Source organism: Arachis hypogaea, chromosome 2, assembly GCF_003086295.3.
Source record: "Arachis hypogaea cultivar Tifrunner chromosome 2, arahy.Tifrunner.gnm2.J5K5, whole genome shotgun sequence".
NCBI classification, from domain to species: Eukaryota; Viridiplantae; Streptophyta; class Magnoliopsida; order Fabales; family Fabaceae; genus Arachis; species Arachis hypogaea.
In genome coordinates this window covers 54,425,715-54,497,803 of record NC_092037.1, presented here as the reverse complement: position 1 = coordinate 54,497,803, position 72,089 = coordinate 54,425,715, and the positions used below count along the sequence as shown (strand labels likewise).

Below are 72,089 nucleotides of genomic sequence, written 5' to 3'. Positions count from 1 at the left end.
TTAAAATAACTTGCCACGTGGAAGTTCTTATTGGACCCTCAGTCCTTGGGAACTCTGTCTTCTTGAAATGCATGTGGGGACTCTCTCTCACTCTGCTCTAACGGACTACAACCGTCAACCACTCACTCTCACTCTCACTCTCACTCTCAATTCTCCAACGGACGCACTCTCTCACTCTTCGGGAACCTCAGCACGAAACGGTAAAACTCTAATTCTCACTCAGCACTCTCTCACTACTCTCTCTCTCTCTCTCACTCGCCGCCGTCCAGTCTCTCCGCTTCTCGCTGCATCTTTCCTTCTCTTAGGTTTTTGATTTTTTTTAATTCTGTTTCTAAATCCTTTTTATTTGTCATAATTTGTTGTTATGATTCTGTTTTAAAAATTTTCAAGTCTTAGCGTTTTATTTTTTTTAATTCAGTTTATTTCTCACAATTTGTTGTCATAATTCTATTTTTAATTTATCATTTGTTACTTGCTGATTTTTGTTAGTATTATTTGCTGATGGCTCTGATCTTTTAATTTCATTGTTTTTGTTTTTGTTGAACATATCACTGGGAAATTCTTTTGTTGCTGGATAAGATCACTGTTCTTTTGTTTTTAATTTGCTGAATTGTTGCCCTGTTCTTTTGTCCTATGAAGATATCAGGATGCAACCGGCAAATAAATTCCTAGGTTTCATCTATGCGAACATTGAAGATATCATGAATGATTCCGGCAATGTCCATCAAAACCTATTAATAGATAAGAACACACATTCTGTTTAAATCTGTTCAAATCTAGAGGAAGGTTTTTATACACTTGAAATATTATTATACACTTATATTATCTACTTTTGTTGTATAAAATGTAATTGCATGTTTAGATGAATGGTATGATGTTAAAAATTTTTAATTTCTAAACATAAATAATTCATGACTCTGTAGAGACCCAATATAAAAAATGGGGTCTAATAAAATATAAATAAAATAAGAATAAACGGTTTAGTAATAATATCAACATCTACATGTTAACTAAATTCCATAAAAAAAAGTACAAACACTTGTTGTTCATCGGGTCAAATACTTTGTGAAGGCCACCAACACATAATAATAAGAATTTGGATCTTCTAAATTTTGAAATTTATTTTAGAGAGTAAAGTATGATCTATCACCATTTATTTCATAGGTGGAACCAAGAGAAAACATGAGAGAGAAAATATTCAATGGTGAGAGATTTAACTTTATCTTCTAAAGTGAAAATCTAAAATTTAGAGGATCTAAATCCTAAAAATAATAATTACGATTTTATTATTTAATATAATTATTTAATTAATTATGATTTTATATAATTATTTATTTTAAAATAACTTGCCACGTGGAAGTTCTTATTGGACCCTCAGTCCTTGGGAACTCTGTCTTCTTGAAATGCATGTGGGGACTCTCTCTCACTCTGCTCTAACGGACAACAACCATCAAGCACTCACTCTCACTCTCACTCTCACTCTCAATTCTCCAACGGACGCACTCTCTCACTCTTCGGGAACCTCAGCACGAAACGGTAAAACTCTAATTCTCACTCAGCACTCTCTCACTACTCTCTCTCTCTCTCTCTCACTCGCCGCCGTCCAGTCTCTCCGCTTCTCGCTGCATCTTTCCTTCTCTTAGGTTTTTGATTTTTTCTTAATTCTGTTTCTAAATCCTTTTTATTTGTCATAATTTGTTGTTATGATTCTGTTTTAAAAATTTCAAGTCTTAGCGTTTTATTTTTTTAATTCAGTTTATTTCTCAAAATTTGTTGTCATAATTCTATTTTTAATTTATCATTTGTTACTTGCTGATTTTTGTTAGTATTATTTGCTGATGGCTCTGATCTTTTAATTTCATTGTTTTTGTTTTTGTTGAACATATCACTGGGCAAATTCTTTTGTTGCTGGATAAGATCACTGTTCTTTTGTTTTTAATTTGCTGAATTGTTGCCCTGTTCTTTTGTCTTATGAAGATATCAGGATGCAGCTGGCAAATAAATTCCTAGGTTTCATCTATGCGAACATTGAAGATATCATGAATGATTCTGGCAATGTCCATCAAAACCTATTAATAGATAAGAACACACATTCTGTTTAAATCTGTTCAAATCTAGAGGAAGGTTTTTATACACTTGAAATATTATTATACACTTATATTATCTACTTTTGTTGTATAAAATGTAATTGCATGTTTAGATGAATGGTATGATGTTAAAAATTTTTAATTTCTAAACATAAATAATTCATGACTCTGTAGAGACCCAATATAAAAAATGGGGTCTAATAAAATATAAATAAAATAAGAATAAACGGTTTAGTAATAATATCAACATCTACATGTTAACTAAATTCCATAAAAAAAAGTACAAACACTTGTTGTTCATCGGGTCAAATACTTTGTGAAGGCCACCAACACATAATAATAAGAATTTGGATCTTCTAAATTTTGAAATTTATTTTAGAGAGTAAAGTATGATCTATCACCATTTATTTCATAGGTGGAACCAAGAGAAAACATGAGAGGGAAAACATTCAATGGTGAGAGATTTAACTTTATCTTCTAAAGTGAAAATCTAAAATTTAGAGGATCTAAATCCTAATAATAATTATTATGATTTTATTATTTAATATAATTATTTAATTAATTATGATTTTATATAATTATTTATCTTAAAATAACTTGCCACGTGGAAGTTCTTATTGGACCCTCAGTCCTTGGAAACTCTGTCTTCTTGAAATGCATGTGGGGACTGTCTCTCACTCTGCTCTAACGGACTACAACCGTCAACCACTCACCCTCACTCTCACTCTCACTCTCACTCTCAATTCTCCAACGGACGCACTCTCTCACTCTTCGGGAACCTCAGCACGAAACGGTAAAACTCTAATTCTCACTCAGCACTCTCTCACTACTCTCTCTCTCTCTCTCTCACTCGCCGCCGTCCAGTCTCTCCGCTTCTCGCTGCATCTTTCCTTCTCTTAGGTTTTTGATTTTTTCTTAATTCTGTTTCTAAATCCTTTTTATTTGTCATAATTTGTTGTTATGATTCTGTTTTAAAAATTTTCAAGTCTTAGCGTTTTATTTTTTTTAATTCAGTTTATTTCTCACAATTTGTTGTCATAATTCTATTTTTAATTTATCATTTGTTACTTGCTGATTTTTGTTAGTATTATTTGCTGATGGCTCAGATCTTTTAATTTCATTGTTTTTGTTTTTGTTGAACATATCACTGGGAAAATTCTTTTGTTGCTGGATAAGATCACTGTTCTTTTGTTTTTAATTTGCTGAATTGTTGCCCTGTTCTTTTGTCCTATGAAGATATCAGGATGCAACCGGCAAATAAATTCCTAGGTTTCATCTATGCGAACATTGAAGATATCATGAATGATTCCGGCAATGTCCATCAAAACCTATTAATAGATAAGAACACACATTCTGTTTAAATCTGTTCAAATCTAGAGGAAGGTTTTTATACACTTGAAATATTATTATACACTTATATTATCTACTTTTGTTGTATAAAATGTAATTGCATGTTTAGATGAATGGTATGATGTTAAAAATTTTTAATTTCTAAACATAAATAATTCATGACTCTGTAGAGACCCAATATAAAAAATGGGGTCTAATAAAATATAAATAAAATAAGAATAAACGGTTTAGTAATAATATCAACATCTACATGTTAACTAAATTCCATAAAAAAAAGTACAAACACTTGTTGTTCATCGGGTCAAATACTTTGTGAAGGCCACCAACACATAATAATAAGAATTTGGATCTTCTAAATTTTGAAATTTATTTTAGAGAGTAAAGTATGATCTATCACTATTTATTTCATAGGTGGAACCAAGAGAAAACATGAGAGGGAAATCATTCATTGGTAAGAGATTTAACTTTATCTTCTAAAGTGAAAATCTAAAATTTAGAGGATCTAAATCCTAATAATAATAATTATGATTTTATTATTTAATATAATTATTTAATTAATTATGATTTTATATAATTATTTATCTTAAAATAACTTGCCACGTGGAAGTTCTTATTGGACCCTCAGTCCTTGGGAACTCTGTCTTCTTGAAATGCATGTGGGGACTCTCTCTCACTCTGCTCTAACGGACTACAACCGTCAACCACTCACTCTCACTCTCACTCTCACTCTCACTCTTAATTCTCCAACGGACGCACTCTCTCACCCTTCGGGAACCTCAGCACGAAACGGTAAAACTCTAATTCTCACTCAGCACTCTCTCACTACTCTCTCTCTCTCTCTCACTCGCCGCCGTCCAGTCTCTCCGCTTCTCGCTGCATCTTTCCTTCTCTTAGGTTTTTGATTTTTTATTAATTCTGTTTCTAAATCCTTTTTATTTGTCATAATTTGTTGTTATGATTCTGTTTTAAAAATTTTCAAGTCTTAGCGTTTTATTTTTTTTAATTCAGTTTATTTCTCACAATTTGTTGTCATAATTCTATTTTTAATTTATCATTTGTTACTTGCTGATTTTTGTTAGTATTATTTGCTGATGGCTCTGATCTTTTAATTTCATTGTTTTTGTTTTTGTTGAACATATCACTGGGAAAATTCTTTTGTTGCTGGATAAGATCACTATTCTTTTGTTTTTAATTTGCTGAATTGTTGCCCTGTTCTTTTGTCCTATGAAGATATCAGGATGCAACCGGCAAATAAATTCCTAGGTTTCATCTATGCGAACATTGAAGATATCATGAATGATTCCGGCAATGTCCATCAAAACCTATTAATAGATAAGAACACACATTCTGTTTAAATCTGTTCAAATCTAGAGGAAGGTTTTTATACACTGGAAATTTTATTATACACTTATATTATCTACTTCTGTTGTATAAAATGTAATTGCATGTTTAGATGAATGGTATGATGTTAAAAATTTTTAATTTCTAAACATAAATAATTCATGACTCTGTAGAGACCCAATATAAAAAATGGGGTCTAATAAAATATAAATAAAATAAGAATAAACGGTTTAGTAATAATATCAACATCTACATGTTAACTAAATTCCATAAAAAAAAGTACAAACACTTGTTGTTCATCGGGTCAAATACTTTGTGAAGGCCACCAACACATAATAATAAGAATTTGGATCTTCTAAATTTTGAAATTTATTTTAGAGAGTAAAGTATGATCTATCACCATTTATTTCATAGGTGGAACCAAGAGAAAACATGAGAGAGAAAATATTCAATGGTGAGAGATTTAACTTTATCTTCTAAAGTGAAAATCTAAAATTTAGAGGATCTAAATCCTAAAAATAATAATTACGATTTTATTATTTAATATAATTATTTAATTAATTATGATTTTATATAATTATTTATTTTAAAATAACTTGCCACGTGGAAGTTCTTATTGGACCCTCAGTCCTTGGGAACTCTGTCTTCTTGAAATGCATGTGGGGACTCTCTCTCACTCTGCTCTAACGGACAACAACCGTCAAGCACTCACTCTCACTCTCACTCTCACTCTCAATTCTCCAACGGACGCACTCTCTCACTCTTCGGGAACCTCAGCACGAAACGGTAAAACTCTAATTCTCACTCAGCACTCTCTCACTACTCTCTCTCTCTCTCTCTCTCACTCGCCGCCGTCCAGTCTCTCCGCTTCTCGCTGCATCTTTCCTTCTCTTAGGTTTTTGATTTTTTCTTAATTCTGTTTCTAAATCCTTTTTATTTGTCATAATTTGTTGTTATGATTCTGTTTTAAAAATTTTCAAGTCTTAGCGTTTTATTTTTTTTAATTCAGTTTATTTCTCACAATTTGTTGTCATAATTCTATTTTTAATTTATCATTTGTTACTTGCTGATTTTTGTTAGTATTATTTGCTGATGGCTCAGATCTTTTAATTTCATTGTTTTTGTTTTTGTTGAACATATCACTGGGAAAATATTTTTGTTGCTGGATAAGATCACTGTTCTTTTGTTTTTAATTTGCTGAATTGTTGCCCTGTTCTTTTGTCCTATGAAGATATCAGGATGCAACCGGCAAATAAATTCCTAGGTTTCATCTATGCGAACATTGAAGATATCATGAATGATTCCGGCAATGTTCATCAAAACCTATTAATAGATAAGAACACACATTCTGTTTAAATCTGTTCAAATCTAGAGGAAGGTTTTTATACACTTGAAATATTATTATACACTTATATTATCTACTTTTGTTGTATAAAATGTAATTGCATGTTTAGATGAATGGTATGATGTTAAAAATTTTTAATTTCTAAACATAAATAATTCATGACTCTATAGAGACCCAATATAAACAATGGGGTCTAATAAAATATAAATAAAATAAGAATAAACGGTTTAGTAATAATATCAACATCTACATGTTAACTAAATTCCATAAAAAAAAGTACAAACACTTGTTGTTCATCGGGTCAAATACTTTGTGAAGGCCACCAACACATAATAATAAGAATTTGGATCTTCTAAATTTTGAAATTTATTTTAGAGAGTAAAGTATGATCTATCACCATTTATTTCATAGGTGGAACCAAGAGAAAACATGAGACAGAAAACATTCAATGGTGAGAGATTTAACTTTATCTTCTAAAGTGAAAATCTAAAATTTAGAGGATCTAAATCCTAATAATAATAATTATGATTTTATTATTTAATATAATTATTTAATTAATTATGATTTTATATAATTATTTATTTTAAAATAACTTGCCACGTGGAAGTTCTTATTGGACCCTCAGTCCTTGGGAACTCTGTCTTCTTGAAATGCATGTGGGGACTCTCTCTCACTCTGCTCTAACGGACTACAACCGTCAACCACTCACTCTCACTCTCACTCTCACTCTCAATTCTCCAACGGACGCACTCTTTCACTCTTCGGGAACCTCAGCACGAAACGGTAAAACTCTAATTCTCACTCAGCACTCTCTCACTACTCTCTCTCTCTCTCACTCGCCGCCGTCCAGTCTCTCCGCTTCTCGCTGCATCTTTCTTTCTCTTAGGTTTTTGATTTTTTCTTAATTCTGTTTCTAAATCCTTTTTATTTGTCATAATTTGTTGTTATGATTCTCTTTTAAAAAATTTCAAGTCTTAGCGTTTTATTTTTTTTAATTCAGTTTATTTCTCACAATTTGTTGTCATAATTCTATTTTTAATTTATCATTTGTTACTTGCTGATTTTTGTTAGTATTATTTGCTGATGGCTCTGATCTTTTAATTTCATTGTTTTTGTTTTTGTTGAACATATCACTGGGCAAATTCTTTTGTTGCTGGATAAGATCACTGTTCTTTTATTTTTAATTTGCTGAATTGTTGCCCTGTTCTTTTGTCCTATGAAGATATCAGGATGCAACCGGCAAATAAATTCCTAGGTTTCATCTATGCGAACATTGAAGATATCATGAATGATTCCGGCAATGTCCATCAAAACCTATTAATAGATAAGAACACACATTCTGTTTAAATCTGTTCAAATCTAATGGAAGGTTTTTATACACTTGAAATATTATTATACACTTATATTATGTAACACCCTACCATACAGAGTCTTATGCTTAAGTCATAATTCAGAGATGGCAAGGTATTACGACCTCTAAAAATAAAAATTTAGTACATATAGTAGTATGAATGATTGATTATAACTAGGAGCCTTTGTAGAAAAAGGGGTAAACAAAAACCGCAACTCGAAAGCGCAACACTCCGATCGATAACGTAACGAACAAGGATAACCAACGCGTGATTATATATAAACAGAGGAGTGTCAAAAACAGGAATATCAAGACTCAAGATCCGGCTGCGAAGATAACCGGTCCGAGCATAACAATATTTACATATGATAAAATAAGGAAAACCCCAAAGGAAACCCAAAGGGACACAAATACATAAAACCTATTCTCCAAAATCTCCCATAAGAGGAGTCATCACAGTTTGTATTATTTAATGGAGATAAGAGTATCTAAGCAAAACATATAAACCAAAACATAGCCCCGAGAACAAGGATCTTCGCAAATCTAGAAGTCTCCAGCATGCCTCAGCGGGAAACCTCACGTCCTGCATCTGAAAACCACAAAATCCGCATGGGTGAGAACCAGAGGTCCCCAGCATGGTAACAGCTTCCACATATATAATACATAATAATGGAGGAAAGCCAAAGGCAATCCTAGAACTTCCTCCAGATAATATCAAAGCTTATAAACAAGCTAAACCATAAAGGGCATCTGAATAAAGATTCTTCAGTCTAACTAATACTTCCCTTTCCAATTCCTTCAGACCTCCCAACCACCAGCAGGAGTATAATATAGCAAACACAGTTATATCAAGCAAGGAATATACAAATAGAAGCAGTTAAGGCATTTAGACAATTAGCAAGTAATATGCAGTCAAATAGGCAATCTCAAACAATTCACATAGTATGCATATGATGAATGCCTGTCCCTAGTGGCCGATGATATCATCTGTCGGTTATAGAGCCAACCCGACAAGTCCTGGTAGCTAACCATTGGACTGTCCCTCTGTCATGCATCCCCAACTCGAGTTATACTCGTCATAAACTTGATCATAATCATGATCTATATCCATCACCCTCACTGGTGAATATATACGGGGGCGAGCTCATCCGGGTCTTTCACAGTGCCCGGCCACACTTATGACATAGGGTCAAAAGAGTATCAAGTCTCAACCTGGAGCACGTGGTGGCTAGCCACTGCTACTACCCAGGGAAACTCGTAACTCCGATAGTGGAAGTGCAAATCACAATTATCAATAATTCAGCATAAACATGCATGAATTCTCATCCATGGATCAACATCCATATCAGCCATTCCGGCTCACGGTTAAATCCATAACCAGCCAATATCCATAGCATACACAGCCATTCCGGCTCACGGTTAAATCCAGAACCAGCCAATATCCATAGCATACACGGCTATTCCGGCTCACGGTTCAATCCAGAACCAGCCAATATCCATAGCATACACAGCTATTCCGGCTCACGGTTCAATCCAGAACCAGCCAATTCATAAACAATTACGGCCCTTCGGCCAATGGCATAACAAGCACTTCCACCACCATCCTCCACATCTCACATAATCATCAATGATCCTCAATGATCATTCATTTTTCCCTTGCTTCACTCGCAAGTTACCTCATTCACTAGCCTTTCTTCTCATAGCTAGACATATCATAATGATTTAAGATATAAGTGGTGAGATCGGAGGCTTAGAAGTATGAGATTTGACTTTTAAAACTCAAAATCAACTTTGGGATGAAAACAGGTCCACGCGTACGCGCACTCCACGCGCACGCGCGGATGGCCTCAAAAACTTCTTCGACGCGCAAGCGCCAAGCATGCTGACGCGTGGATTAAAAACTTGCCAATCGACGCGTACGCGTCAACCACGCGTACGCGTGGGTGTTCTCGTGCCCCAGGCACAACACTGGCACAGTTCTGGCATAAGTCTCTGGAAAATGGCTGGGCATTGGGTGCAGCACCATCGGCGCGCCCGCGCACATCACGCTCACGCGTGGATGGCATTTTCGGGAAGAACGGCGCGCACGCGCCAAGTGCGCCCACGCGCAAGGGGTCATTCTGCTAAAAAATTCTAAGTTAAAAACTGCAGAATTCACCAATTTGAACCCCAATCTTCCAACGGACATAACTTCCTCATTTTAAATCGTTTTTCGCCCGTTCTTCGAACGGCATGGACTTCCCGAATCCGATTTCATTTCTAAACAGATTTGACACAAAACGGAGATCCGTAGTCCAAGTTATGTCCCGTCAAAGTATGCCCAAAAACCATGTTTTTCATAAAAACCACAAAGTGCCATTTTCAAACATGCCATTTTCAACTCTTTTCAAAACCAAACAAAACATGCCATTTTCATCCCTTTCCTTTGAAATCAATCAAAATACATCAATTTCAACATCAAGCCTCCTCAACTCACACATTGACACTTTACCACAATATACAAAACCACTATCTCATCATTTTAACCCACTTCACCCAAGTGGCTCAAACTCAAACATATTGACATATCATATACTCTTCCTCATGCCAATTCTCAACAACACCAATTCCAATAAATCATTATTGTACACAATCAACATCATACTCACCATCAACATGATTCAACCCACAATTCAACCATAACCAATCATCAAGCATATATCACAACATGCATATTTCTCTTACATCATACCACCAAGGCATCATTAATCATCATTACATATATGACCACATCATATATATCAATAATTCAACAACATCAACCATTCAATGCCTATCTTAGGGCCTCTAGCCTAAGTATTTCCTACCACATTACATATTAGATACGGGAAACCGAAACCATACCTTAGCCGATTTTCCCAAGATCCACCGGAGCACTTCCAAACCACTTATCCACAAGCTCTCAAGGCCTCAACACCTCCAAGAACAGATTTTTCACCACCAAACCCTTTCCAAGCTTTTCAAAATCACCAAATCAAGCTCCAATATTCACATATACACACCCTAAGCCACAATCATCATACCCATACACAACATCTCAAAACCCAAACATCATAAAACAACAAAATACACTAGGGTTGAGAATCTTACCACACCCAAGGTCCAAGGAGACAAGATTAACCTTCTCCTTCAAGAGAGTTGGGTCCTATAACATCAAAGAACCCAAAATCTCAACATTTCACCCATGAAACTCGAAAATAAGGGCTGAGATTTCGAACAGCAACACGTGGCTTACCTCAAAGTTAGTTGTATGGGTTTTGTAGAGCTCTTCGCGGTGAACGCGTGGCCGCAAACGGGGCGGCAATCGGAGCTCTAGATCAAAAGTTATGGTGGTTTGAAGATCAACCAAGGGAGAGAACTTGAGAGAGTGTTCTTCCTCCCTTTCTCTCTAATTTCAGCTTGTGTGTGTAACAAATGAGGAGAGAGAGTGCTGAAAACTAGGGTTTTGGTTAAGTTATGTTGGGCCAAGGGCCCACTTTGGGTCCGGTTGGCCCGGTTTGGCCCGTTCGGTCCAATCTTGGTCCGAATTCTATAAAATTGGTACCGAAATTCTCGTCTCAGTCTCCCCTATCACATTTAGCCATAAAAATCACATTTTAGGCTTTCTAGAATAAATTCTCATTTATGGGTTAATTAGCCGTTAATTAACCGGGTTTTACATTCTACCCACCTAATTGGGAATTTTGCCCACAAAATTCAAATGCAATTACCTGAGAATAAATGCGGATAATCCGTTCGCATCTTCGACTCAAGTTCCCAAGTGTGTTCCTCAACACCGCCTCGACTCCATGCCACTTTGACCAATGAAACCTCTTTTCCACGCAACCGTTTGATACTAGTATCATCAATTCTGACTGGAGCCACTGGAAGCGTCAAATCTTCCCTTAACTAAACCGACTCAGGTTCTAACACATGGCTAGCATCAGGAGTGTACTTCCGAAGCTGCGACACGTGAAACACGTCGTGCAGGTTCGAAAGATGAGGTGGTAGAGCCATTCGATACGCCACTGGTCCAATCCTTTCCAGGATTTGAAATGGACCAATGTATCGAGGATTCAACTTCTTTGTCTTAATTGCCCTACCTACTCCCGTAGTCGGAGTAACCTTAAGGAAAACATGGTCTCCTTCCTCAAATTTTAAGGGCTTTCGCCTCTGATCGGCGTAACTCTTTTGACGACTCTGCGCCGTAAGCATCCTATCACGGATTTTCTTGACTTGTTCAGTAGTCTCAGCTATCATTTCCGGCCCTAACAAGCCTTTCTCTCCAGATTCATACCAACATAGCGGAGATTGACATTTCCTCCCATACAAGGCCTCATACGGAGCCATTCCAATGCTCGCATGATAACTATTATTGTATGCAAACTCCACTAAAGGCATATACCGATCCCAACTCGCCGGTTGGTCCAAAACACAAGCTCTCAACATATCCTCCAGTGTTTGGATCGTCCTCTCAGATTGACCATCTGTTTGAGGATGGTAAGCCGTGCTCAAGCTTAATCGGGTTCCAAAAGCTTTCTGAAATGCACCCCAAAACCTTGAAGTGAAACGAGGATCTCTATCAGAGATTATAGTAGCAGGTACACCATGAAGTCTCACAATCTCCTTTATGTATAGCCGTGCTAACTCCTCAAGGGTGTAAGTCATACGAATGGGTAAAAAGTGAGCTGACTTCGTCAGTCGGTCCACAATCACCCAAATAGCATCAAAACTAGCCCTAGTCCTTGGCAATCCCGACACAAAGTCCATTGCAATACTTTCCCACTTCCATTGTGGAATCTCTAAAGGTTGCAACATCCCGGAAGGTCTTTGATGTTCAATCTTTACCTTTTGACAAGTTAAGCACTTTGATACATATTCCGCCACATCATTCTTCATTCCTGGCCACCAGAACATTGCCTTCAAATCACGGTACATCTTAGTACGTCCCGGGTGAATGGAGAATCCGCTTTTGTGTGCCTCCTTTAAAATATCTTGCCTCAAAGTGCCAACATCCGGCACAATGATCCTACCCTTGAATCTCCATAACCCATCTTTTTCTTCCGACACTCCCCACCGTTTTCCTTGCTCAATAGCCGGTAGCACCTTCCATAACGCTTCATCATTTTGATGAGCCTTTAGGAGTTCGGACTTAAAGTCACTTGAGATTTCTAATCGGCTCAAACACAAAGTTCCGGATACTTCTCGGGCACCAATTTGTAGACTCTCAAATCCCTTGAGCAATTTCTCCTCTTGAAGCATCATCCAAGCCGCATATAGTGACTTCCGACTCAACGCATCCGCCACTACGTTCGCCTTTCCCGGATGGTAATTCAACTCAAAGTCGTAGTCCTTCAACAATTCCATCCACCTTCTCTGCCTCATATTAAGCTCCTTCTGATCAAAGAGATACTTCAAGCTCTTATGATCGGAGAAAACTTGGAACTTGACCCCATAGAGATAATGCCTCCACACCTTTAAGGCAAACACAACCGCAGCGAGTTCCAAATCGTGCGTAGGGTAACTAACTTCATGAGGTCTCAACTGTCGTGAGGCATACGCCACCACATTACGATGCTGCATTAGCACGCATCCTAGACCCTTCAATGAGGCATCACAATACACCTCAAATGGCTCATTCGGCTCGGGTAACACTAACACAGGTGCAGTGGTTAACTTTTTCTTCAGTGTCTGAAAGCTCTCCTCGCACTCAGGAGTCCAAACAAATGGAGTGTCTTTGCGGGTTAACTTTGTCATTGGCAAAGCTATCTGTGAAAAGCCTTTGATAAACCTTCGGTAATAGCCAGCTAAACCCAGAAAACTCCTTATCTCCGTCACGGTGGTTGGTTGCTTCCAATCCATTACAGCCTCCACCTTAGTTGGATCTACGGCTATTCCCTTCTTACTCACCACATGGCCCAAAAACTTCACCTCACTCTTCCAAAACTCACATTTAGACAGTTTTGCATAGAGTTTCTTCTCCCTTAGAATCTGCAACACGGTCCTCAAGTGTTCCGCATGCTCTTCTTCAGTTTTGGAATAAATTAGTATATCATCAATGAAGACAACAACGAATTTATCCAGAAATGGACGGAAGACTCTGTTCATGTAATCCATAAACACCGCAGGAGCGTTTGTCAACCCAAAAGACATCACAGTGTACTCGTAATGACCATAACGCGTTCTGAAAGCGGTCTTAGGGATATCCTCACCCCTCACCCTTATCTGGTGATAACCAGATCGCAAATCAATCTTGGAGAAAACTCCAGCTCCTTGTAACTGATCCATGAGATCATCAATCCTCGGCAATGGGTACTTATTCTTTATTGTAACCTTGTTCAGCTGCCTGTAATCCACACAGAGCCGCATACTCCCATCTTTCTTCTTCACCAGTAACACTGGAGCACCCCACGGAGAGACGCTTGGTCGTATGAAATTCTTTCCCAACAAGTCTTCTAACTGAGACTTTAGCTCGTTCATCTCTAACGGTGACATCCTATAAGGAGCACTTGAGATTGGCCCCGCCCCAGGCACCAATTCAATAGAGAACTCAACCTCTCGGTTAGGTGGAAACTCATCAATATCATCAGGAAACACTTCCGGAAACTCACACACAACCGGAATCTGTTCCAACCTTTGATCATCACCTGAAACACCCGCTGTTAACAACATGATACCCTGACATTCGGTTCCGGAACAATTCACCATCATCGAATTCAAGTAATAATTATTCACCACGACCGGTCCTTCAGTATCTTCCGGCATAAAGTACACCGACTGCAATGAATGAATGCGATGCTCCAGAATCAAATAGGCATTTAAAGTTTGACCAGCTATTTCACAGTTACCTCGAATGAGTGTCTCAGATCCCTCAGCTCCTACAGCTGAAGTGGTGAACACCCGACCAGTCTGTTGTGCCTTCCCAGCACCTTGTTTCTGTCTCTCCAGACAATTGGCGGCTTTATGCCCCGCTTTTCCACAATTGTAGCACAAACCCCATCCGGCCTTGCATGGTGCTCCCGGATGGTGACTCCCACACCTAGTGCAAGCTTGATCATTCTGAGGCTGCTTCCCAAACCTCTTTCCTTGGGAGTTGTTGTTGTTGGGCCTCCTGAAAGAGCTTCCTCTCTTGAAAGACGAACCTCTAGGTGCAAAGCTCTTCCCTCGGTTCTGTGGGAATGATCCCCTTTGACTCCCTTTCTCAGCGGTTGCCCTCTTCACACACTCTTCAGCAACCCTACACTTGTTTACCAACTCGGAGAAGGTCCTAATCTCCATTGGTCCCACTAAACTAAAGATATCACTCCAGAGTCCTCCTTCATACTTAACACACTTCCATTCCGACTTATAGAACAATCAAGCAGAACATGTCTAGATACCAATCCAAAAGATAAAAAAAAAAAAAAAAAAAATGAACAAAAAAAAAAAAAAAAAAAAAAAAAAAAAAAAAAAAAAAAAAAAAAAAAAAAAAAAAAAAAAAAGAAGCTAAAAAAAAAAAAAAAAAAAAAAAAAAAAAAAAAAAAAAAAACTCTAAAGACGAACCCTATGCCCCCCCCCCCCCCCCCCCCCCCCCCCCCCCCCCCCCCCCCCCCCCCCCCCCCCCCCCCCCCCCCCCCCCCCCCCCCCCCCCCCTCCCCCCCCCCCCCCCCCCCCCCCCCCCCCCCCCCCCCCCCCCCCCCCCCCCCCCCCCCCCCCCCCCCCCCCCTTATCAGCCTCAGTCGACTAGTAGTTCCTTGAACTTAGGTGGATTAACCTTCAAAAGTTTGCCAAGGTCATCGGCCTGAACTCCACCTCCATCATTACCATGGTTGTTCATCTGTTGACCAAGAGCCTCAGCAGTGGCTTGCATAGCAGCAGCCATGTTCTCCAACGCAGTCATAAAGTTCACCGGGTCATTAGGGTTATTCTCCGGCGCACGAGCATTCGTACGACCTCTCGCACTACCTCTACCGCGTCCACGAGGCGCCATCTGGTTCCTATACATACCAACAATCGATATTAAGTTGATCAGTCTCAATATCGAAGTCTAGTACTTCAAAGTCCAAATGCATGCTCATGAACGTTTATGAATTATATCAAGCAGATATACTAAAGCACATAACACACACACAGAGAATGCACAGAAGCATAATCAGTCCATCCTCAGGCTCTAAAGGAACGAACTGCTCTGATACCATAATGTACACCCTACCATACAGAGTCTTATGCTTAAGTCATAATTCAGAGATGGCAAGGTATTACGACCTCTAAAATAAAATTTAGTACGTATAGTAGTATGAATAATTGATTATAACTAGGAGCCTTTGTAGAAAAAGGGGTAAACAAAAAAAAACCGCAACCTTAAAGCGCAACACTCCGATCGATAACGTAACGAACAAGGATAACCAACGCGAGATTATATATATATACAAAGGAGTGTCAAAAACAGGAATATCAAGACTCAAGATCCGGCTGCGAAGATAACCGGTCCGAGCATAACAGTATATACATATGATAAAATAAGGAAAACCCCAAAGGAAACCCAAAGGGACACAAATACATAAAACCTATTCTCCAAAATCTCCCATAAGAGGAGTCATCACAGTTTGTATTATTTAATGGAGATAAAAGTATCTAGCAAAACATATAAACCAAAATCATAGCCCCCAAGAACAAGGAATCTTCGCAATCTAGAAGTCTCCAGCATGCATCAACGGGAAACCTCACGTCCTGCATCTGAAAACCACAAAATCCGCATGGGTGAGAACCAGAGGTTCCCAGCAGGTAACAGCTTCCACATATATAATACATAATAATGGAGGAAAGCCAAAGGCAATCCTAGGACTTCCTCCAATTAATATCAAAGCTTACAAACAAGCTAAACCATATAAGGGTATCTGACTAAAGATTCTTCAGTCTAACTAATACTTCCCTTTCCAATTCCTTCAGACCTCCCAACCACCAGCAGGATGTAATATAGCAAACACAGTTATATCAAACAAGGAATATACAAATAGGAGCAAGTAAGACATTTAGACAATTAGCAAGTTATATGCAGTCAAATAGGCAATCTCAAACAATTCATATAGTATGCATATGATGAATGCCTGTCCCTAGTGGCTGATGATATCATCTTGTCGGTTATATAGCCAACCCGACAAGTCCTGGTCGCTAACCATTGGACTGTCCCTCTGTCGTGCATCCCCAAACTCGAGTTATACTCGTTATAAACTTGATCATAAACATGATCCATATACATCACCCTCACTGGTGAATATTTACGGGGGTTCGAGCTCATCCGGGCCTTTCACAGTGCCCGGCCACACTTACAACATAGGGTTAACAGAGTTTCGAGTCTCAACCTGGAGCACGTGGTGGCTAGCCACTGCTACTACCCAAGGAAACTCGTACTCAGATAGTGGAAGTGCAAATTTCACAATTATCAATAATTCAGCATCAACATGCATGAATTCTCATCCATGGATCAACATCCATACTAGCCATTCCGGCTCACGGTTCAATCCAGAACCAGCCAATATTCATAGCATACACAGCTATTCCGGCTCATGGTTAAATCCATAACCAGCCATTTCATTAACAATTATAGCCTTTCGGCCCATGGTATAACAAGCACTTCCTCCACCATCCTCCACATCTCACATAATCATCTTGATCCTCATTGATCATTCATATTTCCCTTGCTTCACTCGCAAGTTATCACATTCACTAGCCCCTTTTTAATAGCTAGGCATGCCATAATGATTTAAGACATAAATGGTGAGATCGGAGGCTTAGAAGTATGAGATTTGGCTTTTAAAACTCAAAAATCAACTTTGGGATGAAAACAGGGCCGCGCGTACGCGCACTCTACGCGCACGCGTGGATGGCCTCAAAAACTCATCGACGCGTAAGCGTCATGCACGCTAACGCGTGGATTCCAAACTTGCCCATCGACGCGCACGCGTCAACCTCGCGTACGCGCGGGTGTTCTCGTGCCCCAGGCACAACACCGGCACAGTTCTGGCATAACTCTCTGGAAAATGGCTGGGCATTGGGTGCAGCACAATCGGCGCGCCCGCGCACATCACGCGTACGCGTGGATGGCACTTTTCGGAAGATCGGCGCGCACGCGCCAGGTGCGCCTACGCGCAAGGGGTGATTCTGCTAAAATTTTTCTAAGTTAAAAGCTGCAGAATTCACAGATTTTCACCCCAATCTTCCAACGGACATAACTTCCTCATTTTAAATCGTTTTTCACCCGTTCTTCGAATGGCATGGACATCCCGGATCCAATTTCATTTCTAAACAGATTTGGTACAAAACGGGGATCCGTAGTCCAAGTTATGTCCCGTCAAAGTATGCCCAAAAACCATATTTTCATACAAAACCACAATATGCCATTTTCAAAACAAACCATTTTCAACTCTTTCCAAAATCAATCAAAACATGTCAATTTCATCCCTTTTCTTTGAAATCAATCAAAATGTATCAAATTCAACATCAAGCCTCCTCAACTCACACATTGACACATTACCACGATATACAAAATCACTACCTCATCATTTTACCCCACTTCTCCCAAGTGGCTCAAATTCAAACATATTGACATATCATATACTATTCCTCATGCCAATTATCAACAACACCAATTCCAATAAATTATTATGGTACACAATCAACATCATACTCACCATCAACATGGTTCAACCCACAATTCAACCATAACCAATTATCAAGCATATATCACAACATGCATACTTCTCATACACCATACCATTAAGGCATCAATAATCATCGTCACATATATGACCACATCATATATCTCAATCATTCAACAACATCAACCATTCAATGCCTATCTTAGGGCCTCTAGCCTAAGTATTTCCTACCACATTACATATTAGATACGGGAAACCGAAACCATACCTTAGCCGATTTTCCCAAGCTCACCCGGAGCACTTCCAAACCACTTATCCACAAGTTCTCAAGGCCTCAACACCTCCAAGAACAGATTTTGCACCACCAAACCCTTTCCAAGCTTTTCAAAGTCACCAATCAAGCTCCAATATTCACATATACACAACCTAAGCCACAACCATCATACCCATACACAACATCTCAAAACCCAAACATCATAAAATCACAAAATTACACTAGGGTCAAGAACCTTACCTCACCCAAGGTCCAAGGAGACAAGATTAACCTTCTCCTTCAAGAGTGTTGGGTCCTATAACATCAAAGAACCCAAAATCTCAACATTTTACCCATGAAACTCGAAAATAGGGGCTGAGATTTCGAACAGAAACTTGTGGCTTACCTCAAGATTGATGGTATGGGTTTTGTAGAGCTCTCCGCGGTGAACGCGTGGCCGCAAACGGGGCGGCAATCGGAGCTCTAGATCAAAAGTTATGGTGATTTGAAGATCAAGTGAGAGAAGGAAGTTGAGAGAGTGTTCTTCCTCCCCTTCTCTCTAAATTCAGCGTGTTTTGGTGTGTAATGAGGAGAGAGAGTGCTGAAAACTAGGGTTTTGGTTAAGTTATGTTGGGCCAAGGGCCCACTTTGGGTCCGGTTGGCCCGGTTTGGCCCGTTCGGTCCAATCTTGGTCCGAATTCTATAAAATTGGTACCGAAATTCTCGTCTCAGTCTCCCCTATCACATTTAGCCATAAAAATCACATTTTAGGCTTTCTAGAATAAATTCTCATTTATGGGTTAATTAGCCGTTAATTAACCGGGGGTTTACAGAAAACATGAGAGAGAAAACATTCAATGGTGAGAGATTTAACTTTATCTTCTAAAGTGAAAATCTAAAATTTAGAGGATCTAAATCCTAATAATAATAATTATGATTTTATTATTTAATATAATTATTTAATTAATTATGATTTTATATAATTATTTATTTTAAAATAACTTGCCACGTGGAAGTTCTTATTGGTCCCTCAGTCCTTGGGAACTCTGTCTTCTTGAAATGCATGTGGGGACTCTCTCTCACTCTGCTCTAACGGACTACAACCGTCAACCACTCACTCTCACTCTCAATTCTCCAACGGACGCACTCTCTCACTCTTTGGGAACCTCAGCACGAAACGGTAAAACTCTAATTCTCACTCAGCACTCTCTCACTACTCTCTCTCCCTCTCTCACTCGCCGCCGTCCAGTCTCTCCGCTTCTCGCTGCATCTTTCCTTCTCTTAGGTTTTTGATTTTTTCTTAATTCTGTTTCTAAATCCTTTTTATTTGTCATAATTTGTTGTTATGATTCTGTTTTAAAAATTTTCAAGTCTTAGCGTTTTATTTTTTTAATTCAGTTTATTTCTCACAATTTGTTGTCATAATTCTATTTTTAATTTATCATTTGTTACTTGCTGATTTTTGTTAGTATTATTTGCTGATGGCTCTGATCTTTTAATTTCATTATTTTTGTTTTTGTTGAACATATCACTGGGCAAATTCTTTTGTTGCTGGATAAGATCACTGTTCTTTTGTTTTTAATTTGCTGAATTGTTGCCCTGTTCTTTTGTCCTATGAAGGTATCAGGATGCAACCGGCAAATAAATTCCTAGGTTTCATCTATGCGAACAATGAAGATATCATGAATGATTCCGGAAATGTCCATCAAAACCTATTAATAGATAAGTACACACATTCTGTTTAAATCTGATCAAATTTAGAGGAAGGTTTTTATACACTTGAAATATTATTATACACTTATATTATCTACTTTTGTTGTATAAAATGTAATTGCATGTTTAGATGAATGGTATGATGTTAAAAATTATTAATTTCTAAACATAAATAATTCATGACTCTGTAGAGACCCAATATAAAAAATGGGGTCTAATAAAATATAAATAAAATAAGAATAAACGGTTTAGTAATAATATCAACATCTACATGTTAACTAAATTCCATAAAAAAAGTACAAACACTTGTTATTCATCGGGTCAAATACTTTTGAAGGCCACCAACACATAATAATAAGAATTTGGATCTTCTAAATTTTGAAATTTATTTTAGAGAGTAAAGTATGATCTATCACCATTTATTTCATAGGTGGAACCAAGAGAAAACATGAGAGAGAAAACATTCAAAGGTGAGAGATTTAACTTTATCTTCTAAAGTGAAAATCTAAAATTTAGAGGATTTAAATCCTAATAATAATAATTATGATTTTATTATTTAATATAATTATTTAATTAATTATGATTTTATATAATTATTTATTTTAAAATAACTTGCCACCTGGAAGTTCTTATTGGACCCTCAGTCCTTGGGAACTCTGTCTTCTTGAAATGCATGTGGGGACTCTCTCTCACTCTGCTCTAACGGACTACAACCGTCAACCACTCACTCTCACTCTCACTCTCACTCTCAATTCTCCAACGGACGCACTCTCTCACTCTTCGGGAACCTCAGCACAAAACGGTAAAACTCTAATTCTCACTCAGCACTCTCTCACTACTCTCTCTCTCTCTCACTCGCCGCCGTCCAGTCTCTCCGCTTCTCGCTGCATCTTTCCTTCTCTTAGGTTTTTGATTTTTTCTTAATTCTGTTTCTAAATCCTTTTTATTTGTCATAATTTGTTGTTATGATTCTGTTTTAAAAATTTTCAAGTCTTAGCGTTTTATTTTTTTTTTATTCAGTTTATTTTTCACAATTTGTTGTCATAATTCTATTTTTAAATTATCATTTGTTACTTGCTGATTTTTGTTAGTATTATTTGCTGATGGCTCTGATCTTTTAATTTCATTGTTTTTGTTTTTGTTGAACATATCACTGGGCAAATTCTTTTGTTGCTGGATAAGATCACTGTTCTTTTGTTTTTAATTTGCTGAATTGTTGCCCTGTTCTTTTGTCCTATGAAGATATCAGGATGCAACCGGCAAACAAATTCCTAGGTTTCATCTATGCGAACATTGAAGATATCATGAATGATTCCGGCAATGTCCATCAAAACCTATTAATAGATAAGAACACACATTCTGTTTAAATCTGTTCAAATCTAGAGGAAGGTTTTTATACACTTGAAATATTATTATACACTTATATTATCTACCTTTGTTGTATAAAATGTAATTGCATGTTTAGATGAATGGTATGATGTTAAAAATTTTTAATTTCTAAACATAAATAATTCATGACTCTGTAGAGACCCAATATAAAAAATGGGGTCTAATAAAATATAAATAAAATAAGAATAAACGGTTTAGTAATAATATCAACATCTACATGTTAACTAAATTCCATAAAAAAAGTACAAACACTTGTTATTCATCGGGTCAAATACTTTTGAAGGCCACCAACACATAATAATAAGAATTTGGATCTTCTAAATTTTGAAATTTATTTTAGAGAGTAAAGTATGATCTATCACCATTTATTTCATAGGTGGAACCAAGAGAAAACATGAGAGAGAAAACATTCAAAGGTGAGAGATTTAACTTTATCTTCTAAAGTGAAAATCTAAAATTTAGAGGATTTAAATCCTAATAATAATAATTATGATTTTATTATTTAATATAATTATTTAATTAATTATGATTTTATATAATTATTTATTTTAAAATAACTTGCCACCTGGAAGTTCTTATTGGACCCTCAGTCCTTGGGAACTCTGTCTTCTTGAAATGCATGTGGGGACTCTCTCTCACTCTGCTCTAACGGACTACAACCGTCAACCACTCACTCTCACTCTCACTCTCACTCTCAATTCTCCAACGGACGCACTCTCTCACTCTTCGGGAACCTCAGCACAAAACGGTAAAACTCTAATTCTCACTCAGCACTCTCTCACTACTCTCTCTCTCTCTCACTCGCCGCCGTCCAGTCTCTCCGCTTCTCGCTGCATCTTTCCTTCTCTTAGGTTTTTGATTTTTTCTTAATTCTGTTTCTAAATCCTTTTTATTTGTCATAATTTGTTGTTATGATTCTGTTTTAAAAATTTTCAAGTCTTAGCGTTTTATTTTTTTTTTATTCAGTTTATTTTTCACAATTTGTTGTCATAATTCTATTTTTAAATTATCATTTGTTACTTGCTGATTTTTGTTAGTATTATTTGCTGATGGCTCTGATCTTTTAATTTCATTGTTTTTGTTTTTGTTGAACATATCACTGGGCAAATTCTTTTGTTGCTGGATAAGATCACTGTTCTTTTGTTTTTAATTTGCTGAATTGTTGCCCTGTTCTTTTGTCCTATGAAGATATCAGGATGCAACCGGCAAACAAATTCCTAGGTTTCATCTATGCGAACATTGAAGATATCATGAATGATTCCGGCAATGTCCATCAAAACCTATTAATAGATAAGAACACACATTCTGTTTAAATCTGTTCAAATCTAGAGGAAGGTTTTTATACACTTGAAATATTATTATACACTTATATTATCTACTTTTGTTGTATAAAATGTAATTGCATGTTTAGATGAATGGTATGATGTTAAAAATTTTTAATTTCTAAACATAAATAATTCATGACTCTGTAGAGACCCAATATAAAAAATGGGGTCTAATAAAATATAAATAAAATAAGAATAAACGGTTTAGTAATAATATCAACATCTACATGTTAACTAAATTCCATAAAAAAAAAGTACAAACACTTGTTGTTCATCGGGTCAAATACTTTGTGAAGGCCACCAACACATAATAATAAGAATTTGGATCTTCTAAATTTTGAAATTTATTTTAGAGAGTAAAGTATGATCTATCAACATTTATTTCATAGGTGGAACCAAGAGAAAACATGAGAGGAAAAACATTCAATGGTGAGAGATTTAACTTTATCTTCTAAAGTGAAAATCTAAATTTTAGAGGGTCTAAATCCTAATAATAATAATTATGATTTTATTATTTAATATAATTATTTAATTAATTATGATTTTATATAATTATTTATCTTAAAATAACTTGCCACGTGGAAGTTCTTATTGGACCCTCAGTCCTTGGGAACTCTGTCTTCTTGAAATGCATGTGGGGACTCTCTCTCACTCTGCTCTAACGGACTACAACTGTCAGCCACTCACTCTCACTCTCACTCTCACTCTCACTCTCAATTCTCCAACGGACGCACTCTCTCACTCTTCGGGAACCTCAGCACGAAACGGTAAAACTCTAATTCTCACTCAGCACTCTCTCACTACTCTCTCTCCCTCTCTCACTCGCCGCCGTCCAGTCTCTCCGCTTCTCGCTGCATCTTTCCTTCTCTTAGGTTTTTGATTTTTTCTTAATTCTGTTTCTAAATCCTTTTTATTTGTCATAATTTGTTGTTATGATTCTGTTTTAAAAATTTTCAAGTCTTAGCGTTTTATTTTTTTTTAATTCAGTTTATTTCTCACAATTTGTTGTCATAATTCTATTTTTAATTTATCATTTGTTACTTGCTGATTTTTGTTAGTATTATTTGCTGATGGCTCTGATCTTTTAATTTCATTGTTTTTGTTTTTGTTGAACATATCACTGGGCAAATTCTTTTGTTGCTGGATAAGATCACTGTTCTTTTATTTTTAATTTGCTGAATTGTTGCCCTGTTCTTTTGTCCTATGAAGATATCAGGATGCAACCGGCAAACAAATTCCTAGGTTTCATCTATGCGAACATTGAAGATATCATGAATGATTCCGGCAATGTCCATCAAAACCTATTAATAGATAAGAACACACATTCTGTTTAAATCTGTTCAAATCTAGAGGAAGGTTTTTATACACTTGAAATATTATTATACACTTATATTATCTACTTTTGTTGTATAAAATGTAATTGCATGTTTAGATGAATGGTATGATGTTAAAAATTTTTAATTTCTAAACATAAATAATTCATGACTCTGTAGAGACCCAATATAAAAAATGGGGTCTAATAAAATATAAATAAAATAAGAATAAACGGTTTAGTAATAATATCAACATCTACATGTTAACTAAATTCCATAAAAAAAAGTACAAACACTTGTTGTTCATCGGGTCAAATACTTTGTGAAGGCCACCAACACATAATAATAAGAATTTGGATCTTCTAAATTTTGAAATTTATTTTAGAGAGTAAAGTATGATCTATCACCATTTATTTCATAGGTGGAACCAAGAGAAAACATGAGAGAGAAAACATTCAATGGTGAGAGATTTAACTTTATCTTCTAAAGTGAAAATCTAAAATTTAGAGGATCTAAATCCTAATAATAATAATTATGATTTTATTATTTAATATAATTATTTAATTAATTATGATTTTATATAATTATTTATTTTAAAATAACTTGCCACGTGGAAGTTCTTATTGGACCCTCAGTCCTTGAGAACTCTGTCTTCTTGAAATGCATGTGGGGACTCTCTCTCACTCTGCTCTAACGGACTACAACCGTCAACCACTCACTCTCACTCTCACTCTCACTCTCAATTCTCCAACGGACGCACTCTCTCACTCTTCGGGAAACTCAGCACGAAACGGTAAAACTCTAATTCTCACTCAGCACTCTCTCACTACTCTCTCTCTCTCTCTCTCTCTCTCACTCGCCGCCGTCCAGTCTCTCCGCTTCTCGCTGCATCTTTCCTTCTCTTAGGTTTTTGATTTTTTCTTAATTCTGTTTCTAAATTCTTTTTATTTGTCATAATTTGTTGTTATGATTCTGTTTTAAAAAATTTCAAGTCTTAGCGTTTTATTTTTTTTAATTCAGTTTATTTCTCACAATTTGTTGTCATAATACTATTTTTAATTTATCATTTGTTACTTGCTGATTTTTGTTAGTATTATTTGTTGATGGCTCTGATCTTTTAATTTCATTGTTTTTGTTTTTGTTGAACATATCACTGGGCAAATTCTTTTGTTGCTGGATAAGATCACTGTTCTTTTGTTTTTAATTTATTCAATTGTTGCCCTGCTCTTTTGTCCTATGAAGATATCAGGATGCAACCGGCAAATAAATTCCTGGGTTTCATCTTTGCGAACATTGAAGATATCGTGAATGATTCCGGCAATATCCATCAAAACCTATTAATAGATAAGAACACACATTCTGTTTAAATCTGTTCAAATCTAAAGGAAGGTTTTTATACATTTGAAATATTATTATACACTTATATTATCTACTTTTGTTGTATAAAATGTAATTGCATGTTTAGATGAATGGTATGATGTTAAAAATTTTTAATTTCTAAACATAAATAATTCATGACTCTGTAGAGACCCAATATAAAAAATGGGGGATTTAGATCCTCTAAATTTTAGACTTTCACTTTAGAAGATAAAGTTAAATCTCTCACCATTGAATGTTTTCTCTCTCATGTTTTCTCTTGGTTCCACCTATGAAATAAATGGTGATAGATCATACTTTACTCTCTAAAATAAATTTCAAAATTTAGAAGATCCAAATTCTTATTATTATGTGTTGGTGGCCTTCACAAAGTATTTGACCCGATGAGCAACACGTGTTTGTACTTTTTTTTATTGAATTTAGTTAACATCTAGATGTTGATATTATTACTAAACTGTTTATTCTTATTTTATTTATATTTTATTAGACACCATTTTTTATATTGGGTCTCTTCAAAGTCATGAATTATTTATGTTTAGAAATTAAAAATTTTTAACATCATACCATTCATCTAAAAATACAATTACGTTTTATACAACAAAAGTAGATAATATAAGTGTATAATAATATTTCAAGTGTATAAAAACCTTCCTTTAGATTTGAACAGATTTAAACAGAATGTGTGTTCTTATCTATTAATAGGTTTTGATGGATAATGCCGGAATCATTCACGATATCTTCAATGTTCGCAAAGATGAAACCCAGGAATTTATTTGCCGGTTGCATCCTGATATCTTCATAGGACAAAAGAACAGGGCAACAATTGAATAAATTAAAAACAAAAGAACAGTGATCTTATCCAGCAACAAAAGAATTTGCCCAGTGATATGTTCAACAAAAACAAAAACAATGAAATTAAAAGATCAGAGCCATCAGCAAATGATACTAACAAAAATAGCAAGTAACAGATGATAAACTAAAAATAGAATTATGACAACAAATTGTGGAAAATAAACTGAATTAAAAAAAATAAAATGCTAAGACTTGAAAATTTTTAAAACACAATCATAACAACAAATTATGACAAATAAAAAGGATTTAGAAACAGAATTAAGAAAAAATCAAAAACCTAAGAGAAGGAAAGATGCAGCGAGAAGCGGAGAGACTGGACGGCGGCGAGTGAGAGAGAGAGAGAGAGTAGTGAGAGAGTGCTGAGTGAGAATTAGAGTTTTACCGTTTCGTGCTGAGGTTCCCGAAGAGTGAGAGAGTGCGTCCGTTGGAGAATTGAGAGTGAGAGTGAGAGTGAGAGTGAGAGTGAGTGGTTGACGGTTGTAGTCCGTTAGAGCAGAGTGAGAGAGAGTCCCCACATGCATTTCAAGAAAATAGAGTTCTCAAGGACTGAGGGTCCAATAAGAACTTCCACGTGGCAAGTTATTTTAAAATAAATAATTATATAAAATCATAATTAATTAAATAATTATATTAAATAATAAAATCATAATTATTATTATTAGGATTCAGATCCTCTAAATTTTAGATTTTCACTTTAGAAGATAAAGTTAAATCTCTCACCATTGAATGTTTTCTCTCTCATGTTTTCTCTTGGTTCCGCCTATGAAATAAATGGTGATAGATCATACTTTACTCTCTAAAATAAATTTCAAAATTTAGAAGATCCAAATTCTTATTATTATGTGTTGGTGGCCTTCACAAAGTATTTGACCCGAGGAACAACAAGTGTTTGTACTTTTTTTTTATGGAATTTAGTTAACATGTAGATGTTGATATTATTACTAAACCGTTTATTCTTATTTTATTTATATTTTATTAGACCCCATTTTTTATATTGGGTCTCTACAGAGTCATGAATTATTTATGTTTAGAAATAAAAAATTTTTAACATCATACCATTCATCTAAACATGCAATTACATTTTATACAACAAAAGTAGATAATATAAGTGTATAATAATATTTCAAGTGTATAAAAACCTTCCTCTAGATTTGAATAGATTTAAACAGAATGTGTGTTCTTATCTATTAATAGGTTTTGATGGACATTGCCGGAATCATTTATGATATCTTCAATGTTCGCATAGATGAAACCTAGGAATTTATTTGAAGGTTGCATCCTGATATCTTCATAGGACAAAAGAACAGGGCAACAATTCAGCAAATTAAAAACAAAAGAACAGTGATCTTATCCAGCAACAAAGGAATTTACCGAGTGATATGTTCAACAAAAACAAAAACAATGAAATTAAAAGATCAGAGCCATCAGCAAATAATACTAACAAAAATCAGCAAGTAACAAATGATAAATTAAAAATAGAATTATGACTACAAATTGTGAGAAATAAACTGAATTAAAAAAAATAAAACGCTAAGACTTGAAAATTTTTAAGACAGAATCATAACAACAAATTATGACAAATAAAAAGGATTTAGAAACAGAATTAAGAAAAAATCAAAAACCTAAGAGAAGGAAAGATGCAGTGAGAAGCGAAGAGACTGGACGGCGGCGAGTGAGAGAGAGAGAGAGAGTAGTGAGAGAGTGCTGAGTGAGAATTAGAGTTTTACCGTTTCGTGCTGAGGTTCCCGAAGAGTGAGAGAGTGCGTCCGTTGGAGAATTGAGAGTGAGAGTGAGAGTGAGAGTGAGTGGTTGACGGTTGTAGTCCGTTAGAGCAGAGTGAGAGAGAGTCCCCACATGCATTTCAAGAAGACAGAGTTCTCAAGGACTGAGGGTCCAATAAGAACTTCCACGTGGCAAGTTATTTTAAAATAAATAATTATATAGAATCATAATTAATTAAATAATTATATTAAATAATAAAATCATAATTATTATTATTAGGATTTAGATCCTCTAAATTTTAGATTTTCACTTTAGAAGATAAAGTTAAATCTCTCACCATTGAATGTTTTCTCTCTCATGTTTTCTCTTGGTTCCACCTATGAAATAAATGGTGATAGATCATACTTTACTCTCTAAAATATATTTCAAAAATTTAGAAGATCCAAATTCTTATTATTATGTGTTGGTGGCCTTCACAAAGTATTTGACCCGATGAACAACAAGTGTTTGTACTTTTTTTTTATGGAATTTACTTAACATGTAGATGTTGATATTATTACTAAACCGTTTATTCTTATTTTATTTATATTTTATTAGACCCCATTTTTTATATTGGGTCTCTACAGAGTCATGAATTATTTATGTTTAGAAATTAAAAATTTTTTAACATCATACCATTCATCTAAACATGCAATTACATTTTATACAACAAAAGTAGATAATATAAGTGTATAATAATATTTCAAGTGTATAAAAACCTTCCTCTAGATTTGAACAGATTTAAACAGAATGTGTGTTCTTATCTATTAATAGGTTTTGATGGACATTGCCGGAATCATTCATGATATCTTCAATGTTCGCAAAGATGAAACCTAGGAATTTATTTGCCGGTTGCATCCTGATATCTTCATAGGACAAAAGAAGAGGGCAACAATTCAACAAATTAAAAATAAAAGAACAGTGATCTTATCCAGCAACAAAAGAATTTGCCCAGTGATATGTTCAACAAAAACAAAAACAATGAAATTAAAAGATCAGAGCAATCAGCAAATAATACTAACAAAAATCAGCAAGTAACAAATGATAAATTAAAAATAGAATTATGACAACAAATTTTGAGAAATAAACTGAATTAAAAAAATAAAACGCTAAGACTTGAAAATTTTTAAGACAGAATCATAACAACAAATTATGACAAATAAAAAGGATTTAGAAACAGAATTAAGAAAAAATCAAAAACCTAAGAGAAGGAAAGATACAGCGAGAAGCGGAGAGACTGGATGGCGGCGAGTGAGAGAGAGAGAGAGAGTAGTGAGAGAGTGCTGAGTGAGAATTAGAGTTTTACCATTTCGTGCTGAGGTTCTCAAAGAGTGAGAGAGTGCGTCCGTTGGAGAATTGAGAGTGAGAGTGAGAGTGAGAGTGAGTGGTTGACGGTTGTAGTCCGTTAGAGCAGAGTGAGAGAGAGTCCCCACATGCATTTCAAGAAGACAGAGTTCTCAAGGACTGAGGGTCCAATAAGAACTTCCACGTGGCAAGTTATTTTAAAATAAATAATTATATAAAATCATAATTAATTAAATAATTATATAAAATAATAAAATCATAATTATTATTATTAGGATTTAGATCCTCTAAATTTTAGATTTTCACTTTAGAAGATAAAGTTAAATCTCTCACCATTGAATGTTTTCTCTCTCATGTTTTCTCTTGGTTCCACCTATGAAATAAATGGTGATAGATCATACTTTACTCTCTAAAATAAATTTCAAAATTTAGAAGATCCAAATTCTTATTATTATGTGTTGGTGGCCTTCACAAAGTATTTGACCCGATGAACAACAAGTGTTTGTACTTTTTTTTTTATGGAATTTACTTAACATGTAGATGTTGATATTATTACTAAACCGTTTATTCTTATTTTATTTATATTTTATTAGACCCCATTTTTTATATTGGGTCTCTATAGAGTCATGAATTATTTATGTTTAGAAATTAAAAATTTTTAACATCATACCATTCATCTAAACATGCAATTACATTTTATACAACAAAAGTAGATAATATAAGTGTATAATAATATTTCAAGTGTATAAAAACCTTCCTCTAGATTTGAACAGATTTAAACAGAATGTGTGTTCTTATCTATTAATAGGTTTTGATGGACATTGCCGGAATCATTCATGATATCTTCAATGTTCGCAAAGATGAAACCCAGGAATTTATTTGCCGGTTGCATCCTGATATCTTCATAGGACAAAAGAACAGGGCAACAATTGAACAAATTAAAAACAAAAGAACAGTGATCTTATCCAGCAACAAAAGAATTTGCCCAGTGATATGTTCATCAAAAACAAAAACAATGAAATTAAAAGATCAGAGCCATCAGCAAATGATACTAACAAAAATAGCAAGTAACAGATGATAAACTAAAAATAGAATTATGACAACAAATTGTGGAAAATAAACTGAATTAAAAAAAATAAAATGCTAAGACTTGAAAATTTTTAAAACAGAATCATAACAACAAATTATGACAAATAAAAAGGATTTAGAAACAGAATTAAGAAAAAATCAAAAACCTAAGAGAAGGAAAGATGCAGCGAGAAGCGGAGAGACTGGACGGCGGCGAGTGAGAGAGAGAGAGAGAGAGTAGTGAGAGAGTGCTGAGTGAGAATTAGAGTTTTACCGTTTCGTGCTGAGGTTCCCGAAGAGTGAGAGAGTGCGTCCGTTGGAGAATTGAGAGTGAGAGTGAGAGTGAGAGTGAGAGTGAGTGGTTGACGGTTGTAGTCCGTTAGAGCAGAGTGAGAGAGAGTCCCCACATGCATTTTGATGAGCGGATAATTTATACGCTTTTTGGCATTGTTTTCATATAGTTTTTAGTAAGTTTGAGCTACTTTTAGGGATGTTTTCATTAGTTTTTATGTTAAATTCACATTTCTGGACTTTACTATGAGTTTGTGTGTTTTTCTGTGATTTCAGGTAAATTCTGACTGAAATTGAGGGATTTGAGCAAAACTCTGAAGAAGGCTGACAAAAGGACTGCTGATGCTGTTGGAATCTGACCTCCCTGCACTCGAAATGGATTTTCTGGAGCTACGGAACTCCAATTGGCGCGCTCTCAACGGCGTTGGAAAGTAGACATCCAGGGCTTTCCAGCAATATATAATAGTTCATACTTTATTCGAAGAATGACGACGTAACTTGGCGTTGAACGCCAAGTTCATGCTGCTGTCTGGAGTTAAACGCCAGAAAAACGTCATGATCCGGAGTTGAACGCCCAAAACACGTCATAACCTGAAGTTCAACGCCTAGATATGCCTTAGCACGTGAATTCATCAAGCTCAGCCCAAGCACACACCAAGTGGGCCCCGGAAGTGGATTTATGCATCAATTACTTACTCATGTAAACCCTAGTAGCTAGTCTAGTATATATAGGACATTTATCTATTGTATTAGACATCTTTTGACCACTTTAAGTCTTTCATTATTCGGTCACTTGATCATGGAGAGGGCTGGCCATTCGGCCATGCCTGAACCTTTTGCTTATGTATTTTCAACGGTGGAGTTTCTGCACACCATAGATTAAGGGTGTGGAGCTCTGCTGTACCTCAAGTATTAATGAAATTCTATCTTCTTTTATTCAATTCTCTCTTATTCTTATTCCAAGATATTCATTCGTACCCAAGAACATGATGAATGTGATGAGTCAGATTACCCTCATTATCATTCTCACTTATGAATGCGCGTGATTGACAACCATGTCCGTTCTACATGCAACAGAGCTTGAATGCGTATCTCTTAGATTCCCCAACAGAATCTTCGTGGTATAAGTTAGATAGTTGGCGGCATTCATCTGGATCCGGAAAGTCCAACCTTGTCTGTGGTGTTCCGAGTAGGATCCTGGGAGTCCGGAAAGTCCAACCTTGTCTGTGGTGTTCCGAGTAGGATTCCGATCATGAGTGACCGTGACGTGCTTCAAACTTTAACCTGTTGGGCGTTGGTGACAGACGCAAAAGAGGGATTCTATTCCAGTAGGAGCGGGAACCAACCGGTGATTAGCCGTACTGTGACAGAGTGCGTTGCATAGTTTTCACTGCGAGGATGGGATGTAGCCATCAGCCATGGGTGATGCCTCCAGACTGGTTAGCTGTGCGAGTGACAGCCGCACAGGTTATTTCCCCGTGAGGAATGAAAGTAGCCACAGTTGATGGTGAACCCCTATACAAAGCTTGCCATGGAAAGGAGTAAGAAGGATTGAGTAGAAGGAGTAGGAGAGCAGGCGTCCAAGAGCTCTACAGCATCTCCATCCGCTTATCTGAAATCCTACCAATGAATCTGCATAAGTGTTCTATCCTTTTTATTATATTCTATTTTATTATTTCTATTTTCGAAAACCCATAAACTATTTTAAATCTGCCTAACTGAGATTTGCAAGGTGACCATAGCTTGCTTCATGCCAACAATCTCTGTGGATTCGACCCTTACTCACGTAAGGTTATTACTTGGACGACCCAGTACACTTGCTGGTTAGTTGAACGAGATTGTGAAGAAAATAAACAATGCCCTCAGAGTATACATCCTTTATAAATACATAACAAGTGATCACAATTTCGTCCACCAAGTTTTTGGCGCCGTTGCCGGGGATTGTTCGAGTATGGACAACTGACGGTTCATCTTGTTGCTCAGATTAGGTAACTTTCTTTTCAAAAATTTTTCTTTTATTTTTCGTTTTTCTAAAAATGTTTTTCGAAAAAAAAAAAATTAATTAATTAATAAAAATCCAAAAAAATTAGAAAATCATAAAAATCAAAAATATTTTGTGATTCTTGTTTGAGTCTTGAGTCAAATTTTAAGTTTGGTGTCAATTGCATGTTTTTAAAATTTTTCTTGCATTTTTTCGAAAATCCCATGCATTCATAGTGTTCTTCATGATCTTCAAGTTGTTCTTTACAAGTCTTCTTGTTTGATCTTGATGATTTCTTGTTTGGTGTCTTTTGTTGTTTTTCATGTGCATTTTTGCATTCATATTTTTCATGCATTAAAGATTTCTAAGTTTGGTGTCTTGCATGTGTTCTTTGCATCAAAAAAATTTTTTTTTTCAAAATTATGTTCTTGATGTTCATCATGATCTTCATAGTGTTCTTGGTGTTCATCTTGACATTCATAGCATTCTTGCATGCATCTTGTGTCTTGATCCAAAATTTTCATGTTTTGGGTCATTTTTGTGTTTTTCATTCAATATTTAAAAATCAAAAATATCTTTTCCTTATTTTCCTCCAAAATTTCGAAATTTTGGGTTGACTTGGTCAAAAATTTTTAAAAATTAGTTGTTTCTTACAAGTCAAGTCAAAATTTCAATTTTAAAAATCTTATCTTTTCAAAATCTTTTTCAAAAATCATATCTTTTTCATTTTTTTTATATAATTTTCGAAAATTTCAAAATTATTTTTCAAAATATTTTCAAAAATCTTTTTCTTATCTTTATATCAAATTTTCGAAAATTAGCTAACAATTAATGTGATTGGTTCAAAAATTTGAAGTTTATTACTTTCTTGTTAAGAAAGGTTCAATCTTTAAGTTCTAGAATCTTATCTTGTAGTTTCTTGTTAGTTAAGTCATTTTTAAAATTAAATCTTTTTCAAAATATCTTTTTAAATATATCTTTTTATCTTTTATCTTATCTTTTTCAAAATTTGATCTTTCTCAAAATTTGATTTCAAAATATCTTATCTAACTGCTTATCTTCTTATCTTTTTAAAATTTGATTTCAAATCTTTTTCAATCAACTAACTAACTTTTTGTTTGTTTCTTATCTTTTTCAAAACCACCTAACTACCTATCCCTCTCTAATTTTCGAAAATTCTCCTTCTCTTTTTCAAAAATTCTTTTTAATTGTTTTAAATTTTAATTTTAAACTTATTTTATTTCTAATTTTCGAAATTACTAACTTCTTTTTCAAAATTATTTTCGAAAATTTCTTTCTCTTCTCTTATTCTATTTAATTATTTAATTACTAACACTTCTCTTCACCTCTCTTCATCTAAATCCGAATTCTTCTTCATCCTTCTTCATTCTTCTACCTCTTTCTTCTTCTTCTAACATAAGGGAATCTCTATACTGTGACATATAGGATTCCTTTTTCTTTTCTTGTTTTCTTCTCTTTCTTATGAGCAGGAACAAGGATAAAGGCACTCTTGTTGAAGCTGATCCAGAACCTGAAAGGACTCTGAAGAGAAAATTAAGAGAAGCTAAATTACAACAATCCAGAGGCAACCTTTTAGAAAATTTCGAACAAGAGGAAGAGATGGCCGAAAATAATAATAATAATGCAAGGAGAATGCTTGGTGACTTCACAAAGCCAACATCCAAGTTTGATGGAAGAAGCATCTCCATTCCTGCCATTGGAACCAATAACTTTGAGCTTAAGCCTCAACTAGTTGCATTAATGCAACAAAACTGCAAGTTTTATGGGCTTCCATCTGAAGATCCCTATCAGTTTTTAACTGAGTTCTTGCAAGTCTGTGATACTGTAAAGACGAATGGAGTTAATCCTGAAGTCTACAGACTCATGCTTTTCCCTTTTGCTATAAGAGACAGAGCTAGAATATGGTTGGATTCACAACCTAAGGATAGCCTGGACTCCTGGGATAAGCTGGTCACTGCCTTCTTAGATAAATTCTTTCCTCCTCAAAAGCTGAGCAAGCTGAGAGTGGATGTTCAAACTTTCAAACAAAAAGATGGTGAATCCCTCTATGAAGCTTGGGAAAGATACAAGCAGCTGACCAAGAGATGTCCATCTGACATGTTCTCAGAATGGACCCTATTAGATATATTCTATTATGGTCTCTCTGAATTTTCGAAAATGTCACTGGACCATTCTGCAGGTGGATCTATTCACCTGAAGAAAACGCCTGAAGAGGCTCAAGAACTCATTGACATAGTTGCAAACAACCAGTTCATGTATACCTCTGAGACGAATTCCATGAATAATGGGGTCCCTCAGAAGAAAGGAGTTCTTGAAATTGATGCTCTGAATGCCATACTGGCTCAGAACAAAGTGTTGACTCAACAGGTCAACATGATCTCTCAAAATCTGAATGGATTGCAACATGCATCCAACAGTACTAGAGAGGCAGCTTCTGAAGAAGCTTATGATCCTGAGAACCCTGCCATGGCAGAGGTTAATTACATGGGTGAACCATATGGAAATACCTATAACCCATCATGGAGAAATCATCCAAATTTCTCCTGGAAGGATCAACAAAAACCTCAACAAGGTTTTAACAATGGTGGACGCAATAGGCTGAATAATAGTAAGCCATATCCATCATCTTCTCAGCAACAGACAGAGAACTCTGAACAAAATAATTCTAAATTAGCCAATATAGTCTCTGATCTGTCAAAGGCCACTTTCAGTTTCATGAATGAAACCAGATCTTCCATTAGAAATCTGGAAGCACAAGTGGGTCAGCTGAGTAAGAAAGTTATTGAAACTCCTCCCAGTATTCTCCCAAGCAATACAGAAGAAAATCCAAAAGGAGAATGCAAAGCCATTGACTTAGTCAACATGGCCGAATGCACAAAGGAGGAGGAGGACGAAAATCCCAGTGAGAAAGAACTCTTGGGACGTCCTCCAAGCAAGAAGGAGTTTCCTAATAAGGATCCTGAGGAATCTAAGGCTCACACAGAGACCATAGAGATTCCACTAAATCTCCTTCTGCCATTCATGAGCTCTGACTATTATTCATCCTCTGAAGAGGATGAAGAGGTGACTAGTGAGCAAGTTGCTCAATATCTAGGAGCTATCATGAAACTGAATGCCAAGCTATTTGGTAATGAGACTTGGGAAAGTGAACCTCCCTTGCTCATTAGTGATTTAGATACTTGGATTCAGGAAACTCTACCTCAAAAGAGACAAGATCCTGGCAAGTTCTTAATACCGTGCACCATTGGCACCATGAGCTTTGAGAAAGCTCTATGTGATCTTGGGTCAGGAATAAACCTTTTGCCACTCTCTGTAATGGAGAAGCTGGGAATCATTGAGGTACAACCTACCTTGTTCTCATTACAATTGGCAGATAAATCCATGAGAGAAGCTCATGGGATAGTAGAGGACGTGCTAGTAAAAGTTGAAGACTTTTACATCCCTGCTGATTTCCTAATCCTAGATACTAGGAAGGAAGATGATGAATGCATCATCCTAGGAAGACCTTTCCTAGCCACAGCAGAAGCTGTGATAGATGTCAACAGAGGAGAGCTAGTCCTTCAATTAAATGGGGAATACCTTGTGTTTCAAGCACATGGCCATCCCTCTGTGACAAAAGAGAGTAAGCATGAAGAGCTTCTCTCAGTTCAAAGTCAAGAAGAGCCCACACAGTCAAACTCTAAGTTTGGTGTTGTGAGGCCACAACCAAACTCTAAGTTTGGTGTCCAAACCCCATATCCAAACTCTAAGTTTGGTGTTGGGACTAGACAACATTGACTTGATTGCTCTGTGGCTCCATGAGAGCCACTGTCAAGCTATTGACATTAAAGAAGCGCTTGTTGGGAGGCAACCCAATTTTATTTATCTAATTTTATTTTATTTTGTTTTGGTGTTATTTTTGTGTTGAATTAGGTACATGATCATGAGGAGTCACGAAAAAAATCAAAAAAATTAAAAACAGAGTCAAAAACAGAAGAAAAAAATTTTTCACCCTGGAGGATGCACGGGCTGGCGTTCAACGCCCAGAAGATGCATCTGGCTGGCGTTCAACGCCAGAACAGAGCATCTTTCTGGCGCTGAACGCCCAAAATAAGCAACATCCTGGCGTTTAACGCCAGGATGCGCACACAGAGGGCAATCTGGCGCTGAACGCCAGAAACAAGCTTGAAACTGGCGTTCAACGCCAGAAACAAGCATCACATGGGCGTTTAACGCCCAGAACATGCACCAAATGGCGTTTGAACGCCAGAATGGTGCATGAAGGCAATCTACACGCCTATATGGTGAAGGAATGGTATTTCTTTTCACCTCAGGACCTGTGGACCCCACAGGATTCCCACCTCAGGATCTGTGGACCCCACAGGATCCCCACCTACCTTTTCTTTTAATCCTATTCACACTCTCCTAATCCAAATCTCATTCTCAATGTCACCCTTCCCAAAAACCTTCACCAATCACATCAATTTCTCTTCCCAATTACCCCATGCACCATTCACATTAACCTCCTCTTCCCCATAAACCCCACCTACCCCCATTACATTCAAATTCAATTTCCCACCCATTCCCACCCAAAATGGCCGAAACCTAACCCTCCCCCCCTCCCTATAAATACCTCCCTTTTCTTCTTCATTTTCACACAACATAACCCCTTCTTCTCTACATAGCCGAACCCACTTCTCTCCCTCTCTTCCCAATTCTCTTCTTCTTCTTCTTCTACTCTTCTTTTCTTTTTGCTCGAGGACGAGCAAATTTTAAGTTTGGTGTGGTAAAAAAGCCTAGCTTTTTATTTTTCATTCACCATCAATGGCACCCAAGACCGGAGTTTCCTCAAGAAAAGGAAAAGGGAAGGCAAAAGCTTCCACTTCCGAATCATGGGAAAAGGAGATATTCATCTCCAAGAGCCACCAAGACCACTTCTATGATGTTGTGGCAAAGAAGAGGGTGATCCCTGAGGTCCCCTTCAAGCTCAAAAAGAATGAGTATCCGGAAATCCGACATGAGATCCAAAGAAGAGGGTGGGAAGTCATAACCAACCCCATGCAACAAGTCGGATTATTGATGGTTCAAGAGTTCTATGCTAATGCATGGATCACAAGGAACCATGATCAAAGTATGAACCCGAATCCAAAGAACTATCTCACAATGGTTCGGGGGAAATACTTAGATTTCAGTCCGGAAAATGTGAGGTTGGCGTTTCATCTACCCATGATGCAAGGTGATGAACGCCCCTACACAAGGAGGGTCAACTTCAATCAAAGGTTGGACCAAGTCCTAATGGACATTTGTGTGGAAGGCGCCCAATGGAGAGTAGACTCCAAAGGCAAACCAGTCCAACTAAGAAGACTGGACCTCAAGCCTGTAGCTAGAGGATGGCTGGAGTTCATCCAAAGATCCATCATCCCTACAAGCAACCGATCTGAAGTTACTGTGGATCGGGCAATCATGATTCATAGCATCATGATTGGAGAGGAAGTAGAGGTTCATGAAGTCATAGCCAATGAACTCTACAAAATAGCTGACAAGCCTTCATACATGGCACGGCTAGCCTTCCCCCACCTCATATGCCATCTATGTTATTCAGCCGGAGTTATCATAGATGGAGATGTCTCCATTGAAGAAGACAAGCCCATCACCAAGAAAAGGATGGAGCAAACAAGGGAAGTTCCTCACGGCCCCCAAGGAGAACATGAGGAAGTTCATCAACAAATGCCTCATGGAATGCACTTTCCTCCTAACAACTATTGGGAGCAACTCAGTACCTCCTTAGAAGACTTGAGCCATAAGGGTGGAACACCATGAACACGCCCTCACTCTTCAAGAAATAAGAGAAGATCAAAGAGCTATGAGGGAGGAGCAACAAAGGCAAGGAAGGGACATAGAAGAGTTGAAGAACATCATTGGTCCTTCAAGAAGAAGACGCCACTAGAGGTGGATTCATTCCTTGTTCTTTATTTTCTTTCTGTTTTCGGTTTTTAAGTATTATATTTGTCTATGTTTTTGTGTTTCTACTTCATGATCATTAGTGTGTAAACCATGCCTTAAAGCTATGAATAAAATCCATTAGTCTTTCACCTCTCTTAAAAGAAAAATGTTTTAATTCAAAAGAACAAGAAGTACATAATTTTCGAAATTATTAGTGAATTTGATTTAATTATATTGATGTGGTGGCAATAACTTTTGTTTTCTGAATGAATGCTTGAACAGTGCATATTTTTTATCTTGTTGTTTATGAGTGTTAAAATTGTTGGCTCTTGAAAGAATGATGAACAAGGAGAAATGTTATTGATGAACTGAAAAATTCATGAATTGATTCTTGAAGCAAGAAAAAGCAGTGAAAAAAAAAAAGTGGCGAAAAAAAAAAATAAAATAGAAAGAAAAAGCAAGCAGAAAAAGCCAATAGCCCTTAAAACCAAAAGGCAAGGGTAGCAAGGATCCAAGGCTTTGAGCATCAATGGATAGGAGGGCCCAAGGAAATAAAATCCAGGCCTAAGCGGCTAAATCAAGCTGTCCCTAACCATGTGCTTGTGTCATGAAGGTCCAAGTGAAAAGCTTGAGACTGAATGGTTAAAGTCGTGATCCAAAGCAAAAGAGTGTGCTTAAGAGCTCTGGACACCACTAACTGGGGACTTTAGCAAAGCTGAGTCACAATCTGAAAAGGTTCACCCAGTTATGTGTCTGTGGCATTTGTGTATCCGGTGGTAATACTGGAAGACAAAGTGCTTAGGGCCACAGCCAAGACTCATAAAGTAGCTGTGTTCAAGAATCAACATGCCTAACTAGGAAAGTCAATAACACTATCTGAAATTCTAAGTTCCTAGAGAAGCCAATCACTCTAAACTTCAAAGGAAAAAGTGAGATGCCAAAACTGTTCAGAAGCAAAAAGCTACAAGTCCCGCTCATCTAATTAAATTAATATTCATTGATATTTTGGACTTTATAGTATATTCTCTTCTTTTTATCCTATTTGATTTTCAGTTGCTTGGGGACAAGCAACAATTTAAGTTTGGTGTTGTGATGAGCGGATAATTTATACGCTTTTTGGCATTGTTTTCATATAGTTTTTAGTACGTTTGAGCTACTTTTAGGGATGTTTTCATTAGTTTTTATGTTAAATTCACATTTCTGGACTTTACTATGAGTTTGTGTGTTTTTCTGTGATTTCAGGTAAATTCTGACTGAAATTGAGGGATTTGAGCAAAACTCTGAAGAAGGCTGACAAAAGGACTGCTGATGCTGTTGGAATCTGACCTCCCTGCACTCGAAATGGATTTTCTGGAGCTACAGAACTCCAATTGGCGCGCTCTCAACGGCTTTGGAAAGTAGACATCCAGGGCTTTCAAGCAATATATAATAGTCCATACTTTATTCGAAGAATGACGACGTAACTTGGCGTTGAACGCCAAGTTCATGCTGCTGTCTGGAGTTAAACGCCAGAAAAACGTCATGATCCGGAGTTGAACGCCCAAAACACGTCATAACCTGAAGTTCAACGCCTAGATATGCCTTAGCACGTGAATTCATCAAGCTCAGCCCAAGCACACACCAAGTGGGCCCCGGAAGTGGATTTATGCATCAATTACTTACTCATGTAAACCCTAGTAGCTAGTCTAGTATATATAGGACATTTATCTATTGTATTAGACATCTTTTGACCACTTTAAGTCTTTCATTATTCGGTCACTTGATCATGGAGAGGGCTGGCCATTCGGCCATGCCTGAACCTTTTGCTTATGTATTTTCAACGGTGGAGTTTCTGCACACCATAGATTAAGGGTGTGGAGCTCTGCTGTACCTCAAGTATTAATGAAATTCTATCTTCTTTTATTCAATTCTCTCTTATTCTTATTCCAAGATATTCATTCGTACCCAAGAACATGATGAATGTGATGAGTCAGATTACCCTCATTATCATTCTCACTTATGAATGCGCGTGATTGACAACCATGTCCGTTCTACATGCAACAGAGCTTGAATGCGTATCTCTTAGATTCCCCAACAGAATCTTCGTGGTATAAGTTAGATAGTTGGCGGCATTCATCTGGATTCGGAAAGTCCAACCTTGTCTGTGGTGTTCCGAGTAGGATCCTGGGAGTCCGGAAAGTCCAACCTTGTCTGTGGTGTTCCGAGTAGGATTCCGATCATGAGTGACCGTGACGTGCTTCAAACTTTAACCTGCTGGGCGTTGGTGACAGACGCAAAAGAGGGATTCTATTCCAGTAGGAGCGGGAACCAACCGGTGATTAGCCGTACTGTGACAGAGTGCGTTGCATAGTTTTCACTGCGAGGATGGGATGTAGCCATCAGCCATGGGTGATGCCTCCAGACTGGTTAGCTGTGCGAGTGACAGCCGCACAGGTTATTTCCCCGTGAGGAATGAAAGTAGCCACAGTTGATGGTGAACCCCTATACAAAGCTTGCCATGGAAAGGAGTAAGAAGGATTGAGTAGAAGGAGTAGGAGAGCAGGCGTCCAAGAGCTCTACAGCATCTCCATCCGCTTATCTGAAATCCTACCAATGAATCTGCATAAGTGTTCTATCCTTTTTATTATATTCTATTTTATTATTTCTATTTTCGAAAACCCATAAACTATTTTAAATCTGCCTAACTGAGATTTGCAAGGTGACCATAGCTTGCTTCATGCCAACAATCTCTGTGGATTCGACCCTTACTCACGTAAGGTTATTACTTGGACGACCCAGTACACTTGCTGGTTAGTTGAACGAGATTGTGAAGAAAATAAACAATGCCCTCAGAGTATACATCCTTTATAAATACATAACAAGTGATCACAATTTCGTCCACCACATTTCAAGAAAACAGAGTTCTCAAGGATTGAGGGTCCAATAAGAACTTCCACGTGGCAAGTTATTTTAAAATAAATAATTATATAAAATCATAATTAATTAAATAATTATATTAAATAATAAAATCATAATTATTATTATTAGGATTCAGATCCTCTAAATTTTAGATTTTCACTTTAGAAGATAAAGTTAAATCTCTCACCATTGAATGTTTTCTCTCTCATGTTTTCTCTTGGTTCCGCCTATGAAATAAATGGTGATAGATCATACTTTACTCTCTAAAATAAATTTCAAAATTTAGAAGATCCAAATTCTTATTATTATGTGTTGGTGGCCTTCACAAAGTATTTGACCCGATGAACAACAAGTGTTTGTACTTTTTTTTTATGGAATTTACTTAACATGTAGATGTTGATATTATTACTAAACCGTTTATTCTTATTTTATTTATATTTTATTAGACCCCATTTTTTATATTGGGTCTCTATAGAGTCATGAATTATTTATGTTTAGAAATTAAAAATTTTTAACATCATACCATTCATCTAAACATGCAATTACATTTTATACAACAAAAGTAGATAATATAAGTGTATAATAATATTTCAAATGTATAAAAACCTTCCTCTAGATTTGAACAGATTTAAACAGAATGTGTGTTCTTATCTATTAATAGGTTTTGATGGACATTGCCGGAATCATTCATGATATCTTCAATGTTCGCAAAAATGAAACCTAGGAATTTATTTGCCGGTTGCATCCTGATATCTTCATAGGACAAAAGAACAGGGCAACAATTCAATAAATTAAAAACAAAAGAACAGTGATCTTATCCAGCAACAAAAGAATTTGCCCAGTGATATGTTCAACAAAAATAAAAACAATGAAATTAAAAGATCAGAGCCATCAGCAAATAATACTAACAAAAATCAGCAAGTAACAAATGATAAATTAAAAATAGAATTATGACAACAAATTGTGGGAAATAAACTGAATTAAAAAAAATAAAATGCTAAGACTTGAAAATTTTTAAAACAGAATCATAACAACAAATTATGACAAATAAAAAGGATTTAGAAACAGAATTAAGAAAAAATCAAAAACCTAAGAGAAGGAAAGATGCAGCGAGAAGCGGAGAGACTGGACGGCGGCGAGTGAGAGAGAGTGAGAGAGTAGTGAGAGAGTGCTGAGTGAGAATTAGAGTTTTACCGTTTCGTGCTGAGGTTCTCGAAGAATGAGAGAGTGCGTCCGTTGGAGAATTGAGAGTGAGAGTGAGAGTGAGAGTGAGTGGTTGACGGTTGTAGTCCGTTAGAGCAGAGTGAGAGAGAGTCCCCACATGCATTTCAAGAAAACAGAGTTCTCAAGGACTGAGGGTCCAATAAGAACTTCCACGTGGCAAGTTATTTTAAAATAAATAATTATATAAAATCATAATTAATTAAATAATTATATTAAATAATAAAATCATAATTATTATTATTAGGATTTAGAAACTCTAAATTTTAGATTTTCACTTTTGAAGATAAAGTTAAATCTCTCACCAATGAATGTTTTCTCTCTCATGTTTTCTCTTGGTTCCGCTTATGAAATAAATGGTGATAGATCATACTTTACTCTCTAAAATAAATTTCAAAATTTAGAAGATCCAAATTCTTATTATTATGTGTTGGTGGCCTTCACAAAGTATTTGACCCGATGAACAACAAGTGTTTGTACTTTTTTTTTATGGAATTTACTTAACATGTAGATGTTGATATTATTACTAAACCGTTTATTCTTAATTTATTTATATTTTATTAGACCCCATTTTTTATATTGGGTCTCTACAGAGTCATGAATTATTTATGTTTAGAAATTAAAAATTTTTAACATCATACCATTCATCTAAACATGCAATTACATTTTATACAACAAAAGTAGATAATATAAGTGTATAATAATATTTCAAGTGTATAAAAACCTTCCTCTAGATTTGAACAGATTTAAACAGAATGTGTGTTCTTATCTATTAATAGGTTTTGATGGACATTGCCGGAATCATTCATGATATCTTCAATGTTCGCAAAGATGAAACCTAGGAATTTATTTGCCGGTTGCATCCTGATATCTTCATAGGACAAAAGAACAGGGCAACAATTCAACAAATTAAAAACAAAAGAACAGTGATCTTATCCAGCAACAAAAGAATTTGCCCAGTGATATGTTCAACAAAAATAAAAACAATGAAATTAAAAGATCAGAGCCATCAGCAAATAATACTAACAAAAATCAGCAAGTAACAAATGATAAATTAAAAATAGAATTATGACAACAAATTGTGGGAAATAAACTGAATTAAAAAAAATAAAATGCTAAGACTTGAAAATTTTTAAAACAGAATCATAACAACAAATTATGACAAATAAAAAGGATTTAGAAACAGAATTAAGAAAAAATCAAAAACCTAAGAGAAGGAAAGATGCAGCGAGAAGCGGAGAGACTGGACGGCGGCGAGTGAGAGAGAGTGAGAGAGTAGTGAGAGAGTGCTGAGTGAGAATTAGAGTTTTACCGTTTCGTGCTGAGGTTCTCGAAGAGTGAGAGAGTGCGTCCGTTGGAGGATTGAGAGTGAGAGTGAGAGTGAGAGTGAGTGGTTGACGGTTGTAGTCCGTTAGAGCAGAGTGAGAGAGAGTCCCCACATGCATTTCAAGAAAACAGAGTTCTCAAGGACTGAGGGTCCAATAAGAACTTCCACGTGGCAAGTTATTTTAAAATAAATAATTATATAAAATCATAATTAATTAAATAATTATATTAAATAATAAAATCATAATTATTATTATTAGGATTTAGAAACTCTAAATTTTAGATTTTCACTTTTGAAGATAAAGTTAAATCTCTCACCATTGAATGTTTTCTCTCTCATGTTTTCTCTTGGTTCCGCCGATGAAATAAATGGTGATAGATCATACTTTACTCTCTAAAATAAATTTCAAAATTTAGAAGATCCAAATTCTTATTATTATGTGTTGGTGGCCTTCACAAAGTATTTGACCCGATGAACAACAAGTGTTTGTACTTTTTTTTTATGGAATTTACTTAACATGTAGATGTTGATATTATTACTAAACCGTTTATTCTTATTTTATTTATATTTTATTAGACCCCATTTTTTATATTGGGTCTCTACAGAGTCATGAATTATTTATGTTTAGAAATTAAAAATTTTTAACATCATACCATTCATCTAAACATGCAATTACATTTTATACAACAAAAGTAGATAATATAAGTGTATAATAATATTTCAAGTGTATAAAAACCTTCCTCTAGATTTGAACAGATTTAAACAGAATGTGTGTTCTTATCTATTAATAGGTTTTGATGGACATTGCCGGAATCATTCATGATATCTTCAATGTTCGCAAAGATGAAACCTAGGAATTTATTTGCCGGTTGCATCTTGATATCTTCATAGGACAAAAGAACAGGGCAACAATTCAACAAATTAAAAACAAAAGAACAGTGATCTTATCCAGCAACAAAAGAATTTGCCCAGTGATATGTTCAACAAAAACAAAAACAATGAAATTAAAAGATCAGAGCCATTAGCAAATAATACTAACAAAAATCAGCAAGTAACAAATGATAAATTAAAAATAGAATTATGACAACAAATTGTGGGAAATAAACTGAATTAAAAAAAATAAAATGCTAAGACTTGAAAATTTTTAAAACAGAATCATAACAACAAATTATGACAAATAAAAAGGATTTAGAAACAGAATTAAGAAAAAATCAAAAACCTAAGAGAAGGAAAGATGCAGCGAGAAGCGGAGAAACTAGACGGTGGCGAGTGAGAGAGAGAGAGAGAGTAGTGAGAGAGTGCTGAGTGAGAATTAGAGTTTTACCATTTCGTGCTGAGGTTCCCGAAGAGTGAGAGAGTGCGTCCGTTGGAGAATTAAGAGTGAGAGTGAGAGTGAGAGTGAGTGGTTGACGGTTGTAGTCCGTTAGAGCAGAGTGAGAGAGAGTCCCTACATGCATTTCAAGAAGACAGAGTTCTCAAGGACTGAGGGTCCAATAAGAACTTCCACGTGGCAAGTTATTTTAAAATAAATAATTATATAAAATCATAATTAATTAAATAATTATATTAAATAATAAAATCATAATTATTATTATTAGGATTTAGATCCTCTAAATTTTAGATTTTTACGTTAGAAGATAAAGTTAAATCTCTTACCATTGAATGTTTTCTCTCTCATGTTTTCTCTTGGTTCCACCTATGAAATGAATGGTGATAGATCATACTTTACTCTCTAAAATAAATTTCAAAATTTAGAAGATCCAAATTCTTATTATTATGTGTTGGTGGCCTTCACAAAGTAATTGACCCGATGAACAACAAGTGTTTGTACTTTTTTTTATTGAATTTAGTTAACATCTAGATGTTGATATTATTACTAAACCGTTTATTCTTATTTTATTTATATTTTATTAGACCCCATTTTTTATATCGGGTCTCTTCAAAGTCATGAATTATTTATGTTTAGAAATTAAAAATTTTTAACATCATACCATTCATCTAAACATACAATTACGTTTTATACAAAAAAAGTAGATAATATAAGTGTATAATAATATTTCAAGTGTATAAAAACCTTCCTCTAGATTTGAACAGATTTAAACAGAATGTGTGTTCTTATCTATTAATAGGTTTTGATGGACACTGCCGGAATCATTCATGATATCTTCAATGTCCGCAAAGATGAAACCCAGGAATTTATTTGCCGGTTGCATCCTGATATCTTCATAGGACAAAAGAACAGGGCAACAATTCAACAAATTAAAAACAAAAGAACAGTGATCTTATCCAGCAACAAAAGAACTTGCCCAGTGATATGTTCAACAAAAACAAAAACAATGAAATTAAAAGATCAGAGCCATCAGCAAATGATACTAACAAAAACAGCAAGTAACAAATGATAAACTAAAAATGGTATTATGACAACAAATTGTGAGAAATAAACTGAATTAAAAAAAATAAAACGCTAAGACTTGAAAATTTTTAAAACAGAATCATAACACCAAATTATGACAAATAAAAAGGATTTAGAAACAGAATTAAGAAAAAATAAAAAACCTAAAAGAAGGAAAGATGCAGCGAGAAGTGGAGAGACTGGACGGCGGCGAGTGAGAGAGAGAGAGAGTAGTGAGAGAGTGCTGAGTGAGAATTAGAGTTTTACCGTTTCGTGCTGAGGTTCCCGAAGAGTGAGAGAGTGCGTCCGTTGGAGAATTGAGAGTGAGAGTGAGAGTGAGAGTGAGTGGTTGACGGTTGTAGTCCGTTAGAGCAGAGTGAGAGAGAGTCCCCACATGCATTTCAAGAAGACAGAGTTCTCAAGGACTGAGGGTCCAATAAGAACTTCCACGTGGCAAGTTATTTTAAAATAAATAATTATATAAAATCATAATTAATTAAATAATTATATTAAATAATAAAATCATAATTATTATTATTAGGATTTAGATCCTCTAAATTTTAGATTTTCACTTTAGAAGATAAAGTTCAAGCTCTCACCATTGAATGTTTTCTCTCTCATGTTTTCTCTTGGTTCCGCCTATGAAATAAATGGTGATAGATCATACTTTACTCTCTAAAATAAATTTCAAAATTTAGAAGATCCAAATTCTTATTATTATGTGTTGGTGGCCTTCACAAAGTATTTCACCCGAGGAACAACAAGTGTTTGTACTTTTTTTTATGGAATTTAGTTAACATGTAGATGTTGATATTATTACTAAACCATTTATTCTTATTTTATTTATATTTTATGAGACTCCATTTTTTATATTGGGTCTCTACAGAGTCATGAATTATTTATGTTTAGAAATTAAAAATTTTTAACATCATACCATTCATCTAAACATGCAATTACATTTTATACAACAAAAGTAGATAATATAAGTGTATAATAATATTTCAAGTGTATAAAAACCTTCCTCTAGATTTGAACAGATTTAAACAGAATGTGTGTTCTTATCTATTAATAGGTTTTGATGGACATTGCCGGAATCATTCATGATATCTTCAATGTTCGCAAAATGAAACCTAGGAATTTATTTGCCGGTTGCATCCTGATATCTTCATAGGACAAAAGAACAGGGCAACAATTCAATAAATTAAAAACAAAAGAACAGTGATCTTATCCAGCAACAAAAGAATTTGCCCAGTGATATGTTCAACAAAAATAAAAACAATGAAATTAAAAGATCAGAGCCATCAGCAAATAATGCTAACAAAAATCAGCAAGTAACAAATGATAAATTAAAAATAGAATTATGACAACAAATTGTGGGAAATAAACTGAATTAAAAAAAATAAAATGCTAAGACTTGAAAATTTTTAAAACAGAATCATAACAACAAATTATGACAAATAAAAAGGATTTAGAAACAGAATTAAGAAAAAATCAAAAACCTAAGAGAAGGAAAGATGCAGCGAGAAGCGGAGAAACTAGACGGTGGCGAGTGAGAGAGAGAGAGAGTAGTGAGAGAGTGCTGAGTGAGAATTAGAGTTTTACCATTTCGTGCTGAGGTTCCCGAAGAGTGAGAGAGTGCGTCCGTTGGAGAATTAAGAGTGAGAGTGAGAGTGAGAGTGAGTGGTTAACGGTTGTAGTCCGTTAGAGCAGAGTGAGAGAGAGTCCCTACATGCATTTCAAGAAGACAGAGTTCTCAAGGACTGAGGGTCCAATAAGAACTTCCACGTGGCAAGTTATTTTAAAATAAATAATTATATAAAATCATAATTAATTAAATAATTATATTAAATAATAAAATCATAATTATTATTATTAGGATTCAGATCCTCTAAATTTTAGATTTTCACTTTAGAAGATAAAGTTAAATCTCTCACCATTGAATGTTTTCTCTCTCATGTTTTCTCTTGGTTCCGCCTATGAAATAAATGGTGATAGATCATACTTTACTCTCTAAAATAAATTTCAAAATTTAGAAGATCCAAATTCTTATTATTATGTGTTGGTGGCCTTCACAAAGTATTTGACCCGATGAACAACAAGTGTTTGTACTTTTTTTTTATGGAATTTACTTAACATGTAGATGTTGATATTATTACTAAACCGTTTATTCTTATTTTATTTATATTTTATTAGACCCCATTTTTTATATTGGGTCTCTATAGAGTCATGAATTATTTATGTTTAGAAATTAAAAATTTTTAACATCATACCATTCATCTAAACATGCAATTACATTTTATACAACAAAAGTAGATAATATAAGTGTATAATAATATTTCAAGTGTATAAAAACCTTCCTCTAGATTTGAACAGATTTAAACAGAATGTGTGTTCTTATCTATTAATAGGTTTTGATGGACATTGCCGGAATCATTCATGATATCTTCAATGTTCGCAAAAATGAAACCTAGGAATTTATTTGCCGGTTGCATCCTGATATCTTCATAGGACAAAAGAACAGGGCAACAATTCAACAAATTAAAAACAAAAGAACACTGATCTTATCCAACAACAAAAGAATTTGCCCAGTGATATGTTCAACAAAAACAAAAACAATGAAATTAAAAGATCAGAGCCATCAGCGAATAATACTAACAAAAATCAGCAAGTAACAAATGATAAATTAAAAATAGAATTATGACAACAAATTGTGGGAAATAAACTGAATTAAAAAAATAAAATGTTAAGACTTGAAAATTTTTAAAACAAAATCATAACAACAAATTATGACAAATAAAAAGGATTTAGAAACAGAATTAAGAAAAAATCAAAAACCTAAGAGAAGGAAAGATGCAGCGAGAAGCGGAGAGACTGGACGGCGGCGAGTGAGAGAGAGAGAGAGAGTAGTGAGAGAATGCTGAGTGAGAATTAGAGTTTTACCGTTTCGTGCTGAGGTTCCCGAAGAGTGAGAGAGTGCGTCCGTTGGAGAATTGAGAGTGAGAGTGAGAGTGAGAGTGAGTGGTTGACGGTTGTAGTCCGTTAGAGCAGAGTGAGAGAGAGTCCCTACATGCATTTCAAGAAGACAGAGTTCTCAAGGACTGAGGGTCCAATAAGAACTTCCACGTGGCAAGTTATTTTAAAATAAATAATTATATAAAATCATAATTAATTAAATAATTATATTAAATAATAAAATCATAATTATTACTATTATTAGGATTTAGATCCTCTAAATTTTAGATTTTTACTTTAGAAGATAAAGTTAAATCTCTCACCATTGAATGTTTTTTCTCTCATGTTTTCTCTTGGTTCCACCTATGAAATAAATGGTGATAGATCATACTTTACTCTCTAAAATAAATTTCAAAATTTAGAAGATCCAAATTCTTATTATTATGTGTTGGTGGCCTTCACAAAGTAATTGACCCGATGAACAACAAGTGTTTGTACTTTTTTTTATTGAATTTAGTTAACATCTAGATGTTGATATTATTACTAGACCGTTTATTCTTATTTTATTTATATTTTATTAGACCCCATTTTTTATATTGGGTCTCTTCAAAGTCATGAATTATTTATGTTTAGAAATTAAAAATTTTTAACATCATACCATTCATCTAAACATACAATTACGTTTTATACAAAAAAGTAGATAATATAAGTGTATAATAATATTTCAAGTGTATAAAAACCTTCCTCTAGATTTGAACAGATTTAAACAGAATGTGTGTTCTTATCTATTAATAGGTTTTGATGGACATTGCCGGAATCATTCATGATATCTTCAATGTTCGCAAAAATGAAACCTAGGAATTTATTTGCCGGTTGCATCCTGATATCTTCATAGGACAAAAGAACAGGGCAACAATTCAACAAATTAAAAACAAAAGAACACTGATCTTATCCAACAACAAAAGAATTTGCCCAGTGATATGTTCAACAAAAACAAAAACAATGAAATTAAAAGATCAGAGCCATCAGCGAATAATACTAACAAAAATCAGCAAGTAACAAATGATAAATTAAAAATAGAATTATGACAACAAATTGTGGGAAATAAACTGAATTAAAAAAATAAAATGTTAAGACTTGAAAATTTTTAAAACAAAATCATAACAACAAATTATGACAAATAAAAAGGATTTAGAAACAGAATTAAGAAAAAATCAAAAACCTAAGAGAAGGAAAGATGCAGCGAGAAGCGGAGAGACTGGACGGCGGCGAGTGAGAGAGAGAGAGAGAGTAGTGAGAGAATGCTGAGTGAGAATTAGAGTTTTACCGTTTCGTGCTGAGGTTCCCGAAGAGTGAGAGAGTGCGTCCGTTGGAGAATTGAGAGTGAGAGTGAGAGTGAGAGTGAGTGGTTGACGGTTGTAGTCCGTTAGAGCAGAGTGAGAGAGAGTCCCTACATGCATTTCAAGAAGACAGAGTTCTCAAGGACTGAGGGTCCAATAAGAACTTCCACGTGGCAAGTTATTTTAAAATAAATAATTATATAAAATCATAATTAATTAAATAATTATATTAAATAATAAAATCATAATTATTATTATTAGGATTTAGATCCTCTAAATTTTAGATTTTACTTTAGAAGATAAAGTTAAATCTCTCACCATTGAATGTTTTTTCTCTCATGTTTTCTCTTGGTTCCACCTATGAAATAAATGGTGATAGATCATACTTTACTCTCTAAAATAAATTTCAAAATTTAGAAGATCCAAATTCTTATTATTATGTGTTGGTGGCCTTCACAAAGTAATTGACCCGATGAACAACAAGTGTTTGTACTTTTTTTTATTGAATTTAGTTAACATCTAGATGTTGATATTATTACTAGACCGTTTATTCTTATTTTATTTATATTTTATTAGACCCCATTTTTTATATTGGGTCTCTTCAAAGTCATGAATTATTTATGTTTAGAAATTAAAAATTTTTAACATCATACCATTCATCTAAACATACAATTACGTTTTATACAAAAAAGTAGATAATATAAGTGTATAATAATATTTCAAGTGTATAAAAACCTTCCTCTAGATTTGAACAGATTTAAACAGAATGTGTGTTCTTATCTATTAATAGGTTTTGATGGACACTGCCGGAATCATTCATGATATCTTCAATGTCCGCAAAGATGAAACCCAGGAATTTATTTGCCGGTTGCATCCTGATATCTTCATAGGACAAAAGAACAGGGCAACAATTCAACAAATTGAAAACAAAAGAACAGTGATCTTATGCAGCAACAAAAGAATTTGCCCAGTGATATGTTCAACAAAAACAAAAACAATGAAATTAAAAGATCAGAGCCATCAGCAAGTGATACTAACAAAAATCAGCAAGTAACAAATGATAAATTAAAAATAGAATTATGACAACAAATTGTGGGAAATAAACTGAATTAAAAAAAATAAAATGCTAAGACTTGAAAATTTTTAAAACAGAATCATAACAACAAATTATGACAAATAAAAAGGATTTAGAAACAGAATTAAGAAAAAATCAAAAACCTAAGAGAAGGAAAGATGCAGCGAGAAGCGGAGAGACTGGACGGCGGCGAGTGAGAGAGAGTGAGAGAGTAGTGAGAGAGTGCTGAGTGAGAATTAGAGTTTTACCGTTTCGTGCTGAGGTTCTCGAAGAGTGAGAGAGTGCGTCCGTTGGAGGATGAGATGAGAGTGAGAGTGAGAGTGAGAGTGAGTGGTTGACGGTTGTAGTCCGTTAGAGCAGAGTGAGAGAGAGTCCCCACATGCATTTCAAGAAAACAGAGTTCTCAAGGACTGAGGGTCCAATAAGAACTTCCACGTGGCAAGTTATTTTAAAATAAATAATTATATAAAATCATAATTAATTAAATAATTATATTAAATAATAAAATCATAATTATTATTATTAGGATTTAGAAACTCTAAATTTTAGATTTTCACTTTTGAAGATAAAGTTAAATCTCTCACCATTGAATGTTTTCTCTCTCATGTTTTCTCTTGGTTCCGCCGATGAAATAAATGGTGATAGATCATACTTTACTCTCTAAAATAAATTTCAAAATTTAGAAGATCCAAATTCTTATTATTATGTGTTGGTGGCCTTCACAAAGTATTTGACCCGATGAACAACAAGTGTTTGTACTTTTTTTTTATGGAATTTACTTAACATGTAGATGTTGATATTATTACTAAACCGTTTATTCTTATTTTATTTATATTTTATTAGACCCCATTTTTTATATTGGGTCTCTACAGAGTCATGAATTATTTATGTTTAGAAATTAAAAATTTTTAACATCATACCATTCATCTAAACATGCAATTACATTTTATACAACAAAAGTAGATAATATAAGTGTATAATAATATTTCAAGTGTATAAAAACCTTCCTCTAGATTTGAACAGATTTAAACAGAATGTGTGTTCTTATCTATTAATAGGTTTTGATGGACATTGCCGGAATCATTCATGATATCTTCAATGTTCGCAAGATGAAACCTAGGAATTTATTTGCCGGTTGCATCCTGATATCTTCATAGGACAAAAGAACAGGGCAACAATTCAACAAATTAAAAACAAAAGAACAGTGATCTTATCCAGCAACAAAAGAATTTGCCCAGTGATATGTTCAACAAAAACAAAAACAATGAAATTAAAAGATCAGAGCCATAGCAAATAATACTAACAAAAATCAGCAAGTAACAAATGATAAATTAAAAATAGAATTATGACAACAAATTGTGGAAATAAACTGAATTAAAAAAAATAAAATGCTAAGACTTGAAAATTTTTAAAACAGAATCATAACAACAAATTATGACAAATAAAAAGGATTTAGAAACAGAATTAAGAAAAAATCAAAAACCTAAGAGAAGGAAAGATGCAGCGAGAAGCGGAGAGACTGACGGGGCGAGTGAGAGAGAGAGAGAGTAGTGAGAGAGTGCTGAGTGAGAATTAGAGTTTTACCATTTCGTGCTGAGGTTCCGAAGAGTGAGAGAGTGCGTCCGTTGGAGAATTAGAGTGAGAGTGAGAGTGAGAGTGAGTGGTTGACGTTGTAGTCCGTTAGAGCAGAGTGAGAGAGAGTCCCACATGCATTTCAAGAAGACAGAGTTCTCAAGGACTGAGGGTCCAATAAGAACTTCCACGTGGCAAGTTATTTTAAAATAAATAATTATATAAAATCATAATTAATTAAATAATTATATTAAATAATAAAATCATAATTATTATTATTAGGATTTAGATCCTCTAAATTTTAGATTTTACTTTAGAAGATAAAGTTAAATCTCTACCATTGAATGTTTTCTCTCTCATGTTTTCTCTTGGTTCCACCTATGAAATAAATGGTGATAGATCATACTTTACTCTCTAAAATAAATTTCAAAATTTAGAAGATCCAATTCTTATTATTATGTGTTGGTGGCCTTCACAAAGTATTTGACCCGATGAACAACAAGTGTTTGTACTTTTTTTTATGGAATTTAGTTAACATGTAGATGTTGATATTATTACTAAACCGTTTATTCTTATTTTATTTATATTTTATTAGACCCCATTTTTTATATGGGTCTCTTCAAAGTCATGAATTATTTATGTTTGAAATTAAAAATTTTTAACATCATACCATTCATCTAAACATACAATTACGTTTTATACAAAAAAGTAGATAATATAAGTGTATAATAATATTTCAAGTGTATAAAAACCTTCCTCTAGATTTGAACAGATTTAAACAGAATGTGTGTTCTTATCTATTAATAGGTTTTGATGGACATTGCCGGAATCATTCATGATATCTTCAATGTCGCAAAGATGAAACCAGGAATTTATTTGCCGGTTGCATCCTGATATCTTCATAGGACAAAAGAACAGGGCAACAATTCACAAATTAAAAACAAAAGAACAGTGATCTTATCCAGCAACAAAAGAATTTGCCCAGTGATATGTTCAACAAAAACAAAAACAATGAAATTAAAAGATCAGAGCCATCAGCAAATGATACTAACAAAAACAGCAAGTAACAAATGATAAACTAAAAATAGATTATGACAACAAATTGTGAGAAATAAACTGAATTAAAAAAAATAAAACGCTAAGACTTGAAAATTTTTAAAACAGAATCATAACAACAAATTATGACAAATAAAAGGATTTAGAAACAGAATTAAGAAAAAATCAAAAACCTAAGAGAAGGAAAGATGCAGCGAGAAGCGGAGAGACTGGACGGCGACGAGTGAGAGAGAGAGAGAGAGTAGTGAGAGAGTGCTGAGTGAGAATTAGAGTTTTACCGTTTCGTGCTGAGGTTCCGAAGAGTGAGAGAGTGCGTCCGTTGGAGAATTGAGAGTGAGAGTGAGAGTGAGAGTGAGTGGTTGACGGTTGTAGTCCGTTAGAGCAGAGTGAGAGAGAGTCCCCACATGCATTTCAAGAAGACAGAGTTCTCAAGGACTGAGGGTCCAATAAGAACTTCCACGTGGCAAGTTATTTTAAAATAAATAATTATATAAAATCATAATTAATTAAATAATTATATTAAATAATAAAATCATAATTATTATTATTAGGATTTAGATCCTCTAAATTTTAGATTTTCACTTTAGAAGATAAAGTTCAAGCTCTCACCATTGAATGTTTTCTCTCTCATGTTTTCTCTTGGTTCCGCCTATGAAATAAATGGTGATAGATCATACTTTACTCTCTAAAATAAATTTCAAAATTTAGAAGATCCAATTCTTATTATTATGTGTTGGTGGCCTTCACAAAGTATTTGACCCGAGAACAACAAGTGTTTGTACTTTTTTTTATGGAATTTAGTTAACATGTAGATGTTGATATTATTACTAAACCGTTTATTCTTATTTTATTTATATTTTATGAGACCCCATTTTTTATATTGGGTCTCTACAGAGTCATGAATTATTTATGTTTAGAAATTAAAAATTTTTAACATCATACCATTCATCTAAACATGCAATTACATTTTATACAAAAAAGTAGATAATATAAGTGTATAATAATATTTCAAGTGTATAAAAACCTTCCTCTAGATTTGAACAGATTTAAACAGAATGTGTGTTCTTATCTATTAATAGGTTTTGATGGACATTGCCGGAATCATTCATGATATCTTCAATGTTCGCAAGATGAAACCTAGGAATTTATTTGCCGGTTGCATCCTGATATCTTCATAGACAAAAGAATAGGGCAACAATTCAACAAATTAAAAACAAAAGAACAGTGATCTTATCCAGCAACAAAAGAATTTGCCCAGTGATATGTTCAACAAAAACAAAAACAATGAAATTAAAAGATCAGAGCCATCAGCAAATAATACTAACAAAAATCAGCAAGTAACAAATGATAAATTAAAAATAGAATTATGACAACAAATTGTGGAAATAAACTGAATTAAAAAAATAAAATGCTAAGACTTGAAAATTTTTAAAACAAATCATAACAACAAATTATGACAAATAAAAAGGATTTAGAAACAGAATTAAGAAAAAATCAAAAACCTAAGAGAAGGAAAGATGCAGCGAGAAGCGGAGAGACTGGACGGCGACGAGTGAGAGAGAGAGAGAGGAGAAAGTAGTGAGAGAGTGCTGAGTGAGAATTAGAGTTTTACCGTTTCGTGCTGAGGTTCCCGAAGAGTGAGAGAGTGCGTCCGTTGGAGAATTGAGAGTGAGAGTGAGAGTGAGAGTGAGTGGTTGACGGTTGTAGTCCGTTAGAGCGAGTGAGAGAGAGTCCCCACATGCATTTCAAGAAACAGAGTTCTCAAGGACTGAGGGTCCAATAAGAACTTCCACGTGGCAAGTTATTTTAAAATAAATAATTATATAAAATCATAATTAATTAAATAATTATATTAAATAATAAAATCATAATTATTATTATTAGGATTAGATCCTCTAAATTTTAGATTTTCACTTTAGAAGATAAAGTTAAATCTCTCACCATTGAATGTTTTCTCTCTCATGTTTTCTCTTGGTTCCACCTATGAAATAAATGGTGATAGATCATACTTTACTCTCTAAAATAAATTTCAAAATTTAGAAGATCCAAATTCTTATTATTATGTGTTGGTGGCCTTCACAAAGTATTTGACCCGATGAACAACAAGTGTTTGTACTTTTTTTTATGGAATTTAGTTAACATGTAGATGTTGATATTATTACTAAACCGTTTATTCTTATTTTATTTATATTTTATTAGACCCCATTTTTTATATTGGGTCTCTACAGAGTCATGAATTATTTATGTTTAGAAATTAAAAATTTTTAACATCATACCATTCATCTAAACATGCAATTACATTTTATACAACAAAAGTAGATAATATAAGTGTATAATAATATTTCAAGTGTATAAAAACCTTCCTCTAGATTTGAACAGATTTAAACAGAATGTGTGTTCTTATCTATTAATAGGTTTTGATGGACATTGCCAGAATCATTCATGATATCTTCAATGTTCGCAAGATGAAACCTAGGAATTTATTTGCCGGTTGCATCCTGATATCTTCATAGACAAAAGAACAGGGCAACAATTCACAAATTAAAAACAAAAGAACAGTGATCTTATCCAGCAACAAAAGAATTTGCCCAGTGATATGTTCAACAAAAACAAAAACAATGAAATTAAAAGATCAGAGCCATCAGCAAATAATACTAACAAAAATCAGCAAGTAACAAATGATAAATTAAAATAGAATTATGACAACAAATTGTGGAAATAAACTGAATTAAAAAAATAAAACGCTAAGACTTGAAAATTTTTAAAACAGAATCATAACAACAAATTATGACAAATAAAAAGGATTTAGAAACAGAATTAAGAAAAATCAAAAACCTAAGAGAAGGAAAGATGCAGCGAGAAGCGGAGAGACTGGACGGCGGCGAGTGAGTGAGAGAGAGAGAGTAGTGAGAGAGTGCTGAGTGAGAATTAGAGTTTTACCATTTCGTGCTGAGGTTCCCGAAGAGTGAGAGAGTGCGTCCGTTGGAGAATTGAGAGTGAGAGTGAGAGTGAGAGTGAGTGGTTGACGGTTGTAGTCCGTTAGAGCAGAGTAAGAGAGAGTCCCCACATGCATTTCAAGAAGACAGAGTTCTCAAGGACTGAGGATCCAATAAGAACTTCCACGTGGCAAGTTATTTTAAAATAAATAATTATATAAAATCATAATTAATTAAATAATTATATTAAATAATAAAATCATAATTATTATTATTAGGATTTAGATCCTCTAAATTTTAGATTTTCACTTTAGAAGATAAAGTTAAATCTCTCACCATTGAATGTTTTCTCTCTCATGTTTTCTCTTGGTTCCACCTATGAAATAAATGGTGATAGATCATACTTTACTCTCTAAAATAAATTTCAAAATTTAGAAGATCCAAATTCTTATTATTATGTGTTGGTGGCCTTCACAAAGTATTTGACCCGATGAACAAGAAGTGTTTGTACTTTTTTTTATGGAATTTAGTTAACATGTAGATGTTGATATTATTACTAAACCGTTTATTCTTATTTTATTTATATTTTATTAGACCCCATTTTTTATATTGGGTCTCTACAGAGTCATGAATTATTTATGTTTAGAAATTAAAAATTTTTAACATCATACCATTCATCTAAACATGCAATTACATTTTATACAACAAAAGTAGATAATATAAGTGTATAATAATATTTCAAGTGTATAAAAACCTTCCTCTAGATTTGAACAGATTTAAACAGAATGTGTGTTCTTATCTATTAATAGGTTTTGATGGACATTGCCGGAATCATTCATGATATCTTCAATGTTCGCAAGATGAAACCTAGGAATTTATTTGCCAGTTGCATCCTGATATCTTCATAGGACAAAAGAACAGGGCAACAATTCAGCAAATTAAAAACAAAAGAACAGTGATCTTATCCAGTAACAAAAGAATTTGCCCAGTGATATGTTCATCAAAACCAAAAACAATGAAATTAAAAGATCAGAGCCATCAGCAAATAATACTAACAAAAATCAGCAAGTAACAAATGATAAATTAAAAATAGAATTATGACAACAAATTTTGAGAAATAAAATGAATTAAAAAAAATAAAACGCTATGACTTGAAAATTTTTAAAACAGAATCATAACAACAAATTATGACAAATAAAAAGGATATAGAAACAGAATTAAGAAAAAATCAAAAACCTAAGTGAAGGAAAGATGCAGCGAGAAACGGAGAGACTGGACGGCGGCGAGTGAGAGAGTAGTGAGAGAGTGCTGAGTGAGAATTAGAGTTTTACCGTTTCGTGCTGAGGTTCCCGAAGAGTGAGAGAGTGCGTCCGTTGGAGAATTGAGAGTGAGAGTGAGAGTGAGAGTGAGTGGTTGACGGTTGTAGTCTGTTAGAGCAGAGTGAGAGAGAGTCCCCACATGCATTTCAAGAAGACAGAGTTCTCAAGGACTGAGGGTCCAATAAGAACTTCCACGTGGCAAGTTATTTTAAAATAAATAATTATATAAAATCATAATTAATTAAATAATTATATTAAATAATAAAATCATAATTATTATTATTAGGATTTAGATCCTCTAAATTTTAGATTTTTACTTTAGAAGATAAAGTTAAATCTCTCACCATTGAATGTTTTCTCTCTCATGTTTTCTCTTGGTTCCACCTATGAAATAAATGGTGATAGATCATACTTTACTCTCTAAAATAAATTTCAAAATTTAGAAGATCCAAATTCTTATTATTATGTGTTGGTGGCATTCACAAAGTATTTGACCCGATGAACAACAAGTGTTTGTACTTTTTTTTTATGGAATTTAGTTAACATGTAGATGTTGATATCATTACTAAACCGTTTATTCTTATTTTATTTATATTTTATTAGACCCCATTTTTTATATTGGGTCTCTACAGAGTCATGAATTATTTATGTTTAGAAATTAAAAATTTTTAACATCATACCATTCATCTAAATATGCAATTATATTTTATACAACAAAAGTTGATAATATAAGTGTATAATAATATTTCAAGTGTATAAAAACCTTCCTCTAGATTTGAACAGATTTAAACAGAATGTGTGTTCTTATCTATTAATAGGTTTTGATGGACATTGCCGGAATCATTCATGATATCTTCAATGTTCGCATAGATGAAACCAAGGAATTTATTTGCCGGTTGCATCCTGATATCTTCATAGGACAAAAGAACAGGGCAACAATTCAGCAAATTAAAAACAAAAGAACAGTGATCTTATCCAGCAACAAAAGAATTTGCCCAGTGATATGTTCAACAAAAACAAAAACAATGAAATTAAAAGATCAGAGTCATCAGCAAATAATACTAACAAAAATCAGCAAGTAACAAATGATAAATTAAAAATAGAATTATGACAACAAAATGTGAGAAATAAACTGAATTAAAAAAAATAAAACGCTAAGACTTGAAAATTTTTAAGACAGAATCATAACAACAAATTATGACAAATAAAAAGGATTTAGAAACAGAATTAAGAAAAAATCAAAAACCTAAGAGAAGGAAAGATGCAGCGAGAAGCGGAGAGACTGGACGGCGGCGAGTGAGAGAGAGAGAGAGAGAGAGAGAGAGAGAGAGAGAGAGTAGTGAGAGAGTGCTAAGTGAGAATTAGAGTTTTACCGTTTCGTGCTGAGGCTCCCGAAGAGTGAGAGAGTGCGTCCGTTGGAGAATTGAGAGTGAGAGTGAGAGTGAGAGTGAGTGGTTGACGGTTGTAGTCCGTTAGAGCAGAGTGAGAGAGAGTCCCCACATGCATTTCAAGAAGACAGAGTTCTCAAGGACTGAGGTTCCAATAAGAACTTTCACGTGGCAAGTTATTTTAAAATAAATAATTATATAAAATCATAATTAATTAAATAATTATATTAAATAATAAAATCATAATTATTATTATTAGGATTTAGATCCTCTAAATTTTAGAATTTCACTTTAGAAGATAAAGTTAAATCTCTCACCATTGAATGTTTTCTCTCTCATGTTTTCTCTTGGTTCCACCTATGAAATAAATGGTGATATATCATACTTTACTCTCTAAAATAAATTTCAAAATTTAGAAGATCCAAATTCTTATTATTATGTGTATGTGGCCTTCACAAAGTATTTGACCCGATGAACAACAAGTGTTTGTACTTTTTTTTTATGGAATTCAGTTAACATGTAGATGTTGATATTATTACTAAACCGTTTATTCTTATTTTATTTATATTTTATTAGACCCCATTTTTTATATTGGGTCTCTACAGAGTCATGAATTATTTATGTTTAGAAATTAAAAATTTTTAACATCATACCATTCATCTAAACATGCAATTACATTTTATACAACAAAAGTAGATAATATAAGTGTATAATAATATTTCAAGTGTATAAAAACCTTCCTCTAGATTTGAACAGATTTAAACAGAATGTGTGTTCTTATCTATTAATAGGTTTTGATGGACATTGCCGGAATCATTCATGATATCTTCAATGTTCGCATAGATGAAACCTAGGAATTTATTTGCCGGTTGCATCCTGATATCTTCATAGGACAAAAGAACATGGCAACAATTCAGCAAATCAAAAACAAAAGAACAGTGATCTTATCCAGCAACAAAAGAATTTGCCCAGTGATATGTTCAACAAAAATAAAAACAATGAAATTAAAAGATTAGAGCCATCAGCAAATAATACTAACAAAAATCAGCAAGTAACAAATGATAAATTAAAAATAGAATTATGACAACAAATTGTGAGAAATAAACTGAATTAAAAAAATAAAACGCTAAGACTTGAAAATTTTTAAGACAGAATCATAACAACAAATTATGACAAATAAAAAGGATTTAGAAACATAATTAAGAAAAAATCAAAAACCTAAGAGAAGCAAAGATGCAGCGAGAAGCGGAGAGACTGGACGGCGGCGAGTGAGAGAGAGAGAGAGAGTAGTGAGAGAGTGCTGAGTGAGAATTAGAGTTTTACCGTTTCGTGCTGAGGTTCTCGAAGAGTGAGAGAGTGCGTCCGTTGGAGAATTGAGAGTGAGAGTGAGAGTGAGAGTGAGTGGTTGACGGTTGTAGTCCGTTAGAGCAAAGTGAGAGAGAGTCCCCACATGCATTTCAAGAAGACAGAGTTCTCAAGGACTGAGGGTCCAATAAGAACTTCCACGTGGCAAGTTATTTTAAAATAAATAATTATATAAAATCATAATTAATTAAATAATTATATTAAATAATAAAATCATAATTATTATTATTAGGATTTAGATCCTCTAAATTTTAGATTTTCACTTTAGAAGATAAAGTTAAATCTCTCACCATTGAATGTTTTCTCTCTCATGTTTTCTCTTGGTTCCACCTATGAAATAAATGGTGATAGATCATACTTTACTCTCTAAAATAAATTTCAAAAATTTAGAAGATCCAAATTCTTATTATTATGTGTTGGTGGCCTTCACAAAGTATTTGACCCGATGAACAACAAGTGTTTGTACTTTTTTTTTTATGGAATTTACTTAACATGTAGATGTTGATATTATTACTAAACCGTTTATTCTTATTTTATTTATATTTTATTAGACCCCATTTTTTATATTGGGTCTCTACAGAGTCATGAATTATTTATGTTTAGAAATTAAAAAATTTTTAACATCATACCATTCATCTAAACATGCAATTACATTTTATACAACAAAAGTAGATAATATAAGTGTATAATAATATTTCAAGTGTATAAAAACCTTCCTCTAGATTTGAACAGATTTAAACAGAATGTGTGTTCTTATCTATTAATAGGTCTTGATGGACATTGCCGGAATCATTCATGATATCTTCAATGTTCGCAAAGATGAAACCTAGGAATTTATTTGCCGGTTGCATCCTGATATCTTCATAGGACAAAAGAAGAGGGCAACAATTCAATAAATTAATAATAAAAGAACAGTGATCTTATCCAGCAACAAAAAAATTTGCCCAGTGATATGTTCAACAAAAACAAAAACAATGAAATTAAAAGATCAGAGCCATCAGCAAATAATACTAACAAAAATCAGCAAGTAACAAATGATAAATTAAAAATAGAATTATGACAACAAATTTTGAGAAATAAACTGAATTAAAAAAAATAAAACGCTAAGACTTGAAAATTTTTAAGACAGAATCATAACAACAAATTATGACAAATAAAAAGGATTTAGAAACAGAATTAAGAAAAAATCAAAAACCTAAGAGAAGGAAAGATGCAGCGAGAAGCGGAGAGACTGGATGGCGGCGAGTGAGAGAGAGAGAGAGAGAGTAGTGAGAGAGTGCTGAGTGAGAATTAGAGTTTTACCGTTTCGTGATGAGGTTCCCGAAGAGTGAGAGAGTGCGTCCGTTGGAGAATTGAGAGTGAGAGTGAGAGTGAGAGTGAGTGGTTGACGGTTGTAGTCCGTTAGAGCAGAGTGAGAGAGAGTCCCCACATGCATTTCAAGAAGACAGAGATCTCAAGGACTGAGGGTCCAATAAGAACTTCCACGTGGCAAGTTATTTTAAAATAAATAATTATATAAAATCATAATTAATTAAATAATTATATAAAATAATAAAATCATAATTATTTTCTAAACATAAATAATTCATGACTCTGTAGAGACCCAATATAAAAAATGGGGTCTAATAAAATATAAATAAAATAAGAATAAACGGTTTAGTAATAATATCAACATCTACATGTTAACTAAATTCCATAAAAAAAAAAGTACAAACACTTGTTGTTCATCGGGTCAAATACTTTGTGAAGGCCACCAACACATAATAATAAGAATTTGGATCTTCTAAATTTTGAAATTTATTTTAGATAGTAAAGTATGATCTATCACCATTTATTTCATAGGTGGAACCAAGAGAAAACATGAGAGAGAAAACATTCAATGGTGAGAGATTTAACTTTATCTTCTAAAGTAAAAATCTAAAATTTAGAGGATCTAAATCCAAAAATGGGGTCTAATAAAATATAAATAAAATAAGAATAAACGGTTTAGTAATAATATCAACATCTACATGTTAACTAAATTCCATAAAAAAAAAGTACAAACACTTGTTGTTCATCGGGTCAAATACTTTGTGAAGGCCACCAACACATAATAATAAGAATTTGGATCTTCTAAATTTTGAAATTTATTTTAGAGAGTAAAGTATGATCTATCACCATTTATTTCATAGGTGGAACCAAGAGAAAACATGAGAGAGAAAACATTCAATGGTGAGAGATTTAACTTTATCTTCTAAAGTGAAAATATAAAATTTAGAGGATCTAAATCCTAATAATAATAATTATGATTTTATTATTTAATATAATTATTTAATTAATTATGATTTTATATAATTATTTATTTTAAAATAACTTGCCACGTGGAAGTTCTTATTGGACCCCCAGTCCTTGGGAACTCTGTCTTCTTGAAATGCATGTGGTGACTCTCTCTCACTCTGCTCTAACGGACTACAACCGTCAACCACTCACTCTCACGCTCACTCTCACTCTCAATTCTCCAACGGACGCACTCTCTCACTCTTCGGGAACCTCAGCACGAAATGGTAAAACTCTAATTCTCACTCAGCACTCTCTCACTACTCTCTCTCTCTCTCTCTCACTCGCCGCCGTCCAGTCTCTCCGCTTCTCGCTGCATCTTTCCTTCTCTTAGGTTTTTGATTTTTTCTTAATTCTGTTTCTAAATCCTTTTAATTTGTCATAATTTGTTGTTATGATTCTGTTTTAAAAATTTTCAAGTCTTAGCGTTTTATTTTTTTAAATTCAGTTTATTTCTCACAATTTGTTGTCATAATTCTATTTTTAATTTATCATTTGTTACTTGCTGATTTTTGTTAGTATTATTTGCTGATGGCTATGATCTTTTAATTTCATTATTTTTGTTTTTGTTGAACATATCACTGGGCAAATTCTTTTGTTGCTGGATAAGATCACTGTTCTTTTGTTTTTAATTTGCTGAATTGTTGCCCTGTTCTTTTGTCCTATGAAGGTATCAGGATGAAACCGGCAAATAAATTCCTAGGTTTCATCTATGCGAACATTGAAGATATCATGAATGATTCCGGCAATGTCCATCAAAACCTATTAATAGATAAGAACACACATTCTGTTTAAATCTGTTCAAATCTAGAGGAAGGTTTTTATACACTTGAAATATTATTATACACTTATATTATCTACTTTTGTTGTATAAAATGTAATTGCATGTTTAGATGAATGGTATGATGTTAAAAATTTTTAATTTCTAAACATAAATAATTCATGACTCTGTAGAGACCTAATATAAAAAATGGGGTCTAATAAAATATAAATAAAATAAGAATAAACGGTTTAGTAATAATATCAACATCTACATGTTAACTAAATTCCATAAAAAAAAGTACAAACACTTGTTATTCATCGGGTCAAATTCTTTGTGAAGGCCACCAACACATAATAATAAGAATTTGGATCTTTTAAATTTTGAAATTTATTTTAGAGAGTAAAGTATGATCTATCACCATTTATTTCATAGGTGGAACCAAGAGAAAACATGAGAGAGAAAACATTCAAAGGTGAGAGATTTAACTTTATCTTCTAAAGTGAAAATCTAAAATTTAGAGGATTTAAATCCTAATAATAATAGTTATGATTTTATTATTTAATATAATTATTTAATTAATTATGATTTTATAATTATTTATTTTAAAATAACTTGCCACGTGGAAGTTCTTATTGGACCCTCAGTCCTTGGGAACTCTGTCGTTTTGAAATGCATGTGGGGACTCTCTCTCACTCTGCTCTAAGGGACTACAACCGTCAACCACTCACTCTCACTCTCACTCTCACTCTCAATTCTCCAAGGACGCACTCTCTCACTCTTCGAGAACCTCAGCACAAAACGGTAAAACTCTAATTCTCACTCAGCACTCTCTCACTACTCTCTCTCTCTCACTCACTCGCCGCCGTCCAGTCTCTCCGCTTCTCGCTGCATCTTTCCTTCTCTTAGGTTTTTGATTTTTTCTTAATTCTGTTTCTAAATCCTTTTTATTTGTCATAATTTGTTGTTATGATTCTGTTTTAAAAAATTTCAAGTCTTAGCGTTTTATTTTTTTTAATTCAGTTTATTTCTCACAATTTGTTGTCATAATTCTATTTTTAATTTATCATTTGTTACTTGCTGATTTTTGTTAGTATTATTTGCTGATGGCTCTGATCTTTTAATTTCATTGTTTTTGTTTTTGTTGAACATATCACTGGGCAAATTCTTTTGTTGCTGGATAAGATCACTGTTCTTTTGTTTTTAATTTGCTGAATTGTTGCCCTGTTCTTTTGTCCTATGAAGATATCAGGATGCAACCGGCAAATAAATTCCTAGGTTGCATCTATGCGAACATTGAAGATATCATGAATGATTCCGGCAATGTCCATCAAAACCTATTAATAGATAAGAACACACATTCTGTTTAAATCTGTTCAAATCTAGAGGAAGGTTTTTATACACTTGAAATATTATTATACACTTATATTATCTACTTTTGTTGTATAAAATGTAATTGCATGTTTAGATGAATGGTATGATGCTAAAAATTTTTAATTTCTAAACATAAATAATTCATGACTCTGTAGAGACCCAATATAAAAAATGGGGTCTAATAAAATATAAATAAAATAAGAATAAACGGTTTAGTAATAATATCAACATCTACATGTTAACTAAATTCCATAAAAAAAAAGTACAAACGCTTGTTGTTCATCGGGTCAAATACTTTGTGAAGGCCACCAACACATAATAATAAGAATTTGGATCTTCTAAATTTTGAAATTTATTTTAGAGAGTAAAGTATGATCTATCACCATTTATTTCATAGGTGGAACCAAGAGAAAACATGAGAGAGAAAACATTCAATGGTGAGAGATTTAACTTTATCTTCTAAAGTGAAAATCTAAAATTTAGAGGATCTAAATCCTAATAATAGTTATGATTTTATTATTTAATATAATTATTTAATTAATTATGATTTTATATAATTATTTATTTTAAAATAACTTGCCATGTGGAAGTTCTTATTGGACCCTCAGTCCTTGAGAACTCTGTCTTCTTGAAATGCATGTGGGGACTCTCTCTCACTCTGCTCTAACGGACTACAACCGTCAACCACTCACTCTCACTCTCACTCTCACTCTCAATTCTCCAACGGACGCACTCTCTCACTCTTCGGGAAACTCAGCATGAAACGGTAAAACTCTAATTCTCACTCAGCACTCTCTCACTACTCTCTCTCTCTCTCTCTCTCTCTCACTCGCCGCCGTCCAGTCTCTCCGCTTCTCGCTGCATCTTTCCTTCTCTTAGGTTTTTGATTTTTTCTTAATTCTGTTTCTAAATTCTTTTTATTTGTCATAATTTGTTGTTATGATTCTGTTTTTAAAAATTTCAAGTCTTAGCGTTTTATTTTTTTAATTCAGTTTATTTCTCACAATTTGTTGTCATAATTCTATTTTTAATTTATCATTTGTTACTTGCTGATTTTTGTTAGTATTATTTGCTGATGGCTCTGATCTTTTAATTTCATTGTTTTTGTTTTTGTTGAACATATCACTGGGCAAATTTTTTTGTTGCTGGATAAGATCACTGTTCTTTTCTTTTTAATTTGCTGAATTGTTGCCCTGTTCTTTTGTCCTATGAAGATATCAGGATGCAACCGGCAAATAAATTCCTAGGTTTCATCTATGCGAACATTGAAGATATCATGAATGATTCCGGCAATGTCCATCAAAACCTATTAATAGATAAGAACACACATTCTGTTTAAATCTGTTCAAATCTAGAGGAAGGTTTTTATACACTTGAAATATTATTATACACTTATATTATCTACTTTTGTTGTATAAAATGTAATTGCATGTTTAGATGAATGGTGATGCAATTGCATATTTGTTATATTAGCTAGTTAGTTTAGTTGGTTTTAGCTTAATTTCACGCATTTTCTCTAAATAAACAAGTCCTTTTATGAGTTTTATCTTCATGCATGAGAACACCAAGGAACATGTTGATTCTAGCCAAATTCATGCAAATGATTTAAAGAATACATACACGAATGAGTATGAATGAATCTCATGAAATTTATTGCATGAATTGGTAAGACTTTGAAGCTATTTCCTTTGTTGATGATAGGTGATGAAACAAGAAAGCATGGAAGCAAGAATGATGCAAGCTGGGCAGCCTTGGAAGAGAAGTTGGCGTTGCCAACTTGGAGAAAGGCTGCGTTGTTGGAGGCAACGCCAGGCAGCCTTGGAAGAGAAGTTGGCGTTGCCAACTTGGAGAAAGGCTGCGTTGTTGGAGGCAACGCCAGGCAGCCCTGGAGAAGCAAATGTTGGCGTTGCTAACTTGAAGAAAATGGTGCGTGTTTGAAGGCAACGCCCAGGCAAGCAAAGAGCTGAGCCAAGAAGAGCTCGAGGGCGTTGCCAACGTGGGAATGAAGAGGCGTTGTTCAAGGCAACGCCAAGCAACAAGAATGAAGCCTTGAAGAGGAGCTCGAGGGCGTTGCCAACGCCAAGAACCATAGGCGTTATTCAAGGCAACGCCAAGCAACTTTGGCACCATAGGAAACAACTTCGAGCACGTTGCCAACGCCACTATCATTGGCGTGTTCCTTGGCAACGCCAGAAATGGTTGCTTGGCTAGGCACCAAGTCTTGGCTGCCAGCCAAGTCTTGGTGCCAATCAAGTTGCCAACGCCAAGTCTTGGTGCCAACCACGTTGCCAACGCCAGAAAGAGCTGCCAACCACGTTGCCAACGCCAGGAAGAGCTGCTAACCACGTTGCCAATGCCAGCTTCTATAGGCGTGTTCAATGGCAACGTAGGAAGCAATATTTGGAGCTAGGAAAGAGCATCGAGCACGTTGCCAACTCAAGAAAACATTGGCATGTTTGGCAACAACGCCAGGAAGTTTTGGATGGTGAAGAATGGAAGTAGCACGTTGCCAACTTGGAATATAGGGGCGTTATCCACAACAACTCCAACAAGGCAGCCTGACCTTACCTTCTTCAATGGAAGATATCCTGAGCTACAGAGATCCAAATTGAATGCTTCCAGTTGCATTGGAAAGCTAACATTCAGAGCTTTCCAACCATATATAATAGTCTATGGTGGAGCACAAAATTGAAGCCAAACCAGAGTCATCTTTAGGCCCTAAAAACAAGAATATGAAGTTGAAATTCAAGAAGGCTAGAGATGAGCCCTGGAGGGGGGCACGAGCACGTTGCCAACGTGCTAGCAAGGGTGCGTTTTTGGCAACAACGCCAGCCTCATTTCCCTGCTTTGGGAGGCTAGGCACGGGCACGTTGCCAACTTGGGAGGATAGGTGCGTTTTTGGCAACAACTTGGCAGCTTGACCTTACCTTCTTTGAGGAAGCATAACTTGAGCTAGAAAAGTCCAATTGAGGTGATTCCAGTGGCATTGAAAAATAGACATCAAGAGCTTTCCAATGATGTATAATAGTCCATATTAAAGCAGAAGGTTGACACTCAAATTCTGGGCTACATTTAGCATGAAAGTAGAGCCAAGAAGAGGAAAAGCAAGTTGTTAGCAACAACTTGGGCTAGCAATGCCCAAGTCTGAAAGTTCACTCCCAGGAAATTGTGATGCACGTTGCCAACGTGCATTAAGGCCAGCGTTATTGACAAAAACGCCAGGCCATTGGGCCAGAAGCATGATGAATGAACTCTTCCTTTCTAAGTCTAGCAACACTTCTTCCAATTGAGCCAAGAATTCAACAAAGAGGAAGCCCATATTGCTAACCCAATTCAAGATCTTTGAAAGAGTTTTGGGACTAGTATAAATAGAGATTGAGTTTGTACTTTGAGGGGACTTTTGACACTTAGACTTTTTAGACTCTTAGCATTTTATTTTGAGAACTCTTTAGCACTTCCGGGAAGATACCCGGAGAGCATTTTTTGTTCTTCTTGGAACTTCTCTTCTTCATCTCTTAAGCTTTACGCATTTCCTTATTCTTCTTCATCTTTCTTTGCATTTAGTTTAATTTTGGTTTATGGCAATTGTTGTTGAAATTGGAGCTATGACTCACTAAATCCCACTTTCATTAGGGGGAAGAGCTCTGCTTATTGGAATGCATTGGTGAACTCATCTTTTCCTCCTCAATTCTAGTGGCTGATCTAAAGAGGGAACTCTTGTTCTTCAAAGATTCAACCACCATCGAGAGAGGGGTTAATCTATATGAATTATGTGGTGAATTTGAGGAATGAGCCACATAATTCAGTTTAGAGTTCATCCTTTCATGATTTCTTTAATCAATACACCTTGGTTAGTATGTGAGATGTAACTCTCCTTGGTTGAGATTATAGGAGTTGTGTGGCTGGATTAGATTTGAGCTTCATCTCTTCTCATGAACAATTAGATCACGAGAGTGGCAATTGGTTATGTTGAGAGAAATTGAATCACCAAGAGATTGGGATTCAATTACCCATTTGCCATGGATCTATACCCATGATTGAGAAGGATTTGACTGACATCAATTCATGAAAACTTGCATCTCTGATCCCTAATGATTCTCTCTATCATTAATTCTCATTTCTTTTGCTCTTAGTGTTTGAATACCCATTGCCCAATTCCCTTCTACACTCTTGCAATTTATTATTCTTGTCATTTACATTCTGTTTCTTTATTTCTTGCTATTTACTCTTTTGCTCTTTAGAATTCAGCACTCTATTTTCCTGCAATTTACTTTTGATGCCATTTAAGTTTCTTGCAATTTAAGTTTCCGTTATTTACTTTCACTTTATTTCTCTCTTCTAGTTCTTTACATTCTTTGCCATTCAAATTCTTGCAATTATGTTCAAAAATCAAAATGCTCATGAAATCAAAACTATGTTTGCTTGACTAAATTTACCATTTAACTAAAGTTGCTTAATCTACCAATCTCCGTGGGATCGACCTCACTCTTTGTGAGTTTTATTACGTGATACGACCCGGTATACTTGCCGGTTATACGTGAAATCTCATTTTTACGTATCAAGTTTTTGGCGCCGTTGCCGGGGATTGGAAAGATTGACAATGATTAAGTGAAAGGTGGTTTAGATTAAGCATTTTTTTTAGTGTTTTTGTTAAGCCCACTAACTGTTTGATACTTTGTTTCACTAACCCCAATTTCACTCTAGTTCTAGAGTGTCTCACTTGTGATTTTGGTTTTGTTTGTGTATGTCAGGAGCTCGTAGAATTAATATTGAGGACGAGAGAACCCTCCGAAGGATAAGGAGAGCAGAAAGAGGAAAGGGAATAGTTGGTGAAGAGGAGTCAGAGGAAGAAGATCAAACCATGGAGGATGAGATGCAAAATCCTCCTGGAGGGGTCAACAACAATGATGGACCACCTAGAAGGGTGTTATCTTCATATACTATCCCTGATCCAAGACATTGTGGGAGCAGTATTGCTACACCAAATGTTCATGCCCATAACTTTGAGTTGAAACCTCAGCTCATCACTTTGGTACAGAACAATTGCTCTTATGGAGGGGGACCTCTTGAAGACCCAAATCAACATCTATCTGTTTTTCTGAGGATATGCAATACAGTGAAGACAAATGGAGTGCATCCAGATGTCTACAAGCTGCTACTATTTCCATTCTCTTTGAGGGACAAGGCCACTCAATGGCTAGAGTCATTCCCCAAGGAAAGCCTCAACAATTGGAATGATGTGATGGGCAGATTTCTAGCAAAGTTCTACCCACCTCAAAGAATCATCAAGTTGAAGACAGAGGTTCAAACTTTCAGGCAAATGGAAGGGGAGTCATTGTATGAAGCATGGGAAAGATATAAGGCACTAATGAGAAGATGTCCCCCTGACATGTTTAGTGATTGGGTTAAGCTCCAAAACTTCTATGAAGGCTTAAGCTTAGAAGCAAGGAAGGGACTAGACTACTCATCAGGAGGATCACTCAACATGATGAAAACTGCCGAGGAGGCTCAAGACCTCATTGAGATTGTGGCAAACAACCAATATTATTACTCATCAGAGAGGCAGCATAATCTGACCCCAAAGAAAGGTGTAATGGAGCTTGAAGGTGTTGATGCTATCTTGGCACAAAATAAGTTAATGCACCAATAAATCCAACAACAAATGGAGATGATAACAAAGAGAATGGATGGTTTACAACTTGCAGCATTGAACACAACAAGTCAACCATTACTTGAATGGAACCAAGGTGAAGGGACCACTGTTGAACAACCACAAGAACAAGTTCAATACATGCAGAATACTTCAAATTCTCAAGATGAATTTCATGGTGATACATACAACCCATCTTGGAAAAATCATCCCAATCTAAAGTGGGGTGAAAACCATTGGCAAAAGAATAACAACCACAATCAAACCCGCAACACAAACAACCAAAATCACCATGCCAACAACACTAACCAATATAGAAAAACACAAAACACATATCAACCACCCCATCATAATTCACAAACTCACCAAAATAACTTCTCTGCACCATCATCCAATTCACAAAATTTCCACACTAATCCACCCAACAACTTCCAACAACAATCAACCC

At 34.6% G+C, this 72,089-nt stretch overlaps 1 long non-coding RNA gene and 1 other non-coding gene across 2 annotated transcripts; both read right to left on the bottom strand.

Moving 5' to 3' along the window:
- Window positions 1-15,908: 15,908 nt before the first annotated feature.
- Window positions 15,909-18,975, bottom strand: LOC140177883 (uncharacterized). Its single transcript, XR_011869449.1, has 4 exons — window positions 18,789-18,975; window positions 18,644-18,698; window positions 18,398-18,555; window positions 15,909-16,207 (listed from the first exon to the last, which is right to left on the bottom strand). It is a non-coding gene; the product is annotated as an uncharacterized lncRNA (long non-coding RNA).
- Window positions 18,976-34,773: 15,798 nt separating this feature from the next.
- LOC112765180 (small nucleolar RNA R71) lies at window positions 34,774-34,877 on the bottom strand. The gene has a single exon (XR_003183548.1). It is a non-coding gene; the product is annotated as a small nucleolar RNA R71 (small nucleolar RNA).
- Window positions 34,878-72,089: the final 37,212 nt, after the last annotated feature.